The sequence below is a fragment of the Delphinapterus leucas genome, chromosome 5 (assembly GCF_059928025.1).
Source record: "Delphinapterus leucas isolate spDelLeu-1000000601 "Yukka" chromosome 5, BTC_Dleu_Yukka2, whole genome shotgun sequence".
Lineage (NCBI taxonomy): Eukaryota > Metazoa > Chordata > Mammalia > Artiodactyla > Monodontidae > Delphinapterus > Delphinapterus leucas.
The window spans coordinates 9,212,570-9,284,658 of record NC_143133.1 but is presented as its reverse complement, the minus strand read 5'-3'; the positions used below and the strand labels follow the sequence as shown (position 1 = coordinate 9,284,658).

Genomic DNA, 72,089 nt, shown 5'->3' with positions numbered 1-72,089 from the left:
TAGTCCAGCAAAACTAATTTTGGATTTCTGACTTCCTGACCTATAAGATAATAAGTCTGTATTGTTTTAAGTAACTAAATTTATGATAATTTGTTATAGCAGCAATAAGAAACTAAAATAAGCAGGTGATCCTAGACAGAACAGTAAGCGAGTGGGGAAGTGAGATAGGAAAAGAAGAAAAATCGGTATCATCATCAATTAAATATATAGATAAATATATATATATATATGAACATATATATATTCTTTTGGATAAATTTGGGAGCAGTGTAGAATATATACATACCTCTGAATTTTCTACTCCCACCAAGCTATGAAAAAGCTGGGTTTTATCCAGCAATTTCCATCAGTCATCTGTTGAGGGCTGATTCTGAAAGTATTAGTTTCCTGTCACTTCTGGACTGCCATGTGGGCAAGTAAAGAAGACTCTAGTGGGTAGAGAAAGCCCATGGGCAAAGAACTGCAGTGCTGATGTTTGGAAGTCTACCTGTTGTACACTGAAGCATAACTGAGAGGATGTGAGCAGGAAACTGATAGCATCTGCAGAGGTTTCCAATCTGTGTTTACTCATAGTGAGCCAATAAACTCAATGAAATTAGGAACTGCTTATATATTTTAGTGTTACTTACACACATATAGACATTATACACACACACACACACAACCACCACACACACACATATCTTTGAAATATAACACAATGTATGGAGGGAACTCCTTATGAATTTACCAAGGAGAAAAAGGTCTCATCAATTGATGAAGTAAAGCACACAAAAATAATTGTAAAAGCTAATGTTATGTCTTTTATCCTTACAAATAAATGGTAATAGGGTATGTCTACCTCTATTTACTCCAAAGGTAATAGGTTTTGTATAGGAGGTAATGTTATTTAAAAAAAAACATATGAAATTCTAAACTTATAATTAGTGGAATATGAAACATGACTTGTGAAAAATCAATGACTCATGTAGGCAATATATGAAGGCAATATGATGAACTGAAAGTAAGCTGAATGATTCGTTTCAAAATTAGTAACCTAAAGGGAAAAGTGAAATATTCATCATTAGTAAAACTGAACACAATCTAATCAATCTGAAATGTAAACATTCAAAGACTGGCCAAACATATAGTCATGTACACCTTATTGAAACATGATCCTAAACTCAGAATATTTTAATATTAAACTTTTCCCAAAGTACCTCACAGAAAGAAATTAAATTACCAGCTTAACAAATAATATTTTAAATATTAGATAAATATGTTGTGGTAAATTATGTGCATTAATAATATACCTATTCAACAAATATGGGTTTCAATCCCACAGCTGAATGATTTATTAATCACTCATTAATTTTATATTCAAGAAACATTTTTTGAACACATCTTATATACCAGACACAACTCTGGGTGCTGGAGATTTAGAGCTTACATTACAGAAAAGACAGACAATAAAGAAATAAATAATTAAACAAATAACATGTAAAACAGTGATGAGTTTCATAGAGAAATTTCATGTCCATAACAGTGGACATAATGTTCCAGGGGCAGGAGGAGATATAAAAATTTTATGTGCTGTTCAGGGAAGCTTTTAATGAGTGTAGTTCAGGGGAAAATTTGAGATTGGACTTAACACATTTGATATTTGTCAGTGAATAAGTTTTATTGAAAGCCACAGACTGTAGGAAATCAGCATATATATGAGTGCATATAGAATATGATATCCTAGGACTGAAATCTGCAGCAACCAAGATTTTGTATGTCGGGGGAAATGAAGAAAGCAGTGAGATGGAGAAGCAGCAGTCACAGAGGTAGGAGGAAAACCAACAAATTGAGGTATCCTTAAAGTCAAATTAAAAATGAAAAGCCCCGGTCTGGGAAGATCCCACATGCCGGGGAGCGGCTGGGCCCATGAGCCATGGCCGCTGAGCCTGCGCATCCGGAGCCTGTGCTCAGCAACCGGAGAGGCCACAACAGTGAGAGGCCCGTGTACTGCAAAAAAAAAAAAAAAAAAAAAAAAAGAAAAGAGTGTCATGGAGAAGTGAGAGACCGCTCGTATGAAATGCTGATTTCTTCCAAGGGATGAAGACTATTCAATGGATTGACCAATATACATTTTAACAGTGCTCTTGAGAAGAGCTGTTTGGTTGGAAATAGTAGAGGCACAGCCTTACTGGAGAGGATTTCTTAGAGCGCCAGGAAAGGAACTATACTTCAGTTCTATTTCGTATATTCTTTACTGTAATTTCACTCATAAAACTCTTCTCCATCGGACACCATGTAGTTCAGACCTCTTTTTGCAGACAATTTTGTCTTTTTCATCCATTTCTTTTCTGAGATCCATCAGCTATCCTTTCATATCTTTCTGATCGTCATATCTATTTTGAAATTATGAATTTCTGATTTCAGTGTTCTTTCCTGTCTTTGGCATTGGTTAAATCCCTTTGGATTCAAGCTGGGGTGAAGATTCCATTTTCCTCTCCTTCATGCCTTCGTGTATGCATGTATGTATGTTGGAGCAGGAATATACTCATTAACTAAAAAGTTTTAATTCTTTTTTCTTTTTACACTATTTTTTAAATGAGAGCTGTGTTCTTTTTTTTTTTTTTTTTTTTTTTGCGGTAAGTGGGCCTCTCACTGTTGGGGCCTCTCCCGTTGTGGAGCACAGGCTCCGGACGCACAGGCTCAGTGGCCATGGCTCCTGGGCCTAGCCGCTCCATGGCTCACGGGCCTAGCTGCTCCATGGCATGTGGGATCTTCCCGGACCGGGGCACGAACCCGTGTCCCCTGCATTTGCAGGCAGACTCTTAACCACTGCGCCACCAGGGAAGCCCGAGAGCTGTGTTCTTTTAATTCATGTTTATTTACAGTGAATTGTCCTAAAACAATAGGCTATTCAAAATGGAGGGAAGTGTAGAAGTTTTGGGGAATTAATTTGGTTTTTAGTTTGTGTATGTTTTATTTTATTTCCACCTCTATGTACATTTCATTAAAATATGATTTCACTTTGGTAGTACATTATATATTATGCACGTTTCTTCTGAATCTCTGATATTATCATTCTTTAGTAGCATTCATACTTTACTGCTACAATGCTTATGAGGAACACCTTGCCCTCTATGTTTCTACTTCCTTTCCCAGAAATAGTGCCTAAGAATGACAATAGTCTATTCTTTGATCCACCAGATCTCAGAACCATTTTTAATATTTTACAATCAATGTGGAAACTCTCTCTTGGGATAACCCTGGTTAAAGTTTTCTGTTTTCATCCACCATCAGGATTCTGCTCCCCTCTCTCCTGCCCAATCCCTGCCTAATTCTCCACTCTGGGTTAGACTCAACAGAGAACTCTGCTGATCAGAGATCTGCATTTCCCCCCACACACAGAAATTAAAATTTGTTGTGTTCTCTGTTTTGTTGATAGGGGAGAGTATAGGCTATAGTTGGTTTGATTTTGTTTCCTGTTTTGATTTGTATGTGGGTTGTTTTATTTTTCTTTGATTTGTTGTTTGTTTGAGAATGTGTGGAGAAATTTGTTAATTTCCGTAATCCCCAGAGTAGTTAAAACTTCCTCTTAATGTAGTACTGTTAGTCCTTCCTCCTATTGTTATATATTAATGTAGATAAAAACTTTGTTGAAAAACTGGGAGGACATTACTGTGGTTTATTAATGATCATATTCAATTGTAAATAAAGAAAACTTGAGATTGGTGTTCCAATTACAGTCTACAAATCTAAAGGATTCAAGGGAAAAGTAACAAACTAAAACAAACAACTTCTATGTAGAAATGTAAAGAAACAACTCTTGCTTTGTTCAGAAAAATGAGGATTTTCCGAACAACTGATACTTCAAGGATATATTAAAGGATGCTACAAAGAATTCAAGTTAACTTTCACAATGATAAATTTTAATAATCTGCACAAATATACAATTTATACATTTGGATAAATGACTGTGGGGAGCAATGTGGAAGCTCCATTTCTGGAAATCATCAGAAGATAAAGTAGTTCTTGTTTGTTTGTTTTTATGGGAGACTTAAATGATGTATTTCCTAACCAAGAAGAAATGAGATATTTTACTGCTCAGTGTTCTTTTCAGCCATAACATCAGTTACTATGATCCAACTGTATTTCTCACCTATTACCTTGCTACCTTTATCCTTTTTGGTATAATGTCCCTTTCCTTTTTCTACAGTGTGAGAAGAAAGGTACAACTTGGAGTCCTTACACCTGCCCATGCACTACATTTGCCTCCCCCACCCGCCCAAAAAAGCTGAAGGAGTGGAGGAAATACTATAGAAGTGTTGAGCAGCTGGAAATATAAGAACAAAATTTCCTGCAAATGTTCACGGCTTCAATTTCATACTTAATTTATCTATATGATTCAACAAAATCACTTAACCACAGAAAAATACTTAACATTTGAAATTGGAAAATTACTGCACTAATATCATTAGTAAGAACTATCATCAGCAACATAGAAAACACTCAAATATCTCTAATCCAGAAAATTTTAATTACCTAGACATGCTAAAAGTAACAAAATCATTTTCCCAGCTGCTTTTCTATTGCTTATAAAATAAGCCCTTGAGTACAATGATAAGTTAAATGCTACTTTTGTATTCATGAAAAAGGAAGCAGACTGAAAAGAGTGCAGCTGCCCCAATACTTTCAAGAAAACTTTTTATCTTTTGCAGAATCACACACACATTCATATGCATGCAAGCGCATGTGTGTATGCACACACACACAGATCTCCACAAATTTGAGGAGGTAAGAAAAATTTTTATCCTGTTTTACATTCTATCCACTAAAATACTTTGGTGTATCAATTGATGATAAGTAAATTGACAGATGGAATAGAAATACAATTTTGGAATAAAAAACATCCTTTTCTAGTGATTACATAATTTTAATATTTGACCTCATTTTTGGGATATTCAAAAGACAGCAGATATTTTTATTATATTTTTTATATTTATTATTTTTATTATAAGTATCATGAGGTGCTATGAATGTAGTATTTTAAAAGCCTTATCTAAGTTGCACTAATATTTTCACTGCACTCAACCGAAAATAATCACTTATCATTAGAAGCCAATTTATATTCATCTGTGTCAAGGTTTATAAAAAGAAAGAAATATTGCTAAAGTTGTTGCTGTCCAAGTCTACAAAAATATCCCAACTTTCAGCTATAAAGTTAGGGACAATGTGTTTTAAGTATGTTACTTTTTGTGATTCCTTGTCTAGGAAATTTTCCCAATGTCTTGCCCCAGAATAGAATTCATCTGTCAGACAGCTTTTTATTTTTATTTAAAAATAATAACTAATTTTCATCTCTTCTTGCAACAACTTATTTATATACAAGCAAAACATATGTAAGAAATTACTTGCAACTAAAAAATTACATAGCTTTAAAGCTCTATAATATTTAATATATTATGAACATTCATAATTTCATTCCTATGAAATCCTCTCCTTACTTGAATTAGTTGTTTTATTTCCTCTTTAATGGCTTTTCCCAGTGTTTTACTTCAGCTCCTTTATTCTGGTTACTCTTGAGGTGTTTGTATTCTTTCTGTCTCCTACCTTTCTAGAACCTAAGTATTTTTATCTACATCCATAGCTTTGTTTTGCCCCCAACATCTCCTGCTCATAAATATAGTTACTAGGGCATTAATAAAGTTTAAGCTTCAGAAATCATTTATAAAGGCCCTATTTACAGGTACTATACAAAGCACTGTATTACAAAATTTATATTTTTTAAAAGACCTCCAAAATTGTACAGGTTTCCAGCATTGTAAAACTAGCATCAGCTCCTGCTCTTTTTTTACTATTATTAATTTTTATTGGAATACAGTTGCTTTGCAATGTTGTATTAATTTCTGCTGTACAGCAAAGTGAATCAGCTATACGTGTACATATATCCCCTCTTTTTTTGGATTTCCTTTCCCACCACAGAGCATTGAGTAGAGTTCCCTGTGCTATATAATAGGTTCTCATTAGTTATCTATTTTATACAGAGTAGTGTCTATATGTCAATCCCAATCTCCCATTCATCCCAACCCCCCTTCCCCTATTGGTATCCATACGTTTGCTCTCTACATCTGTGACAAAAGACCCTGAATAGCCAAAGCACTCTTGAGAAAGAAAAATGGAGCCAGAGGAATCAGGCTCCTGGACTTCAGACTATACTACAAAGCTACAGTAATCAAGAGAGTATGGTACTGACACAAAATCAGAAATATAGATCAGTGGAACAAGATAGAAAGCCAAGAGATGAACCCATGCACCTATGGTTACCTAATCTTTGACAAAGGAGGCAAGAATAGACAATAGAGAAAAGACAGCCTCTTCAAAAAGCGGTGCTGGGAAAACTGGACAGCTACATGTAAAGAATGAAATTAGAACACTCCCTAATACCATACACAAAATAAACTCAAAATGGATTAAAGACCTAAATGTAAGGCCAGACACTATAAAACTCTTAGTGGAAAACATAGGCAGAACACTCTTTGATATAAATCGCAGCAAGATACTTTTTGACCCACCTCCCAGAGTAATGAAAATAAAAACAAAAATAAACAAATGGGACCCAATTAAGCATCAGTCCCTCCTCTTGATTGTATACATCTGATCTGAGTCCCAAATGTGTATCTGTGATTTCCTTTAGATATATCCACCTAGATATGCTTTCCAACAGGAAGGAATTTGAACAGGCATCCAAAACACAGTATGTACAATCTGAATTTATACCTATACTCTAACATTCTTTTCTGGCAATCCCTATATTAGTAACTTAATTTTCACCCAGCTAGTCATCCAACTAAGAAATGTAACAGGCATCCTTAACCTCCCACATATTCCAGCTCAAAGACCACAGAATGAAATTCATTTTAAGCATGGTATACAAAATCCTGAATGTGACCACCCCTGGCCTGTCCTGCTCACCTACCATACATGTACTATAAACCACCCACGTTATTTACAGATCCGTTAAACCTGTAGCAACTTTGAATTTACTATGTCTTGTGCTTAAGATAGTCTTTCTCCATCTTTCATTCTAATTTAGTCATCATTGAAACCTGGGCTTATATTTATCACCATTTTCTGTGAAATCTTTTTAAAAGCTTCTTTCAACAGTATTCACTCATTCTCTTGGAAGGTACACATTTTCTCCTAATGATAGCATTGGACTTTGAATCTTTTTAAAAGTAAAATTTATTAAAATGGATTATGCTCACTCCTAGCTCCACAATGCGACTTTAATCCCCATGATGAAAACACTACTTTATTTGTTTTTATATCCTCATTTTCCCATAAAATAATGGCACTAGCACCTGGTAAGTATGTTGAATGAATGAATTTACCGATTTATTTTGGATGAACCATTTATGTTCCAATCTAGTACCAAACCCTCCACTTGTACCCATGACCATGTCTACTCCTTCTACTTATTCAGAAGCTCACTTAAATAGTTGTCTCATCTCTTTCTTATACCTCTTGCATCACTCTTCTCCTCTCTACTAGATTATTTCTACTGTCATCATACATGCTGTAATATTTCTCATTTTCCAAAAGTCCACCTCTCACTGTACCTGTCCTCCAGTTATCACACTATTTGCTTCTTTTTACAACAAAACTCTTAGAATAGAATTGCTGAAATGTGTCTCTAATTCCTTTTTTGTTATTGTGGTTTGAATCCTGTGTATTCAGGCTTTGTTCTTACTTTCCACCCCACCATTTCTGTTCATGTTAAAGGCACCAGTGACATCCATTTTGTTAAATGTTCACTTTTTGCCCTTATCTTCCTGGATTTATTAAGTGCATTTCACACAGGTGATGAGATTCTCCCCCCTTAAAATACTTTTCTTCACTTAGTTTCTCTTCCAACCTCATTAGTTGCTCCTACTTAGTCTCCTTTGCTCTGACTCTCTGCCCTCTTAATTTGGAAAAATCCAGACCTCTTTGTTTGAAAAGCTTCTAGTATTTTGCCTGTCTGTATGTATATATGTTATATTAGCCTTTCTTTCCCCACACTGCCCTGCAATGCCCTGGAAAACTTTTTCTGCTTCTCAAAATGCCCTTCATCTATTCATCTTCTGACCTTAAATCTTACTATTTTCTGCCTTTCATTCCATTCCAACCACTCTGCTCTGGTTGCTATTTCTCAATCATGCCAAGTCTGTGCTGACTTGGGACTTTTACATCTGCTGTTCCCTTGACTAGAACTTTCCCCCAGATATGATGAGGAACTCTTTCTTAGAACTCTTTCTTAAGCTCTCTGCTCAAATATTACCACATAAATGAGAATATTTTTTTAACATATTATTTAACTATACCCTCCTCCACCATTAGCATTTCCTATCTCACTCTCTCCTATAGATTTACTTCATAGTGCTTATTACAATCTTTCATACCAATTATTTACTTCTCTGTTATTTTCCCTTGGATTAGATTAGCCAAACAGATTCAAAGAAAAATCTTCCCAAAATAATATTCTAAGATCCTTTTGAGAACATCTGACTCTATGTGAATTAGTTTACTATCTTTTATGGATTTTCTCCCTGATATTTTCATTTCTAGCCATAATTATTTACCTTTAAAACATTTCCTAACTCTGCTTTCCAGATGTTGAAGTTAAATTTTACCTATTTTTTCTACTGTCATTGCATTTTCCTTTGAGAATATGTCACTTTATTGTTTCTCTTATAATATTCAGTTAAATAATTCTCTTATGCTTTCTCAAATTTGGAAAACTGTAGTTTATAATGTTTTCTTTAATTACTTCTATTGCTACATTAGTGTGTTATTTAGAATGCATAAAGGATACCATACTTTAAAACACTATTATATTTAAGTAGCCTCTAGCTATTCTAGTTTGTTTTATAGACTTTTTCAGGGACTATATTAAGAAGAAATACACATGCATATTCACACACATACACACACAAGGTAATTTTTGGGAAAGCACCTTTTGACTTTCCCACCATGCAATGTTTCTTAAAATGTTTGTACCATAAGGTTTGACAACTGCCATATAAAATTACAGCTTAATAGAAATATTCCTGATGATCACATTTAATTAATTTCTACCAAAGCCACCCATCATTTTTTACTGATGTGTTTTTGAAAAAAAAAATGTATTTCCACATGTAATGATTTAGCTACCCAATAACTGGTACAATGGAACAAATACATAGAAAAACCAAATAAACTAATATGTATAAAAAACAAATAGGGCTTCCCTGGTGGCCCAGTGGTTGAGAGTCCGCCTGCCGATGCAGGGGACACGGGTTTGTGCCCCGGTCCAGGAAGATCCCACATGCCATGGAGTGGCTGGGCCCGTGAGCCATGGCCACTGAGCCTGCGCGTCCGGAGCCTGTGCTCCACAACAGGAGAGGCCACAACAGTGAGAGGCCCGCGTATGGCAAAAAAAAAAAATAATAATAATAATAAAAACTGTTTAAAATTAAAAACATAACTCAACTTTATGCTTAAAAACTGGAAAAAACTTAATTTATATTATATGCAGTCAACAGCAATTTAGAGTATGGCTAACCACATAATGTTAGTCACTGACACAAAGATCTCTAAAGGGAGAAATCTGAGATTTCATGGGTACATAAACTATGAAAATAGAAATATATGAAATGTTAAATTCATATTTTACAATGTGCTTTAACAATGTGTTTTATTACAACAATCATTCTGGTCTTCATTCAGTTCTATACAGAGTCAAACAGTGGTGTGTATATATATATATATATATATATATATATATAAACTTTGAATTTAACTCAGGTGAATGCTGGTCTTGGTGAATGCTGGTCTTTATTTATCATTCCTTAATATTACATTGTATGTCCATAGATGAAGTGCAGGACTCTTCCCAAATAGAGGCCACATGTTTGTGGAATGTCCAGGCCATATTCCTGTGCCACAAGTGATAATTACAACAGTATTTATCAAAGTGGTTGTCCACAAAAGAGCCATGTGTACTTTCTCCTTTCCAATTGTTATAATGGAAGGAGACTAGAAAATTAAAAATAAAATTTCAAGGATGAAGGGGCAGAACAAAATATTAATCAGTTTCCAGCTGAGTTAGTATAACCACTGTCTTACTTTAAAAGTAAGTAAAGAGCCTATCCTTGGGGAGAAAAGAATGAACATAAAGGGAGCATTTAAAAGTCCCTCATCTTTGGAATATTTGTTTCTTGAATTACCCATTCTCCTTAGTATTAGATTTTAAAGGCTTCCAACTAGGCTTTGAAACTGATATGCTCTTGAAGCTGTTAAGCTGAAGTGGAGGAGCTGACATCTTTATTAAAGCATTTTTTGATTATGATAAACAATTCCTATAAATTGCTCTGGTACCTCTATAATCAAATATCTACAAATATATTTCATTTCTTTATCTAAAGCATTTTCCCTGCCAAATATTTATATTTAACAGAAATATTTACCTTTCAAATAAAAATTTTTAATTCAATGCCTAATGTCAAGATATTATTTAATATTTTAAATATGTAGATTATTGAATTAAATAGATAAAACATTCATATTCAACTATCTTGTTTCCCAATTTACAGTGAAGTAACTTTTGCTATTAATCAAAAAAGTGATGCATTTTAAAAATTGCTTTGCCTATGGAAGTTTAAATTATCAGGAAAATAATTCTACAGAATATTTTTTAAATGATGCTAATTTTTTATATGCATAACCCTTATTGTAAATTTATGACAAACACACACAAACCCAATAATAGACACTTAGTGCCTAATCTCTCCTCTATTAGTGTTTTTGTTTGTTTGTTTTCGGGAGAGGATAAGATTTTATTTGTTCTTTAAAATTAGAGCTAAACTTTGAATTCTTTGCCTTTCTTTTTTTAAACATCTTTATTGGAGTATAATTGCTTTACAATGTTGTGTTAGTTTCTGCTGTATAACAAAGTGAATCAGATATATGCATACATATATCCCCATATCCCCTCCCTCTTGCATCTCCCTCCCACCCTCCCTATCCCACCCCTCTAGGTGGTCACAAAGCACCAAGCTGATCTCCCTGTGCTATGCAGCTGCTTCCCACTAGCTATCTATTTTACATTTGGTAGTGTATATTTGTCCATGCCACTCTCTCACTTCGTCCCCGCTTACCCTTCCCCCTCCCCGTGTCCTCAAGTCCATTCTCTGTCTGCGTCTTCATGTCTTTATTCCTGTTCTGCCCCTAGGTTCTTCAGAAGCTTTTTTTTTTTTTTTAGATTCCATATATATGTGTTAGCATATGGTATCTGTTTTTCTCTTTCTGACTTACTTCACTCTGTTTGACAGACTCTAGGTCCATCCACCTCACTACAAATGACTCTGTTAGTATTTTATATTACCTCTATTGTATAGATTGCATTTGACACTTAAAATCATATACTCACACACACTTCTTTATCCTATAATTGGAGCTAAAGTAATCTAATTATACGATCAAATTTAAGTAGACATGTTTCTAGTAATTAGAGTTTGAAAGTTTAATTACAAGTATATGAAGTATTCATTTCAATTTTCATCAAATATTGGCAAAGTTCCCTCATTTGAATGATGCTATTGTTTTAAAGAGGAGAAGCAGCGGCCAAGGAACTGCCCTATAATAGGGTAAGCACTCTGTCTCCTAACATCTCTGTGGCTTGTTGAGGTGGGCTAGATGAGCTCTGAAATTAAATCAACAGAAATGATCATGTATATTTTACTTACAGTCTTTGGACATTTATTAACCCCTTTTTTAATCTATGAAATAAAAGAGAGGTTTTTTTTGAATTTTTAAAATTATGTGAAATTTGCTGTCAGTGTTTTTTATTTTTTTTATACAACAATTGGTTTTTGTTGTTGTTGTTGTGATTCTTGTGTTCATTTTTGTTGTAAGTGTAGGTCTGTAAAATACAATTGCAGTATTTAAAGCTTTAGCTTTCAGGAAAAAGAAAGTAAGAACTCAGCGTGTACATGACAACTCCTGTGTATGAGAGGAGGGATTTGAAGGAAGATGCCTTGCAGAGTGAGCTGGGTGGCAAATGTCTGATTGTGGGACTTTCTTTTCCCATGGGGTACGTGATGTTTTCAAAAAGAAGTATTTCTTCCAAAATTTGGAGTAGGCAAGCTACTACTCAGTTTAGCTTTGTGTTGTATGCTAGTTTAATAAAGAAAATATGTAATATAATATTAAAAAAAAGCTTTTATGATGGATTTTGTAAATAGATTTGTTACAGGGTAACCTGTTCTCCAGCTGTGATCTTACCACTTCAAATGGGTATAATTTGAATAAATTTTTTATGGTAAGGGGTCAATGAAATGACTTTTTTAAGAAAAAAAGAATTTTAAGAATTTTAAAGATTTCTACATGCAAATATTTTATACTGTTTACAAATTTATAAAAGCCTACATACATGTCCTTTTCCTTTCTTCTTCTTCTTCCTCATTTATTAAAATCTTACTCTTGGGCTTCCCTGGTGGCGCAGTGGTTGAGAGTCTGCCTGCCGATGCGGGGAACACGGGTTCGTGCCCCGGTCCGCGAAGATCCCACACGCCGCGGAGCGGCTGGGCCGTGAGCCATGGCCGCTGAGCCTGCGCGTCCGGAGCCTGTGCTCCGCAACGGGAGAGGCCACAGCAGTGAGAGGCCCGTGTACCGCAGGAAGAAAAAAAAAAAAAAATCTTACTCTTAGGCATCAGTCTTGTAGTAAAAGAGAAAAGTGAGATTGTTGTATCTCTCCATTTGATTCCAATTTGTAACCTCAGACATACTAGCATGATGTGACTAAGTTTAACAACCTTGGTTGGTGTGTAAAAATATTAACACTTATCTATGTAAAAAAATGAAATACCCCTAACATATTAGGATTTTTAAAATATTTGCCATGTTACAATCAATCCTGTTTTGAAAATATGGAACTAGTAAGTTTTAATTATTGTTTCTAAAGCCACGTATACAGTAAGACTCTATCCATTCCTTTTCAGCACGTCATCATTATTGAAATACTCATGAGAACTTTGTGCAATAATTGTGCTTGCTTGCAATTTTATTATTTTTAATAGGTAACAGGGAAGATGGGAAAATAAGCCTTAGTGCCTTGAACAAAGTGAAAAAATGCTGAATATTTATTACTATGGCCCATCTTTTCTCCCTCAGTGAGGGTAATAAAAGAAGTCAGATCACCTTTCTTGCTTTTAAGTATTCCCAAGTAGCTGTCATGGAGTTTGGCTACGAAAAGCACTCATGTGTCCTAAATAGTTAGACATTTGGACAAAAAAGAAACATTATAAGCAGAAGGCTGCAGGTAATATTTGAAATTGTTTAACACTGTCTCAGGTAGAAAATAGAAGGGATAGCAAAATAACTTCTGTAAAGGTCTCTTCATGACAAGAAACTTTTATCTCATTCTTTAAAAAACAATAACCCATTTAGACTTAACTCAGAAAAAGACATTTAAAAAAACTTTCACAAGGTTTTAAAATACTATCTCTTAGGGTTCTTATGGATAGCTCATGATATAAGTGAAAACGTCTAACTTATACTTGAAACATAGAAGGCACTCAATACTAGTTTTTCTCTTTCAAGAGAAACTACTGTGTACATTTTTTGTACACTCAGGGCATATGAGTTTTATGATTTATTTATTTTAAAATGTATGCCATCATTTTACTCTAGAGTTAGAAATCACCTTAAAGCTATATGGTTTGAGCCAATTATTTTATAAATGAAAGAAAAAAAAGTAAAGCCAAGAAATCTTAGGGGAACTCTGAGTTAGAACAACACTTTTTTTCTAATTTTCAGCCTGTGTTCTTTGAATCATTTTTCAGTCTTGTCTCTGTACCTTGATTTATCAACTCCATGACCACAGGAAATCTTTCTGTGTCTGGACCTCCCACAGTGTCCAGCACAGCTGCCAACACATATGTCCACCTGATATTTTCTGGTAAGTTTTAAACTAATGGAGTCTACCATAATGCTAAGTTGGGCATAGAAGAATTGAGCAATCGTCATTAATGAGTGGTGCGGTAAAAATGGGAGCATCAAGCCAGTTTGAAAAGAAAACAGTGCTTCTGTCCTAACCTCGTGATATTATATGTATTATTGGAAAATCTGGGTATTCCTCTTTATGCTTCTTCAGTAAATAGAAAGGTCTCTGTAAATAACACACCCAGAAGTATTCCATTATTCCTATAATACTCTTTAATAAAGCAATAAACAAATGAACTAAGGAAAATATATTAAAGTTTTCATTAGACCCCCTGCTTGATCCTCATATATAATCTTCCCTTGTTTTTTTAAGCCCTCAGCATGAGCTGCCTTGTTGATTTTCTTATAATGGAAAATATTTAATTAAAATCATCATGGTCAAGAAAAAGGGAATCCATACCTACTCACCTATATTAGCATCTGTTTAACCATTATTTTATTTTTTATTTTTAAAAATTTTATTAAACTATTGTTGATTTACAATGTTATGTTTAATTTCTGCTGTACAGCAAAGTGTCTCAGTTTTATACACACACACACAGACACACACACACACCAGTAAGTCCCTACATACAAATGAGTTCCATCCTGAGAGTGCATTCGTTAATTCCAATTTGTTTGTAAGTCCAACAAAGTTAGCCTAGGTACCCAACTAACAAATAGGCTATATAGTACTGTACTGTAATAGGTTTATAATACTTTTTACACAAATAATGCATAAAAAACAAACACAAAAAATAAAGATAACATTTTTAATCTTACAGTACAGTACCTTAAAAAATTCTTTTTTTATGGTTGAGTAATATTCTATTGTATCTATATACCACATCTTATTTATCCATTCATCTGTTGATGGACATTTTGATTGTTTCCATGTCTTGGCTACTGTAAATACTGCTGCTATGAAATAGGGGTGCAAGTATCTTTTTGAATTATAGTTTTGTCTGGGTATATGCCCAGGAGTGGGTTACTGGATCATATGGCAACTCTATTTTTAGTTTTTTGAGGAACCTCCATACTGTTTTCCATAGTGGCTTCATCAATTTACATTCCCACCAACAGTGCAAGAGGGTTCCCTTTTCTCCACACCCTACACAAAAATAAACACAAAACAGTTTAAAGATTTAAACATAAGATACCATAAAATCCCTAGAAGAGGATACAGGCAAAACATTCTCTAACATAAATCATACCAATGTTTTCTTAGGTCAGTCTCCCAAGGCAATAGAAATAAAAGCAAAAATAAACAAATGGGACTCAATCAAACTTATAAGCTTTTGTACAGCAAAGGAAACCATAAACAAAATGAAAAGACATCCTATGGACTGGGAGAAAATATTATGTGACCGACAGGGCTTAATTTCCAAAATATACAAACAGCTCCTACAATTCAATACCAAAAAAATAAACAACCCAATAGAAAAATGGGCAGAAGACCTAAATAGACATTTCTCCAAAGAAGAAATACAGATGGCCAAGAGGCACATGAAAAGACACTCATCATTGCTAATTATTAGAGAAATGCAAATCAAAACTACCATGAGGTACCAGCTCACACAGATCAGAATGGCCATAGTTAAAATGTTTAACCATTATTTTATACTCACTGGACATTAAAAATATTGACTTAAATCACTTTGCATTTTTTCTAGTAAACAGTAATACTCATCTTCCTTTAAATATTTAAAACAAGTCCAAATTACCTAGGAAGAGTATAAGTTCTTTGAGGTCGAAGAGTTTCATAAAACTCTTTAATGGCTCCACTGGTTAGAACAAAGTTATTTTCTAAATATTCAATTATTACAGGATGGCAGAGATTTCTGAAGAAATAAATGCCAGTATTCTGATTCAAATTGGTGGGAAAGTAGCTTGTGCTTTGAAAACCATGCCTAAGTGATTAGGGGAAAAAAATGGTATTTTGTATTGTTGGCTCTCTGTGATCCTCTCAAATGAACATATGGAACTGAATATGGGATTAAATCAAATACTGAATGCTTGAACTCTCCTCTACCTCAGTTTTTCCCTTTCAATTTATTTTTCTTCCTTTTAACCCAGATCAAATCTCCCCATATGTTGGTTCCTATTTAGAATAGCAACAATTTTCCCTAGATTGCTTTTATGTTACATTAAAACCCTGGGGTAAATGTCATTAACTGTAGCTTTAGCCATTAGTCTCAGCCCATCATTATACAATTGCCTTTTCATAGAATCTTCTGTGTATGTGTAATTATGACCAATTCAACTCTCAATTTAGAAAACTTTTCAGAATCCTTTAAATGTAATGATATCTCTTAATCAATATAACCAGCAAGGGGAAATCTAAAGAAGTAATGGTTGAAAGCAAGCCTAAAATTAATTTTCTTATTTATATTTTTTAAAAAATGGTAACAAAAAGAATTTATATTTAAGAGTTACATCTTGTTTAAAGTATCAAAATCTGTGAGAATAAAGTAAATATAAACAAGGAGCACAAAAAATGTAGTTATTTTGAATATTATATGTAAAAATAGATCATGTAACATTGAATTAAAATTAGCAATTTTGAAAGTATTGTCTGAATATACAATTTTGCTACATTAATATAAAATACAGATTATATATGTTATTCATAATATTTCTACATATTTGTTAGTAGTACAAACATTTAAAAAGTATATTTTAAATGTTTACTACTTTGAAAAACATTTACAGCTACTGTCTCCTTAAAAAGAAACAAACGAGTCTTTATAAATTTAAGTCCTCCCACAAATGTTAAAAGGGGACCCAGATTTCAGGGTTCTTCCACAAAAATCATTTCTATCTAGGCCTCAGATCTTGTAAATATCAGCTCCCAGGAGCACAGAATAAAATATAATCTATTGAAATACCAGACCCAGAGAGCTAACTAGAAAAGTTCCATGGAATTTGTTGCTCAAACAAAGGCACATACCAGCATAAATATCAAGCAAACGATCAAACACTCATGAAATACTGACAGTAAACAAAATGCATGAACTTATTTGGCAGAAATGACAGATTCTTTAACTGAATAAATAAATTATTCTAGAAGGTTCATTCATTGGCTGAAGGAATCCGTAATAGGTGAAGCAGCTTATGTCACTCTTCTTTAATCCATCTACATAGGCCAGATTGAGTACTCAATACCAGACCTTAACAAATAAACTCTGGCCTACACTTGGGTGCAAAAGGAAAAGGTAAAATTGTAAACACACACCTGCATCTTTTATTCTTGATTTCTTGATCCAAAGGCAAGAGATACTCAGGCTTGACTGCAATGTTCCTTAGAACTGAGATCTGTGGAAAACAATGATATGTTAACAATGTTAGGTTAATTTCATGACTTGGAGTATAACTTTTCTGCTACTGGTACCACATTTTTCAGGAGCTGGCTGTGCAGTGGCAGAGTTAGATTGATTTTTGCCATCAAAATTTACATGCTGCACTCCATAGCTGCTCTGTCTCCTAACCAGCGCTCAGCCCTCTTACAGGTTGTCCTCTCCTGTCTGTCAGGCTAAGGCACTGCCCCCACTGGTTGATACCCCCAGATGCTATTACCTGGACAGGAGTCCAAACCGACTTCTCTTTGGCTTATTTACTCGGAGGAGCAGACCGTGTGGCTGCCTGTGTGTGTCGTGTATGTCTGTGTAAACTAAGGTTTCTATTCAAAATTTTCACAATGCTTAAAGATGTAAAGTAATTCTAAAATATCAAAAGGTTTTTATAACCAGAAAACTCTACCTGGTATAAAATTAATTCTAATTGTAACAATCTATTACTGAAACATACTGGCATCCCAGTATTAATATATTTAGTATGTTTTTCATTTCCAAATTGAAATAATAATAAACATTGTTCTGTTGGAATGTATCTGTGCCTAGGTTGGTGTGGGCATTCCTTTTATTACCATCTAAGATGAACTCATCAGAAACAGAAGTTAAAATTTTTTCCTATTTTAATAAGTGCACTTTGAAAAATAGATAAAAATATCACTACTTAGTATTAGATTGGGAAAAATTCTCATAGAGAAGATATGTAACCCCTTATATCACATGCAACTAAAATTTTAAAGTCATGTTTTGAGAAGAAAGTATGGCAATAGAAAATAGAAGAACAAACCGTTAGTTCAAAAGTATTCACTTGACTGGAAACCTAGAATTACTGAGTTAAATGCTTCCTTTTGGGGTTTACCAAGCATACTTTTTCAGAATTCTAAATTACTTCCATTCTCTGTATATGATAAAACTAGCTTATCACACAGAGCCATTCTAAAGACAAACAGCAGAACAGATGCATTCTGTCTTAAGGCAGGATTTTCTTTTCTGATCAATAAACAATTATAAAACCTTCATCATGTTCTTATAGAAGCCATTAACAATGCTGAATATTTTAGAATCAGAGGAGTCTTCAGGAAACCTTGCATCATTTCCAAAATTACATTCCAGAGTATTTGTTCTGCAAAATATTCTAGGGAAAAATAGTGATGGTGATGGTAGAGGAGTTATGTGGTTGAATATGTTTGGGAAGCTGCAAATTGTATCTCTTGGCAATTTATAAAGCATGTTAGTATATTAAAACTGAAAATTTATGTAGAAGAGAGTGTTAGACATTTAAAAACCAAAGTTTAACAAAATATTTTCCAAAATAATCTGCCTTCAAAACAACCTGTGGTGATGCTTATATACCCCAAATCTATTTTTTAAACAGATTTGGCCAATGTCTTACTCAGTGAGTCCCAACTTCTAAGTCAGGACAATTATAAGTTGTGGGAAGTCTTCCACTGTTAGTGTTAAAAAAAAAAAAGAAGGCTGTGAATAATTTACCTTAAAATAAACACAAGTAAAGTAGATTTAGGGTTTTCCCCTCATTTTCATTTCTATATTATTTCATTTCTATATCTTAATCTGAAGAGAAAGGAATGAAGTTATATCTAAATTGTAAATTGTGCACAGTCTTCCAATCATTCACTGGCATGGCTGAGAGACGGTTTTGCAGTACAGAATACTGACAGTCCTCTGTGTTAAGCCAAAATTGAAAACCTCTGGTTCCAATACCTAGCTTAATGGTCTAAGAGTAAACTATATTTCATGTGCAAACATTTATATACTTCTAAGAAATGTGTATGGTATACAAACATTATTGCTGGCAATTATAAAAACTGCAAGAAAATTTGATAGTCTCTGGAAAGACGTACAAGGCAAAGGGATGAGCAAAATAACTCCTTTGTCTGAGAAAACCTAAACCAGAATGATCTGACATTACCTGGGGGAATACTAATGAAATTTTAACTGGTGTTTACAATTAATTTGAGGTGTTGCTGAACTTTTAATCTTTCCTTAGTGTTTTCTAAAGTTTCCTGGTAGTCAATACTGAATTTCCAAGGCATTCCTCTTAGAGTTCTTCTTCAGAAAATATTGCTTTTACTATGTCAACAACATTTATACTATTCTGAATATGAATAGTACAAATCTTGTTCAAAATCAGTGTTTTATTTGTTTTAAACAAAAATGGAAATGTTCTACATTTTGAAATTTAATGATTTTTTTTTTTTCTGGTAAAGTGAAAACTGGGCTTCCTGGGCTCTTATTAAACATACACAGGTGCACACACACACACACACACACACACACACTAATCTATAGACATGGATTAGTTTGTTTGATACTTGTGTGTGTGGGATAGTATTCATTTCTGTATATAGATGTGGATAGTCTCTTTTTTTGCCTCTTCCTGTCTTGGCCTATATATACCATCATAAGCTAGAACCAGGATATTTAAATAGCAATTAGCTTATCTAAGTCTAATTTAAATAACCAGACTCTTATCTATAGTTGAGTAACTGTATTTGTATGTTAAGAGTTAGGGGTCAGATTAAGGCTTAGATGTTTGCTATCAAACCTTGCTACAAAATATATTGTTAAAACATTTGTTGAGTAAATGAGAAAAAAAATCAATAAATCAAGCAGTTGGTTTCTTTTTGATCCAAATAAACAAACAAAAAAGGAAAAAACTAATAACACTTTAAGCTCTTTTCATTTAATTTATTCCTCATTACACTGATTAAAAGGTAAGAAAATTGGCACTAAAGTTATACTAATTAATATGAAATAGGAGACCTTCAAGATAGGGGAGGAGTAAGACGTGGAGATCACCTTTCTCTCCACAAATACATCAAAAATACACCTACAAGTGGCACAACTCCTACAGAACACCTACTGAATGCTGGCAGAAGAGCACAGACTTGCAAAAAGGGAAGAAAAACCCCACATACCTGGGTAGGGCAAAAGAAAAAACAGAGACAAAAGAATAGGGATGGGACCTACCCCATTGGGAGGGAGCTGTGAAGGAGGAAAAGTTTCCACACACTAGAAGCCCCTTTGTGGGCGGAGACTGCAGGTGGCGGAGGAGGGAAGCTTCAGAACCGCGGAGGAGAGCGCAGCAACAGGGGAGCAGAGGGCAAAGTGGAAAGAGCCCTGCACAGAGGAGCAGTGCTGACCAGCACTCACCAGCCCGAGACATTTGTCTGCTCACCCACTGGGGCGGGTGGGGGCTGGGAGCTGAGGCTCAGGCTTCAGAGGCTGGATCCCAGGGAGAGGACAGAGGTTGGCTGTGTGAACACAGCCTGAAGGAGGCTAGTGCGCCACGGCTTGCCGGGAGGGAGGGTGGGAAAAAGTCTGGACCTATGGAAGAGGCAAGAGACCACTGTTTCGGGGTGCTTGAAGGGAAGGGCTCCTGTTCCATGTGCCCACAGGTGACAGAAGACCTAAGTGAGCTCCAGAGATGGAAGTGAGCTGTGGCTATCATCTAGGACCCCAGAGGTGGGCAGAGACTGCTACTGCTGCTGCCGCTGCCACCAAGGATCCTGGCTGCAAGTGCAGGTCACCACCTACACCCTCCCAGGAGCCTGTGCAGCACGCCACTGCCAGGGTCCCGCTATCCAGGGTCAACTTCCCTAGGAGAACACACGGTGCAACTCAGGCTGTTGCAACGTCATGCCAGCCTCTGCCACCATAGGCATGCCCCGCATTCCAATTGTGACTACTGTACCCCTCTCTCTCCCCAGCCTGAGTGAGCAAGGGAGCCCTAATGAGCTGCTACTTTAACCCCCTCCTGTCTGGGCAGGGAACAGACACCAAAGGGCAGCCTACATGCAGAGGCAGGGCCAAAACCAAAGCTGAACCACAAAAGCTATGTGGACAAAGAAGAGAAAGGAAAATTTCTCTGTGCAGCTTCAGGAGCAGTGAACTAAATCCCCACAATCAGCTTGATAAACCCTGCATGTGTGGAATACCTGAATAGACAATAAGTGTTCCCAAAATTGAGGTGGTGGACTTTGGGGGCAACTGTATACTTGGGGTTTGCTTTCTAAGGTTGATTCGGTTTGGTTTTATGTTTATCTTAGTTTAGTTTTTAGTGATTGTTTTTATTTGTGGGTTTGTTTATTCGTTTGGTTGCTCTCTTCCTTTTTTTTTCTTTCACTTTTTGTGTGTTGTATATGCTTCTTTGTGTGATGTTGTCTGTTCAGTTTTGCTTTTACCATTTGCCTTGGGGTTCTGTCTGTTCTTTTTTTTTTCTTCTTCTTCTTCCTTTTCTTCCAAGCCATGTGGCTGGCAGGGTCTTAGTGCTGCAGCCGGGTGTTGGGCCTGAGACTCTGAGGTGGGAGAGCTGAGCACAGGACGTTGGACCACCAGAGACCTCCTGGGCCTATGTAATATTAATCGGCGAGAGCTCTCCCAGAGATATCTGCCTCAACACTAATAAGACCCAGCTCCACCCAACAGCCAGCAAGCTCCCGTGCCGGACACCCCATGCCAAACAACTAGAAAAACAGGAACACAACCCCACCCATTAGAAGAGAGGCTGCCTAAAGTCATACTAAGTTCACAAACACCCCAAAACACACCACTGGATGCAGCCCGGCCCAGCAGACGGACAAGATCCAGCCCCACCCACCAGAGCACAGGAACCAGCCCCCCTCACCAGGAAGCCTACACAGGCCACTGAACCAACCTCACCCACTGGGGGCAGACACCAACACCAGACGTAAGAGGAACTAGGAAGCTGCAGCCTGCAAAAAGGAGACCCCAAACACAGTAAGTTAAACAAAATGAGAAGACAGAGAAATATGCAGCAGATGAAGGAGCAAGGTAAAAATCCACCACACCAAACAAATGAAGAGGAAATAGGCAGTCTACCTGAAAAAGAATTCAGAGTAATGATAGTAAAGATTATCCAAAAACTCAGAAGTAGAATGGAGAAAATACAAAAAATGTTTAACAAGGACCCCAAAAAACTAAAGAGCAAACAAACAATGATGAACAACAAAATGAATGAAATTAAAAATACTCTAGAAGGAATCAATATCAGAATAACTGAGGCACAAGAACAGATAAGTGACCTGGAAGATAGAATAGTGGAAATAACTGCCACAGAGCAGAATAAAAAAAAAAGAATGAAAAGAATTGAGGACAGCCTCAGAGACCTCTGGGACAACATTAAATGCACCAACATTCGAACTATAGGGATCCCAAAAGTATAAGAGAAAAACAAGGGTGTGAAAAAGAGAAGAGATTTAAAGACATTATACTTGAAAATTTCGCTAACATACAAAAGAAAATAGTCAAACAAGTCCAGGAAGCACAGAGAGTCCCATACAGGATAAACCCAAGGAGAAACATGTCAAGACACATATTAATCAAACTATCAAAAATTAAATACAAAGAATATTAAAAGCAGCAAGGGAAAAGCAACAAATAACATACAAAGGAATCAGCTGATCTTTCAGTAGAAATTCTGCAAGCCAGAGGGGTGTGTCAGGACATATTTAAAGTGATGAAAGGGAAAAACCTACAACCAAGATTACTCTACCCAGCAAGGATCTCATTCACATTTGATGGAGAAATTAAAACCCTTACAGAAAAGAAGAGCTAACAGAATTCAGCACCACCCAACCAGCTTTACAACAAATGCCAAAGGAACTTCTCTAGGCAGGAAACACAACAGAAGGAAAAGACCTACAGTAACAAACCCAAAACAATTTAAAAAATGGTAATAGGAACATACATATTGATAATCACCTTGAATGTAAAGCGATTAAATGCTCCAACCAAAAGACACAGACTGGCTGAATGGACAGAAAAACAAGACTCATATATAAGATGTCTACAAAAGACTCACTCGAGACCTAGGGACACATACAGACTGAAAGTGAGGGGATGGAAAAAGATATTCCATGCAAATGGAAATCAAAAGAAAGCTGGAGTAGCAATACTCATATCAGACAAAACAGACTTTAAAATAAAGACTATTACAAGAGACAAAGAAGGACACTACATGATCAAGTGATCAATACAAGAAGAAGATATAACAATTGTAAATATTTATGCACCCAACATAGGAGCACCACAATACATAAGGCAAATGCTAATAGCCATGAAAGGGGAAATTGACAGTAATGTAATTATAGTAGGGGACATTAACACCCCACTTTCATCAATGGACAGATCAACCAAAATGAAAATAAATAAGCAAACACAAGGTTTAAACGATACATTAAACAAAATGGACTTAACTGATATTTACAAGACATTTCATCCAAAAACAACTGAATACTCTTTCTTCTCAAGTGCACAAGGAATATTCTCCAGGATAGATCATATCTTGGGTCACAATTCAAGCCTCGGTAAATTTAAGGAAATTGAAATCGTATCAAGTATCTTTTCTGACCACAATGCTATGAGACTAGATATCAATTACAGGAAAAAATCTGTAAAAAACACAAAGGCATGGAGGTTAAACAATGCATTACTAAATAACCAAGAGATTGCTGAAGAAATCAAAGAAGAAGTCAAAAAATACCTAGAAACAAATGACAATGAAAACATGATAACTGAAAACTTATGGGATACAGCCAAAGCAGTTCTATGAGGGAAGTTCATAGCAATACAATCCTACCTTAAGAAACATCTCAAATAAACAACCTAACCTTACACCTAAAGCAATTAGAGAAAGAAGAACAAAAAACCCCCCAAAGCTAGCAGAAGGAAAGAAATCATAAAGATCAAATCAGAAATACATGAAAAAGAAATGAAGAAAATGATAGCAAAGAACAATAGAACTAAAAGCTCATTCTTTAAGAAGATAAACAAAATTGATAAACCATTAGCCAGACTCATCAAGAAAAAAAAGGAAGACTCAAATCAACAGAATTAGAAGTGAAAAAGGAGAAGTAACAACTGACACTGCAGAAATACAAAGGATCATGAGAGACTGCTACAAGCAACTATATGCCAATAAAATGGACAACCTTAAAGAAATGGACAAATTCTTAGTAAAGCACAACCTTCCGAGACTGAACCAGGAAGAAATAGAAAATATAAACAGACCAATCACAAGCACTCAAATTGAAACTAAGATTAAAAATCTTCTAAGAAACAAAAGCCCAGGACCAGATGGCTTCACAGGTGAATTCTAACAAACATTTAGAGAAGAGCTAACACCTATGCTTCTCAAACTCTTCCAAAATATAGCAGAGGGAGGAACACTCCCATACTCATTCTAGGAGGCCACCATCACCCTGATACCAAAACCAAACAAAGATGTCACAAAAAAAGAAAACTATAGGCCAATATCACTGATGAACATAGATGCAAAACTCCTTAACAAAATACTAGCAAACAGAATCCACCAGCACATTATAAGGATTATACACCATGGTCAAGTGAGGTTTATCCCAAGAATGAAAGGATTCTTCAATATACACAAATCAATCAATGTGATACACCATATTAATAAATTGAAGGGTAAAAACTATATGATCATCTCAACAGATGCAGAAAAAGCCTTTGACAAAATTCAACACCCATTTATGATAAAAACTCTCCAGAATGTGGGCATAAAAAGAACCTACCTCAACATAATAAAGGCCATATATGACAAACCCACAGCAAACATCATTCTCAATGGTGAAAAACTGAAACCATTTCCCCTAAGATCAGGAACAGGACAAGGGTGCCAACCCTCACCACTCTCATTCAACATAGTTTTGAACTTTTAGCGACAGTGATGAGAGGAGAAAAAGAAATAAAAGGAATCCAAATTGGAAAAGAAGGAGTAAAATTGTCACTCTTTGCAGATGACCTGATAGTATGCATAGAGAATCCTAAAGGTGCTACCAGAAAACTACTAGAGCTATTAAATGAATTTAGTAAAGTAGCAGGATACAAAATTAATGCACAGAAATCTCTCGTGTTCCTATACACTAGTGATGAAAAATCTGAAAGAGAAATTAAGGAAATACTCCCATTTACCGTTGCAACAGAAAGAATAAAACACCTAGGAATAAACCTACCTAAGGAGACAAACGACCTATATGCAGAAACCTATAAGACACTGATGAAAGAAATCAAAGGTGATACAAACAGATGGAGACATATTCCATGTTCTTGGATTGGAAGAATCAATACTGTGGAAATGACTATACTACCCAAAGCAGTCTACAGATTCAATGCAATTCCTATCAAACTACCAAGGGCATTTTTCACAGAACTAGAATAAATAATTCCACAATTTGTATGGAAACACAGAAGACCCCAAATAGCCAAAGCATGCATGAGAAAGAAAAACGGAGCTGGAGGAATCAGGCTCCCTGACTTCTGACTATACTACAAAGCTACGGTAATGAAGACAGTATGGTACTGGCACAAAAACAGAAATATAGATCTATGCAACAGGATCGAAAGCCCAGAGATAAACCCATGACTATATGGTCACCTTATCTTTGACAAAGGAGGCAAGAATATACAATGGAGAAAAGACAGTCTCTTCAATAAGTGGTGCTGGGAAAACTGGACAACTACATGTAAAAGAATGAAATTAGAACACTCCCTAACACCATACAAAAAAATAAACTCAAAATGGATTAAAGACCTAAATGTAAGGCCAGACACTATAAAACTCTTAGAGCAAAACATAGGCAGAGTACTCTATGACATAAATCATAGCAAGATCCTTTTTGACTCACCTCCTATAGAAATAGAAATAAAAACTAAAATAAACAAATGGGACCTAATGAAACTTTAAAGCTTTTGCACAGCAAAGGAAACCATAAACAAGATGAAAAGACAACCCTCAGAATGGGAGAAAATATTTGCGAATGAAGCAACTGACAACGGATTAATCTCCAAAATATACAAGCAGCTCATGCAGCTCAATATCAAAAAAAACAAACAACCCAATCCAAAAATGGGCAGAAGACCTAAACTGTCATTTCTCCAACGAAGATATACAGATTGCCAACAAACACATGAAAGAATGCTCAACATCACTAATCATTAGAGAAATGCAAATCAAAACCACAATGAGGTATCACCTCACACTGTTCAGAATGGCCATCATCAAAAAATCTACAAACAATAAATACTGGAGAGAGTGTGGAGAAATGGGAACCCTCTTGCCCTGCTGGTGGGAATGTAAATTGATACAGCCACTATGGAGAAAAGTACGGAGGTTCCTTAAAAACCTAAAAATAGAGCTACCATATGACCCAGCAATCCCACTACTGGGCATATACCCTGAGAAAACCATAATTCAAAAAGAGTCATGTACCACAATGTTCACTGAAGATCTATTTTACAACAGCCAGGACATGAAGCAACCTAATTGTCCATCGACAGATGAATGGATAAAGAAAATGTGGCACATATATACAATGGAATACTACTCAGCCATAAAAAGAAACGAAATTGAGTTATTTGTAGTGAGATGGATGGACCTAGAGTCTGTCATGCAGAGTGAAGTAAGTCAGAATGAGAAAAACAAATACCGTATGCTAAGACATACATATATAGAATCTAAAAAAAACAAAAAATGGTTATGAAGAAACTAGGGGCAGGACAGGAATAAAGACACAGATGTAGAGAATGGACTTGAGGAAACAGGGAGGGGGAAGGGTAAGGTGGGACGAAGTAAGAGAGTGGCATGGACATATATACACTACCAAATATAAAATAGATAGCTACTGGGAAGCAGCTGCATAACACAGGGAGATCGGCTCAGTGCTCTGTTACCACATAGAAGGGTGGGAAAGGGGGATGGGAGGGAGATGCAAGGGAGAGGAGATATGGGGATATATGTATGCATATAACTGATTCACTTTGTTATACAGCAGCAACTAACACAACATTTTAAAGCAATTATACTCTAATAAAGATGTAAAAAAAGATATGAAATAAGCAGGTGTAGATTTTTTTTTTTTTTTTTGCGGTACGCGGGCCTCTCACTGCTGTGGCCTCTCCCGTTGCGGAGCACAGGCTCCGGACACGCAGGCCCAGCAGCCATGGCTCACGGGCCCAGCCGCTCCGCGGCATGTGGGATCTTCCCGGACCAGGGCACGAACCCGTGTCCCCTGCATTGGCAGGCGGACTCTCAACCACTGCGCCACCAGGGAAGCCCAGGTGTAGATTTTTAATGGCAAAATTCCTTCTGAATATTTTATGCTACTAATCACCAAAAAAATTGAATTAACTGTAGACCTTTAGAAATGTATTGATCATTTCCTCTGTACAACAGAAACACTTTAAAAAGTTTTTAAAGTTCATAATAATGTGACTTTGATAATTATAAAATATTTGATACATTTGAAAAATATGTATTTATATCTGTTCCAAGATATTATCTAGTTTTATGATTATTCCATGGACAAAAAAAAAGAATTTTTAAGAAATATATTATCACTATTATCAGCATGCAGGACAAACATATTTATATTATATTTAGATTGTAAGGTTATTTGTTCATATTTTCATTAGTCTTAATTGATTTAAATTTTATAAAGATTACCTGAACATCTTACATTGCTTATGAGATAATATACAGTATTAAAATGATATTTATAGGTAAATTAAAAAGAAATAAAATTTTCTCATTTTTATATACTCTGTGATATTTTTTAAGGTACTAGAATTTTAAGATTGTCTCAATCTTAAACTGAATTTATTATTATTATGTATTTTACTATCTTTCACAGCATGCAGTCCAACTGGGACCATCTTTTCGTAGATTATAAATTCTTGCCTTAATTTGTACTTTAGTTTCTCTAATATATATCTGGATCCTACTACCTGGACCAATTAGGCTACTAAAACAAGACAACACAAAACTTATTTTGATTATTTGTTATTGTTTAACCAACTACACCAAAGCTTAGTGCTTTAAAAGAGCCACTATTGTATATTTCACGTTTTGGAGGGTCAGGAATTTGGGCAGATTTCAGCCAGGTGATTCTTCTTTTCAATGTTGCATTGTCTAGAGTCAGTGGTATTCAGCTGGCATCTGGACTGGTCTGAAAGACCCAGCTGAGCTTCACGCACATGCCTGGTGCCTTGGTGGCAAGGCTAGAAGGCTGAGCATAAGTAGGGTTCTTCGTTTCTCCATACATCTTAGGGTCTCTCTCATGATCTCCTCTGCAGAATGGCTGACTATTTACAATATATGTGGTGGTTCTTAGAGACTAATTCTGAGACTAGCATGATGCTACTTCTGCCATATTATTCAAAGTAGTCCCAGACCAGTCCAATTTCAAAAGGAGGGGAAACAGAACCACTCCTCCATGGGAAGTAGGAGAAAGAATCCTTTGTCGCTGGTATTCTTTCACAGCACCATTGCCAAAGAAAGTGATGTCTTACATTTTTAAATTTCTTGTCTTTTTGCTATGTATTGCAACATTTGGCTTGGGAAAATAATGAATATTTAACATAGTTTTTGTTATATATCATTTAACAATAAAACTATACATATAGATCTGAAAGTGAGGCTCTGCACACTATAAAGTATATGAAACAATTTTATGAAGATGTTGATCATTAATCAGATTGCTTTTAATAATTGTAAAATAATAGTTCCTAATTTAAAAAAAAACAGGCAACATTTTAAGTGCTTTCTATTCTTTTCTTGTTATTTAATTCTCCAATAATTTCCCAAGAATGCACTATTATAATTCTTGTTTTATAGATTAAGAAACCGAGGCACAGAAATATTGAGACAATTTCTTAAAATTACAGAGCTAGTAAATTGTATACCTGGGATTCAAATCTCATCAATCTGGCCTTAGAATTTATATTGCCTTTCTACTTATCCTTTCAAGATATAATGATTCCAAAATATTTCCACAGAAAGATTTATAAAATCTGGCAAATATAAAGAAATTACCAGGATTTTAGTATCTCCTAAGTGGCTAGTGACACAGTAACAATATCAGCAATTTATTCTCAGTGTCACTCCCTTTATAGATTATTTTGGGATTATTATGTTTTTACAAACACCCAGACAGGAGTAGGCCTCTGAGACTTTATGAATTAATCAGTTGAATGGCTGTTTAGAATTAAAATAATTCATAGTAAGTTAGGAATTATTATTTCTCTGAGCTCTATAGATTGTGAATTTATGCTGATATCCATGACACTTCTCTTTGAGTTGTTATATGTAAACAATCCTAGCTGTATGTATGTTAAACATGATTATCTTCAAGTGATAAAATATTTTTTACTTATATTTTTATTACTTATAATTTTACTTACATTGTTCATTAAGTGCAATTTTACTAGTACTATATTAGCACAACAGAAATATATTTTCAAACTGTCTTCTAAGTGTATACTTTAATTATAAAGTCCTTCAGAAGGTAATTTCTCATTGATACTTTGTAGAAATATGTGACCTAAGTGGAAATATCATTATTTAGAGAAAGTTAATTTCCTTGTGTATTTTATAATTTGAGAACATATAAAAATGATCTTTAAAATTCTCAGAGATGATATTTAATCTCTTTTAGAAATTAAAAAGTGTTTCTGGTTAGATATAAACATCTGGGATCCAAAGACACGCAATAAACTTGAAGTCATTCTCTAATGTTCTTTTTTTTTTTTTTTTTCGGTACGCGCAGGCTCAGCGGCCATGGCTCACGGGCCCAGCCGCCCTACGGCATGTGGGATCTTCCCGTACCGGGGCACAAACCCATGTCCCCTGCATCGGCAGGCAGACTCTCAACCACTGAGCCTCCAGGGAAGCCCCTAATATTCTTATTTCTTACAAAGCTGTTTTGTCATTTGGAGGATAATCTGAGCAGAAAAGAAAACCATAGGAATTCAATGAAGTCATTGATTAGTATTCATCCAAGTCATTACAGAAGTAGTTCTAGACCTTCTGAATGTGAATTCCTATATATATATATGAGATACCTATTCTGAAATAACTCAGATATCTAGTTTGTTGTAGAGGAATCATGCTTATTGCAGAAAATCTTAAGTAGGACTCTTCTGACTTGTGTCAAGGAAAAAAGGAATACATTAAGGAGCCTTCTCTAAATATTCACAGAACACACTAGCTTGATAAAATCCTTATAAGACATGTTGTTTAGCAACCTTTTAAAAGTTGTTTAATCTAACATCTCCCAAACTCATTTCCTAAAAATTACATTTAAAGCAAAATCTCCTGATGCCCTGATTATTAACAAACACTTTAGGAAATATTACCTTAAAATATAATTTCTGTAAGTATTTCAGGACCTTCTTGTGTATTTGGGAATAGCACTGCTATATTTTTAGTGGGGTTATTTACCTTTTTCTAAATGTATAGCTAGTTGCTTGGTTAAAAATACAAGTCAAATGGTAATCCAAATAAAATCCAAAGGAAACAGATGAAATAATACATACAATATCGTTTTGATATATTGAATATGAATAATATTGAATACTGATTGAATGATATAATTTAATTTACCTAATATATCCAAAATATGAGTTAAATGTGAAATCTATATAAAGTGATATTAATGAAATACCTACAATTGTGTTTCTCACATGAGGTCTTAGAAATCTGGTGTGTATCTTTACACCCACAGAATATCAATAAGGAATACTCACATTTCAAGGTTTTGATAGCCACTTTTGGCTAGTGACTACAAAATTGGGCAGCCTAGCGCTGATTCATGAAACTATTTTATTTACACACTTTTAAATTTTAATTTCACAACTTCTTACACAGTCACACTTATTTGTTTCAATAAGTAGAAAGTTGGTGACTTCAGAAGTCTGTCTAGAATTTGATATACATTTTAAATTTTTAATTAAATTTATTGTGATATAATTATATCTACAAAAATGCACCATGCAAAGAGTCAGAAACATTGACAATCTGTCCCTAGTGATAGATGTTTATAGCTATAACCAGCAGAGGCAACTCCCTTCCCCTTTACCCCCTATAAAGGAAATGAAAAATATTTCTGTAGTTGCTATAAAATTATTCACTTAAAGGAACAAGAAAGTTTGAATACAATACTATTCTCAAAGTCCTGATGGGTGAAACAGTGCAATGAATGGAACTTCTGGTGTTTATAGTAATAAAATCCCTTGGAGAGTGTCCAAAATCCATTTGCCTAATACTGAATTGTGTGTTCCTAATGCTGTGATAGTGGCATTTCAGTCTATTCCGGAAGAACAGATGCCCACTGTTTTGGTTTTGCAGATTTTCACAGGAGATTGGCTATGTCTACTCACTAAATGGCAGAACAATTTAGAAAATACCTCTGGCCGTAACTTCATTTACATTGATTAAGAGTGCAACCTTTGTAGTAACATAATCAGAACTATGTATAATCCAGCCTTTCTAAATTGCACTGCCAGCTGATGAAGAATCTGAATTAATGTGACTAAAAGCCAAAACCAGAATTATTTTTATAATTTTATAACAACTGTGCGTGCCAACAAAATTTCATTTTTATTAATTTTGATACATATTGAGAAATAGATGTTAAAACTTAAGGCATGTAAAGTGCCCCATTTCTTTTTAAATCTCTGTCATGATTTTTTTCAAAATGTCAGTGTTTAAAATGTTTTTATACTACAATAGTATTATTTTCTGATTTAAATACAAAAAGACCATATAAAGTTAATTTTTATGTACCCATCAGTGATAGATACAATAGATATGTATAAAGGTTCTGCTAGTAATTTGAGATTCTGATTCTAATCCAAAAGGGCATAGATCTGTTGGAAGGAGCAGCAGCCCATGGTGACATTTAATTTATTGCTCAAAGAAGTTGATAAACAGTGCAAAACTGATAATTACAAATTCAATTCCATTCAATTTCAATTGTTTTCCTGATGCTGCTTATCAAGCCTATAATTATTTTCTTTTTGATTTCCTAGATAATTCACCATATGAGATTTTCTCTCTTCCCTCTTCAGTGCCCTAAGCTGGGAATCACTCCCCCTTCTATGTAGTTTAAAATAGTAGAAAGATTATACAATTTGGTTTCAGGAAATCAGGGTTTCAGTTAAGATTTTTCATTTATTAGCTGTACTGTTTTGTTTAAGTCATAGCACTGTGTCTCTCTGTTCTCATTTATAAGTAAAAATAGTCCCTAACTCATAGCAACAATGTGAAAAGAGAATGTGAGCATGCACATTGAAATTTCACGGGTTGCCTGTTGTGAATAAATCATTGTTTAAGACGGTGGTTCTCAGTTTGGTCCTGGAAAAAGCAGCATCAGAATAATGGAGAACTTGTTAGAAATGCAAAGCAATTAAACCCCATTCCAGACCTACTAAACCAGAACCTCTAGGGGTAGAGCCTAGTGATCTATTTTAACAAACCCTGCAGGTGATTTTGGTGCTTATTAAAGTTTGAGAACCAGCAGTATAAAAGAATCCTACTTGTCTTTCAACTCGGCATCAGAGTCTTGCCTGATATAGTCTTCTGACATCCCCTTGTAATTTGTGTTTAATGATTTGTCAAGGTGTCACTGATAATGACATTCGACTTTCACACATGGCTTTATGACATGAATTATTCAATATTTAATATGTAATGAAAATCTCTAAGTAGAAGTTAAATATAATTACATAAAACACAATATAACTCATGTAGGTATCTATTTGGATATTAGTTTTAAATTTCACCTACCTATGGAATTGGCAAAGACATCATATATCACATCATGTTAGAATCTAGGAAATACCATTGCTTTACTCCAATTTGTATTTTTCTTCTTACATTGTTCAAATTCTGGTGATTTCTTTCCTCCTCTCCTCTCCCCCCTCTTCCCCCTTCCTTCCTTCCTTCCTTCCTTCCTCCCTCCCTCCCTTCTTTCCTCACCCCCCTTCCTTCCTTCTTTCCTTTCTTTTCTTTTCTTCTTTTCTTCCTTCCTTCCTTTCTTTCTTTCCTCCCTCCCTCCCTCCCTTCCTTCCTTCCTTCCTTTTTTTCTTCTTTCATAAATGCCATTATAACATCTTCTGCCATGTTTGCTTTCTTTAAATAGTGCTGTTGGTACTATTGCAACTGCATAGAATGGTTTCATGCATTTGTTTTTAGTTCAGTTTAGATAAACAATTTCTTTTAGAGTAGCAAAGAAGATGAATAGAAGACAAAGAGAAGTATAGAGGAGAAGAGCAGAGAAAACAAGCAATAAAGGTGTTATTTAAGAAAACCTGTTGATTTTTGTGCATCTGTGTGTTTAGTTACAATGTAGAATATTTTCTTACTCGGGGTTGAAGGAAAAAAAACTGCCATGTATAATGCCTGCCTTCAATACATTTTTTTTTCCTCTTTTTCTCTATCAATTCTAATACTTCTGTGTTCTGTCTTCTGCCAACACTGCTTTAATGGCTTTGTGTTTTATGCTTCATTCCTTTGGGCAAAAAGAATAAATCCAAATTGTTTACAAGCTACAAAATGGACTTCCTATAAGAAAGAAATATATCTCTATTAAGCATCTCTGGCTACAGTTGTTCAAGGTTTTACTACTTAGCCATTCCTAGCCCACTGCTTGGTGATTTGCAAAAACATTCTTATACTATAAAAAGTATATATATTTTTGCAGTTATGATTATTTTATTTCCTATTTTAAGAGTCTTGTTGATAATAACATAATGATTTATTATAAGCATAATGTGATTTATGAAATTACTTATGTGACAGGCAAAAGCTCTACATGCTTTAATTCATTTAATATTAATTATAACTTTATATAAGTACTATTATTATCCCCATTTTAGAGATGAGTAAACTGAAAAAAAGGGAGTTTAAAGATGAACATATACACACTACTATATTTAAAATGGATAACCAACAAGGACCTACTGTATAGCACAGGGAACTCTGCTCAGTATTATGTAACAACTGAAATCGGAAAAGAATTTGAAAAAGAACAGATATATGTATATGTATAACTGAATCACTTTGCTCTACAACTGAAACTAATACAACATTGTAAATCAACTATAGTCCAATATAAAATAAAAGCAATAGATGGCCACTAATAAAAAAAAGTAATAATAAATAAATAAATAACCTCTTCAAGATCACATACTAGAAGTCGTAAAGCAGGGATTTAAATGATGGTGATCTTGTTACAAAGTGCTTGGTATTAGCGGTTTCAAGGTAACACCAAAGACAAGACTTAGGAGTAAAGTCTTAAACAATTCCACTTCAATCATCTCAATCTGTTTTTATTTTCTTTTTAGCAGGGCTAGGGGAAAGTGTCAGCATTAGCTGAGTTTTACACAATTTTGAATTTTAATTTTTGAACATTTGAGAGAGGTAGGAATGGGAGACTCATCTCTTCAATTGTCAAGCTACTATTTTTGAAGAAGAAATAGCCACTTTGCATGAAAAACCTCAGGAAAAGATGAAGAAGGAGGTGACTTCCTTCTCTTTTACCCCTCACTCCCCAGCCCCCAAGTATTTCTGATACTGATGACTCCATGTTGGAAAAGCTTCTTAACTCAGAGGTGCCTGCTCTGACACAGATGCAGAGAGAATGTCCAATTATATTTATTTTGATTGAGGATATAATTGATCTACTTTTTCCCTTTAAAATAGTCATGGCCTTCCTTGGGAAATTTTATTTTGCATGATCTTCATTTTTTTTTTTTTCCACTTAGTTTGCCTTTGAATTCTTATCACATTTTATCTTTTTTTTTTCATTCTTCTAGTTTATGATTTTATGTCTTTGGTTTCTTTGGTTCTCTCTTGTTTTATGTTTCTTTAATTATTCATATTTATTTTAAAAATCTGATATTTTCCAAGCAGGAATGAAGTTAAGTTCAAAGAGGTTTTTGCCTTGGGACACAATATTTAAGAGGACAGGAAAACTCAGTAATCAAAATATGTAATATTTTCATACAATATCTTTTAAAAAATCACCAGCAATCTGTGGCTCGTGGGCTGGTCATCTCTTTGTAAATAAAGTTTTATTGGAACAAGCACTGGGATTAGATGAGATGAGTGAGGCACAGTTATGCAAGTGCAGGGTCAAATTCTGTCTTTATTTAAATTTTTGCTATTTTTTTATTATGGGTTTTGAATTACTTTTATTTTTTTAAATACTGCATTAAACATTATTTACATTGATTATGTACTTACTTTGTGCCCCCTTGAATTTTCCACCCTGAGGCAACTGTCTCCCTCACATTACCCTAGTCCCAACCTGAGAATATAAGGTTTTTAACTGCTGTTGTTTTAAGTAATCCTTGGAGCCCACTTTCATACTCTAGTTATTGTTTTCTCCATGAGATCCACAACTAAAAATCTTTCCCCCCAAAATGATTCTTTTCATACATAACACTTATGGATTAGTAGATTTTAAGTCCTTAACATATGTCAAGCTATGTAAAGAATGGCCTACTATGCAAATTCAGAGTACAAGTTCTACAGATCTCTTATTTTTCAAATAAAACATAATAAATCTTACACATATCAAATTAGGGTGAATCCAAGTATCTAATTCTTGGTGTGCTTTTCAGATTTTCCAAAACGCTGGAGGGTTATGGAATCCATAATGGTGATCCGAATGACTTCCACACTTAAACTGGACCCAATTTGCCTAAAGAGTAAAAATCACTGATCTTTCCTCTATTGCCTTTGCTCCTTGGTGTCACGTGGTGTCCCTGTTGAACTCTAGCCCTCCACAAACAACACCCATTGCTGGTCCTCTTTGTAATAATGTCTTTCTGGTCTGAGATCTAGCACAAACTGCCATCAACCTCCACAGCAAAGTGGTCTTTACTCTTTGTAGGGCAAACACAATTAAGTTTCTTTGTGTTAGCCTATTCTCAGTCTTTACTCTTAGAAATCAAGCTATGCACTAGGTCTTCGGGCATCAACCTCATGCCAGGAAGATGGTAGCTATCCTCCAAAGAAACTATACTCCTTGTCTTGAGATCTGTTCAGCAGCCTAGACTCCCACTGCCTTCAGGTAACTTGGCATCAGGATTCTTGTTGCACTTTTATGCTCAGAGCCAACCCCCCACCAATACATGTCTCCTAACTTTGATTCCAGTGATCTGGTGGAGAATGCTGTTTGTTTCCCTCCAGGAAAGTACTTAGATATTTATGTATATTGGATCCCCTTCTTCTCTTATAATTTATTTTCTATTTTAGCAATGCCAGGTAGTATAGAATCAAAAAGGAAAAGAAATTCTAGGATAGTAGTTTTCCATAAAGATTTACAGAACCAAGAAGGCGAATCTCTCCAAAGGGAATGGATGAAAAGTAATTAATTAAAGTTGTTCCCTGTAGTTGAGGAATACTTTTTTTTCTTCCATTGTTTACCTACCTCAAACCATAGAAAAAAGGAACTCAGTATATCTTTCCTCTAGGACATTCTATTTCCCGAGGTTGGAAGCACATTTCAGCTAACACAGGGACTGATATTGAGCCATATCCTCTGGAGGGTGTCAGTTTCCTGTTGCTTTGCTCTTTCCTCCACACAGACACAGTTGGCTCTGATTACTGGCTTTTTCTTTTTTATCAGTCTTCAAGTATTTGTCATCTCCTGCCTGTCTCTACCCTTCTTCCACCCACTGCTAATCTTTCTTTCTCTGCCCAGACTGTAGAGGATCTTTAGTTTAGCATCCACGAGGTTAGATTTGTAGACCACTGGCTGGGATCAAAACCAATTTGGGGAGAGAATTGGAGGCTTAGGCTTTATATGTAAGGAACAGTTGCATTTACGATTTCATAAGATATACACTTGGCCATTTAATATTTTGAATGCCATTTATTTAATTTTCTATTTTTAAACTGTCTCTATTGGTTAAATCCCAAGAAGCAGCAAGGCGAGGGGGTTTTTTGTCTTATAACTTTCAAAATACTATTATATATGATCACATATATAATTCTCATAACATTTCTATGGATTAGGTGATCAGTTGTTTCTTAGGTGAGTAATTAGAGATCTTAATAACATTTATAAAATTGCATGGATTGGTAGTGCTAGGATTTGAATCTAGGTTTCTTGGGTCCACCTATTAATCCCTGTGTGGGAACACATTAGCCTTTCAGAAGCTCCTGCAAGGCCCTTTGACACTTTGGCATCACTTCACCATTTCATTACTCCATATAGCATTTCACTTCCAAGACAGGCTTTAAGTTTTGTCAAATAAAAAGTGGGTGAGGACTTTAGGATTGAGGACTAAGGCTTGTTCCCTTTTCCTCTTTTACTGTCTCTCAAGAGCAAGAATCAGATGAAAATCAGGGTCTATGTTACAAGAACCATTGTGTACAATTACATAAATATCCTCCAAATGCAATAAGAAAGGGGCCAATTTTCTGAAATGGTTCATTTACGAACGGTGTAGTAATAACGGTGTAGTAATACCAGTAATGTTAAATACAAAGGACAAAAGCATGGAATATACAAAAGGAATCAGAAAAATCATTCACTTTTAAGTTAAAGAAGTCCTTTAAGCAATTATTTTGCCTGAATTTTAATTATTTTGCCTGAATTTTAATTATTTTGTATGTCAAATTTCGATGTCGGGTAGAAGCAGCCAACAACTAACACGTCAGAAAGTTATGCCAATATTCCCTTACAACTGTCAAACTAAGGATATTTCCCTGAGGAATAATTAAAAATGACACACAGTCTAGTACAAGCAAGGTGAAGTTTAGCCAGTGACTGGAGCAAACTATAGGTTTCAGTGTGACAAAACTTGTGTGAAGATATTTCTAACATTACTATACAATGTCTTGAGTTTGATTCGATATTCCTTCACAGGTATGAGAACATATAATTGGTCTAAATGTAAAAAGAATACAAAGGAAGGGGTTAAATTCGAACTTTTTCTGGTTACTGTCTTGCTTTGTGGATTATATCAATACCGTTTCAATGCAGGATAAAGGACGTCCCTCCTAGTGTGGGTTCTTCTTTTTAACTCCCTACAAACATAAGAAAAAATGGCAACAAACATAAAACTACCTCAAAAAAGTGACAAAAGAGTGTGATCCATTAATTTGTAAATGCCTTCTAAAGCTTTCCTTAATAAATTAGACATGTCAAGGTAAGTAAGCCACTGGCACAAAAGATTACCATGTGTCTTATAGCCCAGTCACTAATTAGGACTGAATTTTGCCTTTCCATTTGAAAAAATTACATTACTCCCTTTTTCCTTCATTTCTGAAAACAATTTGCTAACCGCTGTCATCAGGAAGTTTGTTTTTCTTTTCGTGAATCTTACACGAATAGTGGTTTGTGCTGGTTTCCCAAGGTCTACAAATATTTTGGTCCTGCTGCAGTTTTGGCATATGACCCCACAATCAGCATCAAACTAAGCCAAATATATGTACATGGAAAGGCAATACAATTTTTTCACTTATTTTTCTTTGCCATTCTGAAAATAGTGTTGCCCCTCAAAAGAAAGAATTATTGGTTTGTTTTATAACTTTAGTGAAGAATATAATTTTTGCAACTACTTTTTAGTCTTTTATCTGCTATCTAGGCAGTGATAATATAATTCAGGAAATATGGACCCCAGATATAAATATTCTATGATAAAGAAATATTTTAATAAAGTCAATTAATTTGGAATGTTCTTATTGGCAGAGAATTTTATCTTTTAAAACCTGGGGTTTAGTCTCAACTAACCATTTAATTCATGGACCAAAGCCAGCCTGACACTTGTTTTGTATAGCCAATGATCTAAAAAGGATTTTTATATTTTTAAGTGTTTGAAGAAAAATTTAAAAACAATACTTAGTGTCACATTAAAATTACACAAAATTTAAATTAGTGTCCATACATAAAGTATTGTTAAACACTGGTGTACATAATGTCTGTTGCTGGTTTTGCATTACAACAGCACAGCTGAGTAGCTGAAACAGAGACCCTATGACTCACAAAGCCTAAAATATTATGTCTCTTTACAGAAAAAGTTTTCAGACCCCTGTTCTAGATGAACTGAGGGAAGTGATTAACCCTGCCAGGGAGTCTGCTTCATATATTAAATGGAGACAGAACCCCTCCTCTAATTGAAGAAGGTGGTACTATAAAATGGTATCCCGAGTTAGGTGGGGGTTCTTGGATTCATGAAGCTAGAAATGGCTAACATGTACTTACCCAATCAATATTTCATTTTATACATGAATGATTAGATAAATTACCTAAGTTTACACAGCTTAGGATAGTAGTTGTGAAATATGAAACCAGATCATATTACTAATAGATGCCAGTTTTATATGCTTAACAATTATTGGTCCTTGCATCAAAATTTTATACACATTTTTGTACTTAATCTTCACAACCTTGCATCGTAGGTATTATTATCAACATTTTATAGCTTAACTGAGCCTTGCAGAAGTTAAGTAACTACTTCATTGTTTAAAATTAGTAAGAGGTAGAGACATTATTCTAACTTGGGTGTCTCTGACTCCTAGGATTTTACATTTAATTATAAACTGATGCCTTCCTTTGACAGAAATCTTTATCTACTTTTACTAAAGTTATAAGAAAGTGCACATATTGTGAAAGAAATGAGTATGGTCCTTAATGATAATATTAGGGAACTCTGACTTGGAACGCCCTTTGCATGGAGGAAACTAATGTTAATTCCCAAGGGGAAAATGCTTCAGTTCTACATGTAGTGGCATTACTTGTGCATTTGTTAGGTGAATAGTTCTGAAACAATATTGAACAGTAACATAAAGCAGGTGGAAATAGGCATGTTCTACCCAATTTCAAGGTATGTTTCAAGAGCATGTGTTTTGTATTTCAGTTTAAAGAGCAAATTGTTATGATTATCTTACATGATTTTGATGGTTTTTTTATAAAAAAATATTTTCATATATATTTTACTGTACTTTCAAATCAGATAGTTGGACATTTTTATTCTTCATTTGCAAATGAGAAAGTGGGAGAGAAAAGTAAATTAATTCCCAGAGAGTAATGAGCAGAGGTAGAGCCAAATATCATGGCCCCAAGTATTAGTTCTGGGCCTGTTAGTGTATTCCTGGCAGAAAGCTACTGGTAACACCACCATACTTTTGTCAGTGGCCAAGAATAAAGAGAACTGTCTGGGTTTGAGGGACAGAGAGGCAAAAGGAATTTTTTTTCCTTTCTCATATTAGTAAATAAACCTCACTAACTTTTTTAAAGATGTGAAGCATAGAATAAAACTGGCTGTTATTTAGTTCAAATTTACTATATTGTTTATATTTTTAAATTTTGCTTTGGTTTATGGTTGAAGTTTTTTGTTTGTTTGTTTTTGCGGTACGCGGGCCTCTCACTGCTGTGGCCTCTCCCGTTGCAGAGCACAGGCTCCGGATGCGCAGGCTCAGCGGCCATGGCTCACGGGTCTAGCCGCTCCGCGGCATGTGGGATCTTCCCAGACCAGGGCACGAACGCGTGTCCCCTGCATCGGCAGGCAGACTCTCAACCACTGCACCACCAGGGAAGCCCATATGGTTGAAGTTTTCTATTTAATTCAGTATTTAGTGAGTAATTCTACTGTTTATAATTTATTGACTTTTCTTCTTCTGAAAAACAGAGGGAGGAGATTAAATCAAAGTTGACAGACCTATTTTTCCTCCATTAATTGAATAGTATGACTTATTCAAATATGAAGACAGTAAACATTTTTATGAGTATTTACTTTTCATGCCATTCATGAGACATTCCTATTAAAGTATGAACATTTTCAAATGCAAAGCAAATATGTCTTTGATTGGCTGAGTGAATTCTATAGGGAGAATTCCATAGAACAGGCCATTTCATTTTGTGTTGTTAGGATAATCTGATGAACACCATTGTTCCCTTTATTCAAGAACTAGCGGGCTTTGCCCAGAACAAAGATGCTATGACTGCAGCTACAATTTTATTTTTCAGATTATAGATTGTAACCATCCTATTACACTAATATGTTATATTCAAATAGATTTCATTGCATATTACTGTCTATCAAGAATAGAGAAAAAGTATTTCCCTGAATGAATCCAAATTATGCTGAAATCACACAAATGTGGAATTAGCTACCAATGTATTCCATAAAGTAACTGGAGATTGTAGCCTATTCTGTATTGAAACAAGAACCTTAAGGTTAGGATTTAGCATTTTAGAAGTTTTATCCATGAGAGTGCCTATTACATTTTTAACCTTATTCCTCACATAGGTGCTAAATTATCTACTAAGGAATCTAGCATAAGGAAATTACAAAATGATTTTTCTTTTTAAATTTTTTGTCTTTTCCTACCTTCCTATTTTTGTTCAAAATATTAGAATAAACAGAATTAGTAATATCATTCTACAATCATGCAATCACTATGTCGGAGAGTTAAAAAATACTGGATCCATGTTTAACTATTATAAAGACATACAGTCCAGAAGAGAACTGGATTCAGAGAAGAAAAATTTTATTCTAGTGGAATGATCTTGGAAATATTGGAATTTTTTTCCTCAAAAGAATGTTCTGCTGAGTAAAATCCACATTTCATGTTTCAAATGAAAGCAATAACAATAAAAAATAAATTTATCAGGGTATAAGCATATTGAGGTCTCTGAAAGTCAGGGGTATTCATCAAAAGAGACCGTAACTGGCAGTTACGATTTGTGCAAGTGGCATGTATTTATACAATTTTCGTATATTTTCTCTCTGAAGTAGGAAGCGAGGTGACCTCTTGAGAGGGAATGGGGAAGAGCAGGACTAGCGGGTTTAGGAGAGGAGAAAAGGTTTAAAATAATTAGTGCAATATACACACCCTCTGCACACAGTGAACGCTGTCCAACTGACTTGAAACTATAGATAGATTTGCAGAGCCTAAGACTGTTTGTGATCCTGCCATTTCAACTGAACTCTTGAATCAGTTTGGTCAAGCACCATGCTAATAAGGTCAAAAAGCCAGTCAAACTGGTTGTCTCACTTGAATGATTGTGTGACTAAAGTGATTAGTGGAAACAGCCTTAAACTCACATTCACCCCCAAACCTTGTCTTCTGAAAAACTGTCCTGTTTCTGTTTCTGTATAGTCTTGCTGTCTACATTAATGTTCCTCAACATTTTAGAGCACATACTTTCTGTAGAAAGCATATTCAAGTCTATGCCCTCTTTTAAAGTCTCTCAAATTCAAAACAATTTATTTAAAATCCCAAAAGACAAAAGGACTTTCAACTGGTTCTTCAAAATAAAGATACATTCCTTTATCTTTATGCATTAATGCCTATTTTATAGGAAACTGTAAGTTGAGCACAGGCTTTGAAACTTCACTTCTCCTGTTATCTCCATAAGCCCATTAGGGAAGTTGTGTGCTAGTAAACATCTTTTAATAATAAAAACCTTCCTATTTTCTAACATCTAATTCTTGTTAACTGTACATTGATACTTAACTTTATATACTGAACTCACTGGGTATTAATTCTATATTTACCAAACACCATCCACCACAGTTATCACTAGTGCAGACACAGTGGAAAGTAGGTTATGGCATTTATCAAATTGAGTCAGTAAAGTCTCATTTGTGGCTTCCCACTGTTTATACATTAAAATCAATCTTTGTATAAAGATGATGGGACAAATCAAATCCAGACCTACACTGTAATTTGTTGTTTTGGGATATTTTTGTAGGGCAAAAAGGATCTACTTGAAATTCTTTTTTAGTAAAACTATTAACCAGTTGAAAGGACCAAAAGTATTAACTAATTGAAAAGACTCAATATAATCACACATGAAAAAATATCATACAATGAGCATCTTTCAGTGATCCCTTAGCAACTTTACAGAAAAAAAATTGAAATTTGATAGTGTCCATATAAGGAGACTAAATTTCAGCATCTTATGTTCCCTCCTATGAATCATGTGCATGTCCTAGGTGGGCTCCCACTCCCTTTTGCCCCATCTAAGAAATTTACCTGATGCTAAGTGTCCTTGAGGATTTTTTTTTTTTTACAATACAATTTTATATTTTTAAAATATACTATATATGTTAAGGATAAGGGGTGAAGTTTTCTTCCTCTGTAATAGCTGTTTCAAGAGTTTAATGGATTAGGAGATTAGTTTTAACCTTGAGGAAAAAAGTACAAATTTGTCTCATTAGGATATTTCTACCAAGCATTTTTTAAGGCTATATTTTAATGTTGGTTTCAAAAAGAAGGAAAAGTTTCATTTAAAAAATAATTTAGTGAATTACATTCTTTCATAACTTCCACCCTAATTTGTTACAAAGATAAGTCTAAAGATTCTTAGTTTTGTGTACTAATTTACATTTATATTTAAAGATTAATTTTACTTGTATCTTAAAACAAGATTTTTATGTTGAAAAAAAAACACTTAATACATTTGTATAAAGGCAGTAAATGTCCAATGGTAAATGCTCTGTCAATTTTTTTTTCTACCACAACGAGAAACAGGTCTCTGCAAACAGAGACTTGGGTTCTTAAGGTTCAACTTTCTGAGGAACTGTGGGCTGTGGATCTGAATAACACACAGAAACAACTTGATTTCTCTTTTTACAACAGTACCAGAACTTCACAGCTACAATGAGTATGAACACATGAAAAAATGACTTCGCTCAAACAGGATTTAGAAAAGTTGGGGTGACCTCAGGGCCAGGGCAGCATCCCTGCGTGGTGAGGTTTACAGTCAGTCGTTCAATCATGGAGAGAGTGTGTGTGTATATACAGATATCTGTATATATAAATAACCATGGCTAGTCATTTACAAGCCTGTAAATGTGATGCTGTGCTCCATGTTCACTCTTTGAAACTTCAAATACACAGGCCATGCACAGGAGAGTTTCTTGTGTATCCCTGTTTTTTACCACCAATAAAACTGTGAAGTTTTTCAAAACACTGTTCATCATATATTTCTCTGGTAAGTGTTTGAGCTTGTGGATGAAACTGCTCATATATTCACACATCAGGGACCGATTTATTTGGTATACAAATCGGCCATTCTCAAACCTTGCATATTCTGTCTCTACATTTTTCTACTACTTGCTTCCCAAAGAAGCAAACTTTGGTGGAACAGGTGACTGTCATATTCTCAGAACTCTCATACTGACTGGTCACGCCGTAAAAAGCCCCGGCATCATCTTGAATACTGCAGTTTAAATCAGCCCAGAATTTTACGAGGAAGAAGGCATTTTGAAGGCCCTTTCCAAACAGTTCCTTTAAGACACCTTTCTTTTCAGGAAATTTGTCATAAATCTGACGAACGTCCACTGATTAGAGCAATGGGTCACTGTAAGAATGGTTGGCATGCCCAATGTGCACGAATAGGTGTTTGTTGTACGAGTCTGGGTCTCGCTGCTGTTTGAGGAAAGCTGAGAACTCCACCAGGTGGAGTTTGGTTGTGCCAATGGAGCGGCCCTGCTAGGCTGGGACCGAGGGACCTGGGGCTGACGCAGGCTCAAACCCCGGAATGGGGGCTGTGACCGCTGGCTGGATGGGGTAGGCCTGCTGCACGAAGGGCTTGACGTCTTGCGAGGATCCAGGCTGTCCTGTTTGCATCATTCCCGGCCAGAACCCCGACGCCCCTGGGAAGGGGGGGCGTGGAATCCCTGGCAGCCCCAGCTTGCTGTGAATGGCAGTGGCTGATACGATCTGGGCTGAGGGCATGGCGGCCATGTGCTGCAGAGCCTTACCCTTTGCAGTCTGATCCTTTAGCTTGTTATGAAAATCACAAGATTTCCTTCTGGCAAGAACCTGAATGTGACTAGAATGTGACACTTTAATGGCGGCTTGAATTTCTCGAACTTTCTTTCTTGCTAAGAACTGTATATGACTAGACACCTGTTTTCTGGTCCTCGTCTTCCCGGTCATGGGTCTGATGTATCTGGCTATAAATTCATTCCTACCATACGTCTTGCCTTCATCTGATAAGATGATTTTCCTCCTCCCACATGGTGGATACATAGCCAAGGCTTCCTGAAAGCACTGCTCAATGTCGGGGCTCCAGACCCCTTCTGCATCATTGTCAATGGGCTTATCTGCAGAGTCACTCATCCTTCCCATGTTTTCGGCAGGGATCTCACTGCCGCTCCAGTTGCTGGGCTCAATTTTGGCGGTTGGATTTTCCAAGCCGAAGCCTGGAGTCTTTTCAAGAAAATAAACCGAAGGGAAGTTTTCCAGGGAGAGTCTACTCCAGGGTTTGGTGGTAACAGCGACTCAGTCTCTTTTGGGCACAATGTTTCTGCTGACTCCTGAAAATTTTCCTCATGAACGTGCAATGAAGCAGCGGCGGCAGCACCAACAGTGCTGCCGCAGCGCCCGGTGAGTCCGAGGCAAACTTCGGTGCCGCTTCCTCCGCCTTCAGCTCGGAGCCCGGCTCCCATTCCCCCGGCTGGGCCGCCCGCCCCCGCCCCCGCCCCCAGCGCTGCTCCTGCTCCTGGGCCGGCTGGACGTACAGGGCTGCTGCCCGCGGCTCCGGGCAAAGGTGGACGGGGTGGGGGGTGGGGCTTCACTGCATGGCCTGTCCCCGAATGCGGCCGCCCTGAGCCCGGGCCCCTCAGCGCGGACTGGCCCGCAGGGTGGAAGCGAGTCTGCAAAGTGTTTGGTGGGCGCCCGCGGCGGCAGCTGCAGAGGCTCAGCTGGGCTCCAGCCGCCTTGAGAATTTTAATAGCAAAAAGAAAAAAAAAGAATTTGATCTTCTCCCTATTCTCATATAAGTGAAGGCAGTCAAGACGGGTGGAGTTTGGAGAGGGAATATTGTACTAAAACAGGGATCACTAAGAAGGAAATAATATTGTTATAATTTATGTCGAAGAGTGTTCTGCCTATGTTTTCCTCTAGGAGTTTTATGGTTTCTGTTCTTACATTTAGGTATGATATCATTTATATGTGGAATCTAAGAAATAAAACAAACTAGTGAATGTAACAAAAAAGAAGCAGACTCACAGATATAGAGAACAAACTAGTGGTTTGTTCTGTGAGTCTGCAGGGAGAGGGAAGCTGAGAGGGACAAGACAGAGGTAGGGGATTAAAAGGTGCAAACTACTGTGTATAAAATAAGCTGCAAGGATATACTGTACAATGAAGGGAATGTAGCCAATACTTTGTAAGAGCAATAAATATAATACAATCTTTAAAAATTGTGGATCACTGTATTGTACATCTGTAACATATAATATTGTACATAAACTATACTTTAAATTTAAAAAAAGTATACAGGATGATGTGTGTGGGTTATATGCAAATACTACAACATTCTATATAAGGGACTTGAGCATCCTTGAATTCTGGTATCTGAGCGGGCTCCTGGAACAAATCCCCAGGGATACAGAGGGACAACTGTACTTGGTCATAGTAAATCAAGGGGAAGGCATATTCACTCTATGTTAAGTACAAAATAAATAAATATCATTTAATCCTCACCAAAAAAGGGGGGGATAATAATGGGTTAAAGACCACGAGTTCAGCATATATTAAATGAATTCAAGATAACTGTGAGACAGCTAACTATAGATGTTGAGTAACCTGTTACATACAGGAGTTGGAGGTTATGAACAGTGTTTTGACTTGGAAACACAAATTTCAGAGTCCTCATAGTTATTACTATCCATGGAGGGCCACTGTCAGAAAGCTGTTACGTATAGCTTAGAATCATAGTCTCCTTTGCAACAAGCTCTGTCCCATTGAAAAATCCTGGTGTTATAACGTCCAATATGCCTAAAATATACCAACTTCTCTCTATCTCCCCATTCAAATCATTGATATTTCTCTACTAGTCTTCAGAAATAGCCCTCTATGCTTCTAATTTCTACTATTGCCTCCTTTCCTAAGCATAGCTTCATGGTCTCCAAAAGATATGTCTCCCCAAGAATGAGACCTTATAAATCACAAGTTTGATCCTGTCACCCTAAATGCTGTACTTAAAAGGCACTGTTCATTGCTCATAGAGTAGTGCCCAGGCCCTGCATGTTCTGGCCCTAGCCGATAGTCCCCACTTCATCTTGTTACTCCCTCCTTCTGTTCTCCATCAATATTGCTTTCAGTGCTTTCCTTGCACCAGTCTCCTTCCCTTGAAGGGATTTCTGTATATCTTTCCTAAATGAGTCATTCCACTACCTTCCATAAAATATGATCCAACTATTTACAATAGCCAAGACATGGAAACAACCTAAATGTCCACTGACAGATGACTGCATAAAAAAGACCTGGTGTATATACAATATAATATTAATCAGCCATAAAAAGAATGAAATAATGCCATTTGCAGCAACATGGATAGATCTAGAGATTACCATACTAAGTGAAGTAAGTCAGAAAGAGAAAGACAAACACCATATGATATCACTTATATGTGGAGTCTAAAATATGACACAAATGAACTTATCTACGAAACAGAAACAGACTCACAGACATAGAGAACAGACTTGTGGCTGCCAAGGGGGAGGTGGGCTAGGGGAGGGTATGAGTGGGAATTTGGGGTTAGCAGATGCAAACTATTATATATACAATGGATAAACAATAAGGTCCTACTGTGTAACACAGGAAATTATATTCAATATCCTGTGATAAACCAAAATGGAAAAGAATATGAAAAAATGTATATATATTTATAACTGAATCATTTTGCTATATAGCAGAAATTAACACATTGTAAATCAACTATACTTCAATAAAATTAAAAAACAGAATCCATAAAATATGGCCCAGTACAGTTTCACCAAGTCAATCATTTTGAGTTAACACACACATTCCCTAAAGTGCATTGCACAAAGGGAGAAAAAGGGAAGAGTAAATAAGAGGAAAGCATCAAATATGAATGAAAGAGTCTCAGTGTAGACACAAAATAAAACAAAATGAAACGCTTTGAGAAGATATTTCTGATAGCCTGACAAGAAATTATTGTACTCAGTTACATCTTCGGAGCACTAATTTTCTTCACTGGGGAAACAGCCATGAAATAGTCTCTGGTCCTTTATTTTTGGCTCAATTATCCAGTTTTATTTATCTTTTAGTCTTTAAATTTTGGGGTTTTTTTGTCATGCATAACATACTATTTTTCTTATTATACTTTACTTGAAAAAGATATCTATTTCATCTAATTTAAGACATTCTTTTCCAATAGAAATAAAGTGAAGGTTCCTTTCCTAATTATGTCCCTTGATCTTTAGGTAGACAAGTAAAATGATTTCTAGATTACTTTAATGAGCAAAACTAGATGTAACTGAAGAGATTAGATTTTTTAAAAAATCTGAGCTAGTTGTGTCTGCTTCATGAATTTTAGATGTCTAAATGGACAGAAGGACTCGAACCATTTATGTTTTTCCAATTTGGAAACTTTACAGCTTTCTTACCTTTTTGTTAAGTACTAAAAGCCTGTGCTTACAAGCATTATGAATAAGTTTAATTTTCAAGCTAATAGTTTCAGGTATTACGTGCTGAATATTTAAAAAACAATTCCAGTATACTAACAGATAGACTAATAATTTGCAAATGCCTGGTAGGATTCTTGGAAGTGTTTGCTCAGAAAATTTAGAATATATTTTAATTATGATAATGCTAAATTTAGAATATGTATTGATTATGATAATTGGATAGATGTTAGCTATCCAAGATAAAGCAATATTGGTTATTTACTGTTTCTCCTACATTTTCCCCTATTTTACTATGTATGTCCAAAATCCGCAAAGTAGAAGTTAGTCACTGAAAATAGAAACCACTTATAAGAACTCTAATTAACATATCACTATTTTTATGGTGTTTCTGAGTCTCCTGAGATTCTAATTATATCTATCATTTGGGTAGTACTTTGTAATTAATTGAAAAGCTTTTCAAAACTCTTCTCCAAAGCTGCTGCTCCATTTGGTACAGACCTGACAGTGATATGGGAGGAACCCACTATAATTTTGCTTAATGTTGCATCCACAGTACATTGCCTACCCACTGAAAATATTAAAAATGAACTAAATTATTTATTTTGCTTAATTAATTGCCTATCTGTGATATAGCTACCCAGGCAACCAACAATAGGACAAAAATAAAGTATCAAAGTATTATTTCTATTTATACATATCTATAGACTTATTTTGAGCAAAATTTAAAGAAACAGCTTTTCAGTTTATTGAAAGAAGAGGATGATTATAGAAATCTGATTTTCACTTTCTAAATAAACAAGTGCTGAAAACATATTTGAAAATAGCCACTGATTGCCTTTATCAATTATCTTAACCTGTGGATATGAAAATAATGGCTTCTCAGTTCCAGACTGAAGTGATTTTTAGTGCACTCTTTATACATTAAACTTTGTTGATCATTTTAAAACTCATAGTTTTATATATATCAGAAATTAGTAAGGTATATCCTTACAGAATATTTTGTGATCTCATGTGGTAATGAACTGAGTGCCTTTTTTCCAACTGCCAAGTATTCATCAGCAAAACAGGATGAGCATAGTTTATGAGGCCATTAATAAACATTTCAGAATATTTTCAAAAGCCTGAGATAGCCCTGGGCCTTTTATAAATCACCCCATAAAACACAGTCTGAGGCATCTTTAGGATATTATAACATGACAGTTGAACTTAGTCATTTAAAAAGAGAAGGCAATAAAATTTAAACTTATTTGTGATAAATAAGAATAAATAAATATACATATATTAAAATAAGGAAGAAAGGAGTTCTAATTGCTTTTCCTAATCTTGTCCACTAGATATACTCATTGTCATTTAAAATCAGGGTAAGGCATATAGATAATGTTCCATTTATACAATTGGACACATTTTTAAAATAAGCTTTGACTGTCATTTTTGTTTTCATTTTGTTTGTTTTGTTTTCAATTTAAATCCTTACTTCATTGGCATGGCTGTTCTTTTCAATTGCCCTTTACTGACACCAAAGCTTTTTTATTTTGTATTGGAAAAATCCAGTTCAGACTGGTAGTGACAAACATCCCATTAAAATCAGTAAGTCATGTGAATTATTTTTTTAAAATGCAAATTATGTAATATGAATCTTCTGCTTAAAATCCTTCAGTAGCTTTCCATTGTCCAATGCATAAACATCCTAACTGCTTAGGCTCGCCCTTAAGTATACCTGAACCTTGCCTGCTTATTCTTCCTCCTTATCCTCCAGCAACACTGCCCTCATTCAGTCCCATTTCAGAGCATTCCACATACGTTTCCCCTTCCTGCCATACTTCACCTGGAGTTCTAAGGTTGATCTGTTTTATGCCTTCTGATACCATCTCCCTCCTCCCATTTAGCCATTGCCATCATCTTAAAGGTTCAGCACCATGAAAGCAAAGATTGTGTCTCCTTTGTTCAACATAATGTAACCAGTACTTAGCACAATACCAAGAGATCAACATATATGTATTAAATGAATGAATGTACTAATGAGTAATGCTGGCAATACACCATTCAGCCTGGTGGCAGCAACAGCAACTGTATTACTATCTTCATTGTTGTCACAGGTCCACTTCTCTCTTGTCATTTGGTATAGTTCACAAAATCCCTTTGCGTATGTGCCCTATTTTGATCTTGACAATAGATTTGTGTGCTCAGCAGTGTTTTTCTTATTTTTTCAACAGTAGAGTTGAGATCTCAGGATAGTAGGAAAGGTAAAATGAAATATGACTGAAAAAAGCTAAGACCCAAGCATTCTCAGCCTAAATCAAGCCATTATTTCAGTTACCCAGCAGAAAATGAATTTATTATTCAATTTCTGTATTTGTTAAACATCTGAGACAGGGGTCTATAAACAGTGACAACCATTTTTACACTTTAATTAAATATGATAAGTATTTCATAAACTCAAAAAAATCACAGTTTTCTCTATACATTATTGGATCTATCATTTATTATGTTTTTCTAAAACTTGCCTGAGCGTCCTCTCCTTTTACTGTTGTTATTCCTTTCCCCTAGTCATTGCTGATGGCTTGCTCAATTTAATACTGATAAAAATTATTTTCAAATGATAAAAAGATACAAAAATGAAAACTTTTTATATCTGTTTAAAAACTAGGCCATGTTCATTGGTTATTAAATTGAACTGACTGCTACGATTTAGACATAGGTAAAAAAATATTTCAACATATAGCTCTTTTTCAAGCTTACATTTCTGCAAATAAAATGGAAGAGAGATGTTGAGAATGCAGCTAAACTACTCCATAATATTGTGGACTTGTCATCCATTTTGTGTGGCCAAACTGCTTGTGGGGGTCCCTTAAACTATCTCTCCACTGCCCTTGTGATAAGCATTCTCCCCCCAAGGCCCAGGACCTTCTCTTTGTGCACCCCTCAGATTAATGCCTGCCCCCCCCCCACCAAGCTTACCAAACACCAGTCCTTTTGGTTTGAATTAACCAATCCAACCTTAGCCTGGGAACCTCAAAGCATTCCACCCTTGGACTCTAATAAAGGCATGTGCCCCTGTCACTCTCTCTGCCTGAGTGTTGCCCTGACTTCGCCAGTGTACTTCCTCCAGGAGATGTGAGTAACAAACTTCTCTATCTCCACTGCCTTGTGTTCTTGTGTTAAACGTGACTCACCATCTGACACCCGGGGTCGGGGGGGATGAGGGGGCTCTACTTAACAAATGTTAGGCTAACAAAGTCAAAACATTAGATATTAAACTTCTATTATATATAATCTAATTCTTTTATGCCTATGTACATGGTTAAAATTATTTTCTTTAAAAAGTATGACTAGACATGGCATTGCACTTGAAGTAATTCATGATGTGAGGGACAATCAAAGTTAAGTAGACATTAAACAGAAAATATTCAATCAATGTTGGATTTACAAATGTATATACCACAAATATTCACAAGATGGAAGCAATAAATGGAGGCTCTTAGAAATGCAATGCATAATGACTACCACACTTGATCAACTCTAAGACAACTTCAACTGAAAAATGTATCTCTCCTGCATATAAGATGACACACACACACAATGATACTACTGCCAGTTAAGCAATGACACAGTGCCTAATAGGAATTTGTCAATGTTTTTGCCTTCGATTTTATTGCCTGGTATGTTCTGTCCAATCCCTTTAGAGATATGTCAGTAACAAAACAGACAATGCTTTCAACTACTTCTTGGTATCTTCCTTTTTAAGTCCTGTAAACCACGTTGTTGCTTTGCAAGTAAATATGGAATTGTACTTATTATCCATGGGCATGTATTTTCTTCACTAATATACCAAATTATATTGTGCTACTTTTTCCCATAACTTTATGTATACCCAATAATTGTTTGAATGCCCAGTCATCGTCCATAAGACATTTAAAGAGCAATTAAATCTAAAATTATGTCATAAAAATTGCATGTAAGTTACCTGAAGTGAAAAAAGTATGAAAATATTATGACTAATTTTATATATGTGCAGGCAATTTCAAGTATTTCATAATGGTTGCCCAGCAAAAACAATTATTAGATGTCATCAACTGTACGTGTCCCAAATTCAGAAAATTCAGAGCTATTAGAAAGAGAAAGAAGTGTGGCTTGAGAAAATTAAATATTATATTAAGGAAGGAGTGGATAAAAAACCCAGAGGCAGAAGTGTTATACGTATATCCTATGATGCTTTTTTCTTCTGTACACTGATGCTTTCAATTGAAATATGAATAACAAATAATAAAAATAAGTATTTCAAATATTTTGCTTTTGTTTTTTCACAACATATGTAAAAATCATTTGAATTATTGAGCTAATGTCATATACAATCAGATTTATAAACAAAGACGTAAATTTGACAATAATAATAATAAACAACTGCATCAACTTTAGCTTTATAAACTAACAGTCTACATTTAGCTCATAAAATACACAGGTGCAAACACTTGCATAAAATTCAAAATCTCATCAGAAGAAATTAGGTAAAAATGTATGATCCAACATGCTAACATACATTTTTTTCTGAAGGGCAAATATGGTCTTCAAATATGCAAATTCACATTACTCTGATTACTTTGTTACATGTTCACTGAAAGAATTTATGAGGCAATTAGGGTAACTGGTTTGCATTATTCAAAACTCAACACATATGACTAAACTTGATCATATCTTTGATTCTAAACAGATTATTGCCTATTGATAGTGAATGACTGTGGTACGCTATTTCATGAAGAGTGAATGCTACACACTATGCTTGCTGATTGCTAGCATAAATATATATATATTTGAACTTACAAAACCAACTCTTTCAAAGGAGATGGCTTCCTTTCATCCTTAACTCTGTCTCATAAGTCACATCTTTGCTTGTCTTTCTAAGAATTACAGACCTGAGCTCTCTTTCATTGTCTTCAGTGAGACCAAGTGACTCAAACTTAATATTTAATATCTCTGTCAAATAAGGTCATATCTTATTGCTTATTCTGAGATATGTTAAATATATCCTATTGCCAAGAAAGGAAACAAAGTGTTAACTCTTAAAACATGGGATAAAATTACTTTTCTAAATGCTTCTAGAAAGTATGATGAAGCTTAACAAACACTTTAAAAAATAAACTCTTTTTTTCCAAAATGCTTCTACTTTATTATTCCCTTTTACAATATCACATACATATGTGCAAAACAATTTTACTTGGATTTGTATTCCCTTTTTACAACTTTTATTTTGGGGGAACATTATTCAAACTGTTCTATCCAGTAGATCAAAAATATTAACAAGTACTGAAAAATAATCCAGCATCAAATAATTTTTGCAAAATATTTAACCTCAACAAATGGATTCTTTGCTGAAATATTTTTCACATTTTATATTTAATCTCAACTGTGAATATCTATAAAGGGTATGAAATGATATAACATTTCTGAAATACTTTTGCCACAAGATTCCTTCTTCATTGGTAAATCTCACATACAATTTTTCTTTGTAGTGTGGTATGAAAATTCTAACATATAAGTTATTTCTGAAATACTGAACATTTAAAAATAGATTATACCATTGATCATCTGTGAAATCTAATCTAAAATTTGCAAAGACATTTATAGGTACACTTGGAAGAAAATTATTTTTGTTTCCAATGAGGTATTTCAAGAGTTCATTTTGAATCTTTTTTATCAGTTGAATAATAAGTCATGTTTCATAAATATGTAACAATTGAAAGAATAAACAGGAGTAAAAATAGCAGGAGAAAGCCTGAGAGATTATGTATATCTCCAATAATGCTGAGCAAAATGGAAAGCAGATGGCACATCAGAAAATATATAAAATAGAGAACAAGCTGTAATATCTGATATATAGCTAAAAGGAGTTCCATAATGAAAGAAGTGATAAAATGCAGACTAGAAAAATAACAATGAAGGAATATTTTCCAACTTACAGAAAGACTTGAATCTTTATAACAAAAGACAGGCTGGTATCTGTCATGATGAATTAAACAACACCAGTATTTTCTACATATTGTTGAAATTTCTGAATACCTGTAACTAAGAAAATCCTCACATCTCTCAGAGATGGGAAAAATATATATATATCACAAAACAAATAAGAACTGGAGTGGCATCAGACCTGATATCAGACAAACCAAACATTAGGGGTAAAAATGAACTAAAGATCTAAAAGAAAATTATTTTAAACTTAAAAGTCAATACCCAGTCAAAATAACAATCAAATACGTGAGAACAAATCAAGATATCTTCTGACGTGTAAGGCTTAAGTAATGAACTTCTATAAGATGCTTTTCATAAAGCGAGAAAACTGGAAAACAGAACATGTGGATCACAAAAGATGAGCACCTGAACTGGAATGCAATGCAATGAAATCCCAGGATGACAGCTTTGAAATAATCCTTTAAGTAATCTTTCCAAATTAGAACAAGAATATAATGGACAGAGAATTCTATTTTTTTAAATGTACAATAAAATAAATTGCATTGACTAGATATACTAAAGTCAAATTCTGGAAGATTTTCATAATATGGTGAAGAAAACATATGTTTCTTTTCTCAACAAAGGAAAAGAAAATCAACTGGAATTCCACTGAAGGACAAAAAAAAAACATCATACCACCAAGTTATGATCCAAACATAAAGCAAATAGTATATGACACGGTTTTTGAACTTTTGAGAATTCAGTAAATGGATATGTCATTTATACTTAAATAATTTTGAACTTTTAGAATCAATATCTAGAAAAGGAAACCATGGTAACTGAACCAGTTTGCGAATACCGTAATCACTGACAATTTAAAGGACAGCGCATTACTATCCTCTTAGTCTTTGTTATTCCAAATTCACATGACCATTGAAGGCAATTGCAATATTGCTTAAATAACATTTTTGTATGTTTATGATGACTTTTTTTTTTTTTTTTTTTTTGCGGTACGCGGGCCTCCCACTGTTGTGGCCTCTCCTGTTGCAGAGCACAGGCTCTGGACGCACAGGCTCAGTGGCCACGGCTCACAGGCCTAGCTACTCGCGGCATGTGGGATCTTCCCGGACAGGGGCACGAACCCATGTCCCCTGCATAGGCAGGTGGACTCTCAACTACTGCGCCACCAGGGAAGCCCATGTTTATGATGACTCTTAAAACCACCAGCCTGATGAACTTAAGTCCTCTTCCCAGCCACCCCCTTGCCATCATCCCCAACCTCTCTGTAAACTCCCTCGGCTTCCGTGACCTACTGCAATGTTTTTCCTTTGTACTAATAATGAAATTATCATATACTAAATAATTATGATATGTTGGACAATAGAGGCTTTTCATAACACTTCCAAAACAAAGAAAAATAAATAACAGATTTTTCAATGCAGCGTTGGAAATCGTATAATAGGTATAAGCACGTTTGCCGGAAGTTTACAGAAATGGTCAATACTTCCATTGGACCATCTCTGTAAAAGTGGTCGTAGCTTCTATTTATATAAGTAGTCCATAACCTCCATAATCCCCATTAGATCTAAATGGAAATTTAAATATAAACCCAGTCACTTGTTACATACTTCATCCTGTCAGCTTGCATACTCTCTGTGAGCCTCGATTTCTTTCTTTGGAAAATAAGCTAAGACAGCAGTGATATAAAGTTTTTCGAAGATGTTATCAAAAAATGGTACCTGCCTTAGTGTCTGGCACCAAGTTAACAATTCATGAAATTTCAGTGCTTTTACCTCCACTACAATCATTAAGAAATTATAAGTTGCAGACATAAAGTGTAGAAAAACATTGTTTGGTACAAATTAAAATAATATTAAATATTTTTGAATGTGTTACATTTTGCAAAAAAACACCCTTAATATACTTTTCTATTTATTTGCCACAATAAAATTGTGGGGAAGATATTTTTTATCCACAGATCTAAGTAGAACATGAGTAAAATATTTGGAGTGACATAAAATACTTTGGCATGGTTAATTTTTTGTAGGTTACCTGCATATTACCAGCTACCAAAAACAACTATGACTTAAGTTACATAATTTTTCACTGATATGGCTTTATCTTGACAATTCTGTCACTTTTTCAGACTTAGGTTTATTTCCCCTCTGGGAGGTTAATGGGAGCATGTTTGCACCCCAGTGGTTCCCCTACTTCAGCTGTTTTCCCTGACAGTGTACTCATGGTTGGTGTTTCTTTGGCCAGGCAACAAGCCAGAATGCTATTGAATCTCTCTTTAAAAATTATTCAAAATGGGGGGCTTCCTGGTGGCGCAGTGGTTGAGAGTCCACCTGCCGATGCAAGGGACACGGGTTCATGCCCCGGTCCAGTAAGATCCCACATGCCGCGGAGAGGCTGGGCCCGTGAGCCATGGCCACTGAGCCATGGTCACTGAGCCTGTGCTCCGCAACGGGAGAGGCCACAACAGAGAGAGGTCCGCGTACCGCAAAAAAAAAAAAAAAAAAAAAAAAATTCAAAATGGAATAGCATTCTGAAACCTCATTTTTAACATATGTCTTTAGCAGGCTTAATGAAACAAACTAAACATAATGAGAAGGCATAATGTTCAATTTGTGTTAAGACCCATATGTTTATACACATTTTTATTTTTAAGATTTCAAAAACTCTTCCTATAGTGCAACAGTTATGTTTTCTTAGATATTTCTCTTAAACCTTTTCTGCTTCAGCTTCTCCTGTGTCTGATGTGAGATCAGCCTTGTGCACAGTTGACCTCAGGGGGCAATGGATGTGTCAGGGATGTCACTATAATGTTTTGACACTAGTGGTGAAGAGAAACAACACCATGAATTAAGATGAGAGAATATACAAATATATAGCTTTCTTTTCATTAATATCCTTTTGTTTTATTTCATTAGAAAATATGTTTTTATGTGAAATGAAGTTCTTTATGTACTTATTAAGGCAGAGCTGATGTTATTACTAATTAAAATACTAAGAGGCTAATAACTGATTAGAGGTCAAATATATAATACTGACAAGTTAACAAATTAAATGTGAATAGCTAAATCACATTAATACAGACATAGGGAGTATAAATAAATGAATTCCGAATTTCCCAATCCTTATAGCACACACACAAATAAACACAAAACACTAATTTAGATTTCCTTTTCTGGTGGAAGAAATAATTTTTACAAAGAATAAAGAAATAGTTATTGTTAAAAATATTGCCTGCAATAGCACTCTAAAATACTTACTAATTATCTATTAACAACAGGAAAAAGAATATGTTAAACTACATCAGTACAAACTATTCTGACAGTGATCAGAATCTGGAAAGTATTTTTGCTAAATATAAGACTGACATGCGGGCTTCCCTGGTGGCGCAGTGGTTGAGAGTCCGCCTGCCGATGCAGGGGACACGGGTTCGTGCCCTGGTCTGGGAAGATCCCACATGCTGTAGAGTGGCTGGGCCCGTGAGCCATGGCCGCTGAGCCTGCGCGTCCGGAGCCTGTGCTCCGCAAGGGGAGAGACCACGACAGTGAGAGGCCTGCGTACCGCAAAAAAAAAAAAAAAAAGACTGACATGCCAAAAATGATAGTTAAATTAAAGAATTTATACATACTTTACTCTATAACACAGAGTATGACCTTAAGTCTAGAAAAAGATAAGAGATTTTGTCACTTCAAATGGTAGAGTACAGTGAAAGTAGCCCAAAAGGCCATAAAGATTATAAAAAATGGCGGACTGGCAAAAATCAAAACTGTGTTGAGATAATAATAATTAGGATTGATACAGTGCTGAAAAGTACAAATTTTAGAATCTCTCCCAGAGTGGAGAGAAATATTATAGAGGCTACTCCTAAGATTATTCTTGGGAAATTGATGACATCAAAATTTTTGTACCTAAATTTCTCTTACTGCTTGAAGGCAACTAAATCACACATTCAGCTATTTAAGACCAAGAGAAATGTGTGATTTTTCTAACTTTTAGAAAAATGTTAAAATCTTAGAGATTGAGAGACAAATGCGATTCTGTAGTAGACAGTCTCTAAGAAAGTTCCAATGGTCCTTGCCTCCTGGTACTCATGCCCTTGTGTAATCTCCTCCTATCAAGTGTACGCAGGACTTCCACACGTCTAGTGAAAAAAATCCTGCAGATATGGTGTTATATCATTACCAAGATTAGGCTAAGAAAGACTGTGGCTTCTGTATTGAGAGTTCTCTAAATCTCTCTTGGATCCTTCATGCTAAGGAAAACAAACTGTCATTTTCTAAGCAGATCTCTGACTATAGAGAGGCCCAGGTGGCATAGTGAAGAACAGAGGTCATAAGTCCAAAAGCCTGCAAGGAACAAATATATGCCAACAACCATGTGAGTGACTTTGGGAGCTAATTCTTCTGCTCTTGTCAATCTTCCAATGGCTGCAGCTCTGGCCAACAACTTGACTACAACATCATGAGAGTTCTCAAGTGAGATGTATTTAGCTATGCTGCACCCAGCTTCCTTGTTCACACACAGTGTGAGATAATAAATGTTTGCTGCTTTAAGCTGTTAAATTTTGGAATACTTTGCTACTCAGCAATAGATAACTAATATAGGATCCCACAAGGGACTCAAAATTGTGGTTATTTTCAAATAAAATATTTGGTAGTGAACACTGAAACCAGTTAATAATACTAAGTCTACTTTGTAGTTACAATTGTAATTAAATAATTAAACAAATATTTCTTTCAATGCACAAACTCTAATTTTGCCCTATACCTCATGCATATAGATTGTATGTGAAAATACAAATTTTAATCACTTAAGTAGTTTTCTTTAAAATTCTTATAATTATGTATTAATTTAATTATTTCTACTTTAATGAGCAGTTTTCATCTTTATGCATGTGCTTAGTTCTTGAAAAATTTCATATTTTTACTACTTTATTTTTATAGATGCTATACAAACACATGGGCATATTTATATAACATGGACATGTATTTGCAGTGGGACAATACTTCTTGAATTTGGTTAAATCATCTAAATTTCTAATTTGAGGTTAGTAATAATGACCATTTGGAAAAGTATACTCCATATCTTTTTAAATTAAGAAATTCAGGAATCACTTACTATTTCACGTGGAAAGATTTTAACTATATTATCTTAGACTGCCACTGTTCTGTTAGTATATATGAATGACTCAAAATAATGCTTATACAAAATTCTAAAATATACAATATAAAACCCCAATGGATTGATGGATTTAAGCATTTGTGCACCAGTTTTCTCCCACAAAAATAATAAACCCAAGAAATATGGGCATATTACAAAATACATATTACAATAATTCAGCATTACATTGAATTTCATGTAATAGCTCTATTTTAGCTTATTAGCACTGTGAATTGAGAGCTATCATATAGCCATGTAGTTATATTACAAGTCTGTATTACATCAAATTGTTTCCTATTTTACAGTAGATAACCTCTTGCATAATATGTATCTCTTGTTAATATCTCGTGTTTACTCTTCTGTTTAGCATTAAAGAAAAATATTCTTATATGCTTTCTTTACTATTAAATTATTGCATGCTATTTAAACATCTTTAAGATGTTTGAATATTTAATGATAAAATGGTTTTATGACCAAACTTATGCATTTCATTTAAGCATGAATTAAACAGAAAGGAAAACAGAAAGAAAAAAGTTATACATAATGGAAGACTAGATTGACTTTTTTTCAGAAAATTATTTAAAATCATTCATAATTGCTTCAAATTGCCCCTCCTAATATATTTATGAATAACATATTTGACACTGGATATGAAAAATGTACCATAAAATGAAGTTCATATATTGACTCATAACCCGTGACCATTTAACTAAAGAGACATATGCTTTTAATCCTAACTAATAAAATTTCTTTTTATATATCACTTTTAACCTAAAGAAAAAAGTGCTTGGTATAAGTGAAAAGAGCTCACTTTATCAGTTGCCTAATCAAATTACAATAATCAATGGATTAAAATATTTATTTAAAAAAATACTATATTGCTTTAGAACACTTAGACCTAGTATATGTTATCAATAAAAATAATTAAGAATACTAAATCCTGAAATAGTTCTGTAGCCATGAAGTTGGAAAAAGTAATGTAATAACAATTTGATGAGTTGTATTATTTATTATTTAAGGTATGACTATAATTCTTATGGTCAGAACCATGGGAATGAAGTTGAAATTTAAAATCAAAAGGAGTTAACCAGCAAATTTGAGTTTAGAACATTATTTTGCTTGAAAAACCTATCTCTATATTACACTTTGTGATGCAATTGAACAGTTAGCAAAAGTCCAGAACATTGATTCTATCCATTTCAATAGTGAAATTTAGAGAAATGTTAGTAAAAGGAAAATGAGGTTTTAAAAGAATGTTGTAGGCTCTATCTTTTCCATTTTCATCACTTTAATAAAGTTTTAAGGTTATAGGAATGGCAGCATGTACAGTAGAAGCGACATTTCTAACAGGTTTTGAAAACAGGTAAACAAGAATGTTGCTTTTATCCAGTATTCAGATGAGCCCTAAGTGAGAGGATGATAATTATTTTATAATCAGTGGATATTCATTGCCACTGAGACATTACTCTAGCCTTTAAATTATGCTTTTCACAATATCTTTTTAGAGATTTATCTACATAACAATTGTCTCTGTATCATGTCCTCTCAGCACTTTAATTCACAAACAATGGCAAATCTCCTGCCATAACAATGTGATAATTTTGGTTTTGTTGAATATTTACCCCAGCCCCTTTTAATACAATAAATTAAATCACTTTCATAAAGGATTAAATACATTTAAATAATCAAAAGCATAAAAAATAAATGATAAAAGACTTGAAAGTCTTCTTTTACCTTTTTGTATTTGCACTCACTTCCCCAGAAATACTGTTAACATTATTATGCATTTTTCAGTCATTACCACTGCATTTACTCACATTTATGTGTGCATATACAAAACTCATTATTATACAAAATAGGTTTTACTATATATTTATCTGTGACTATGTTTTCAAACTGAAAATTTCTTAATGACCTTTCTGTAAAATACCTCCTTTCATCTTCAAGTCTGCATGGTGTTTCATGGCCATTTTTAATGAATTTGCTTATTCAATATACACATAAATAATGAAATAAATCTTAAGTATACAGCTCAGTGAATGTATATGAACTGAACATATTTATGTAATCACTATATATGTATCAAAATAGAAAACACGTCCAGCTTTCCAGAATTTACACTCCTGCTCCATTATAGTAGTATACACTTGATATAAATTGATATAAATCGATATAAATAGAATTATACTGATGTGTTATTTTATGTCAGGCTCTTTTGACTAACATCGTATTTGTGAGACTTATTGAATTTATCAAAATTTATGCTAATTGCTTAAGTGTATTCCATTATATAAATATACAGTTATTTATTTAGCCATTTTATCATTGAAGGGTATTTCTGCTTTTCCTAGAGTCTATCTATTATGAATAATGCTCCTATAAAAATTCTTGTACATGAATTTTGGTGCCCATTTGTAAGCATTCTGTTGTGTATATACCCATGCACAAGTAAAATTGCTACGTTATATGGTCAGCTTAAATAGATATTGCCAAAGAGATTTCCATAGTCATTTTATTAACTTATGCTCTCACCAGCACTGTATGATAACAGTGATTTGTAGAAATTCTTTATTCAATCCTGTATGTCTTGGAAATAGCAATTATATATACATTGGAGTATCTGATTTTGTAGCTTGCTTAGTCACTGACTTAATGGGGTTTTTTGATGACCAATTTTTTGGTCATCAATAATCTCTTCCATTATTTTTTGGTCATCAATTTTTTGGTCATCAATAATCTCTTCCATTATTTTTTGGTCATCAATTTTTTGGTCATCAATAATCTCTTCCATTATTTTTTTTTCCTATAATAGTATAAGAAATCTTTGCCTACCCTAAGCTCAGGATTAAGTCCCCATATCTTATTTTCTAGAACAGTGGTTCTCAACACACACACACCCAAACTCAGGTACACTTGGCAATATCTGGAGACATTTTTGACTGTCACAACTGGTGGTTTGTACTCTTTGTATCTAATGGGTGGAGTTCAGGGATAATGCTAAATGTCCTACAATGCACAGGGCCATCTCACAAAAAATAATTATCCATTCCAAAATATAAATAATGGTGCTGTTCAGAAATCCTAATGTTCTGCATTTCAGCCTTTCATAAGATAGATTAAAAAAAAAAAATCTGGATCTTATTCTGTGCCCAGATACTTTTGGTGCCCCTGTGTGGATATGCAGTCATTTACTCAGTTGGCCATAACTTTCTCCACTTCTCTCAAGTTTCACCTTTGTCTTAGATCAAGCGTCTACCTATTGGAGGGGGCCTGTCTCTGATTTCTAAATTTTTATCACTTTTCTATTTCTCAAAGCCTATACCAATGACACTCTGATTTAATTACAATAGTTTTTTTTTTAAGAAATATTTTATATGTGGTAGTGTATGTCTCAAATTTCCTTCTCCTTCTCTCACTTCTCCTTCTCCTTCTTCCCTTTCTTTACTTTCCCCTTCCCTTTCCCTTCTCCTTTTTCCTGTTTCTCCTCTTTTTCGTCTTGAATGTTTTTATTCCTTTCACCTTTTGCACTTACATGAATGCGAATTTTGACAACAGCTGGTCGTTTTGCTCCAAGCTGAGATATTAATTGGGATTGCACTGATTCTACAGATCAAATAGTGGAAACTGATATATTTCAATATGAATCTTTCCATGAATATGGCATTTACCTTCATTTATTTAAGTCTTCAATTTCTCCCAGAAATGCTTTATAGTTCCTTTTTTGTGGGGAGGGGGATGGATCACAGACTTGCACAACTTTTGTTTTTCCTATTCACAGATATTTCAGGCTTTAAATATGATATTGTAAATACCAAATGGAAAATATCATTTTCCATTGCACCTTTTAATCATATGTTGTTAGTATACAGACATATAATTAATTTTATATTGATTTTATATCTAGTTACCTTACAAAAAATGTTTATTAATTTTGATATTTCACCTGTAGAATCTTTTTGGTTTTCTTTGTGTACAACTATCAAGACAGTAAATACTAAAAATGCTATTCTTTCCTTTCTGAACATTGTGTCTCTATTTTTTTCTTTACTGTCTTGTAGCTTAAAGGTTCCGACCACCAATTCCAGTGTGTGTAGGGGGTGGTTTCCCCACACCACCAAGCAATTCATGGATACCAGCTGGGTGTCCTACAGTTTAATTCAGTTGATATTACCTCCCTAAAGACAGCCTCAGATTCCAAACTTATCTGCTCTCCCTCCGGCTCCCCACTTCAAAAGCCAGTAGCAAACCCAGGTTCTGACCCACTGTAGATCAGGCTACGGATCTGAGGTTCCAAGGACCCTCTCTTTGAGTTCAACTAATTTGCTAGCTATATAAAAGGATATAACTCAGGAATAGCCAGATGCAAGAGATGCATAGGTGAAGATCTGGGGAAAAGGCATGGAACTTCCATGCCCTCTCTGAGTGAGTCCCCAAATCTCCAGGTGTTCACCAACTGGGATGCTGTCTGAACCTCCATCCTTTTGGTTTTTTAAGAAGACTTTGTTACATAGGCATAATTGATTAAAACACTGGCCATTGGTGACTGATTCAAACTTCAGTCCCTCTCCTTTCCCTGGAGGTGGGGGGCTGGGACTGAAAGTACCAATCCTCTAATCTCCTGACACAGCCTCCATATTTAGGTGGGGTCCAAGAGTCACCTCATTAACAAAACAAAAGACATCTTTATTGCTCTCCTTAGGAGATTAGATTCCAAAGGTTTTAGAAGCTCTGTGCCAAGAATTGGGATGAAGATCAAACATATATTTCTTATTATAAATCACAATGTCACATACCTTCAGTAGATTTTTGAATAGAAATAAGTATTGTCATTTTTATTTTGTTCTCACATGAAAATTTCTGGATATTTCATGATCAAATCAGTTATTTGTTGTAGATTTTTATAACATTTATCACATTTTAATATTTCTCCTCTATGAGGTGGATTTAACACTTTATCAAATCCTTTTAAAGCATCCATTAAAAAGAACATGATTTTTTAATCATGTAATAAATTACAATGCTGTATATAATTAAACTTATATTTCTGGATAAAACTCAACTTTGACATGGTATATTATCTTTTTTATATATCGATAAATTTGTTTTGTTACTTTTTAAATTATTTGTGTATCTCTGTACATAAATATCATTTATTTTAATATCAGGTTTGCTCTCTAGATTGTGTGGGTTTGATAAAATGCATTGCAAGTATTTCCTTTTTTTTTCTCTTCTGTGGAAGAGTTTATGTGATTGATGTTATTGTTTCTTAAATGTTTGCTTGAAATCATGAGTAAAACTATATGGGTCTTGAGTTTTCTTTGAGATTTTTTTTTAACAGCTTCAATTTCTTTAATAGTTATTGGATTAACCATATTATTTTTTTCTTTGTTAGTCCTGTTTTCCTAGGAATGGTCAATTTTATCTAAATTTTCAAATTTGTTGGTATAAAGTTATATAAAATATCTGCTCATAATTTTTAATGACTATAGTAGTTATAGCAATGCTTCTCTTTCTTTCATAGTATTTAATCACTCTTTTCAACAGCTTATCAATTTTTTTAGTCTTTTAAAAGAACAAATTTTAGTAGTACAATGGTCCCCCATTATCCATGGGGAAAATGTTCTAAGACCCCCAGGAAATGCCTGAAACCTCAGATAGTACCAAACCCTATATATATTATATTTTTTCCTATACATACATACCTATGATAAAGTTTAATTTATAAATTAGGCACAGTAAGAGATTAACAACTAAAAATAAAATAGAACAATTATAATAATGTCATAATAAAAATTATATGAACGTGGTCCCTCTCCTTCCCGCAAAATATCTTGTTGTACAAATACATTTTCCATCTTAACTAAGCACTTATCACACACATTGTTGCTATAAATTTTGCAGTTTGAAGATCAACAGCAAAACTAGCACAAATTTCTTTTTCCTTCTTCACAATTTCAAATAGAAGATTCATTCTTACCAAAGATCTTAGCAATCACAGCATGCTTTTTTTCCTTTGTTAAGTCAAGAACTTTCACCTTTTCACTTAAAGGAAAGCACTCTATAGTTTCTCTGTCATATCCAAATTGCCAGCATCACTATTTGTGCATTTTGGGGCCATTGTTAAGTAAAATAAACATTACTTGAACACAAGCACTGCATACTGTGACAAGTCAGTGTTTTAACCAAGAGGGCTACATGGTGGCTAATGGGCAGGATATGCTGGACAAAGGGATGACTCACATCCCAACTGGGATGGAGCGGGCCTTAGCGCAACTACATCACGTTATTCAAAATGGCACACAATTTAAAACTTACAAGTGATTTATTTCTGGAATTTTCTACTTAATATTTCCAGACTGAGGTTGACCACAGGTAACTGAAACTCCAGAAAGTGAAACCACGGATAAGGGGAGACTACTGTATTTATTATTTCTGTTGTATACTTATCTTCTATTTTATACATTTCTGGTTATATATTTATTATGTTTTCTTCTGATTTTTCAGTTTCATTTATCATTTGTACTTTAGCTTATTCAGCTAGATGCTCAGATATGTGGATTTTTACACTTTCTTCTTATATGTATTTAAGGGTATACATTTCCTTTAAGGCATAGTTTAGCCACATTTACTAACTGATATCTTACTTTTCTGATCTAAGAGTTATTTAGAAATGCATAGCTCAATTGATAAACTTTTAAAAATTGTCATTTTGCATTTATTTTCTAGTTCAATTCCACAATAATCAAAGGGCATATTCTGTAAGATTTCAATATAAAAATTACTGTAATTTACTTTATAGATTTGAGGAAAATAGAGAAAATATGCATTTGAGGTTAGTATTCCCTCAGTAAGGCTTTGAGTGCCAAGAAGAAAAATTTAATTACAACTCTATCACTGCAATTGAAATGCTCCACACGGATGTTGGAAGTGATGAGAGTACCACATACCGTCTTTGCCATAACAATTTAAGTCTGGCATTGTAGTGTGAAAGCAGGCATAGATAGTATGTAAATAAATAAGCTGACTGTTCTAATAAAACCTTATTTATGAACACTGCTATTTGATTTTCATGACTTTTATTTTTCACAAAATACTATTACTCTTTTAATTGTTTTTAATCCTTTAAAAATACAAATACCATTCTGAATTTGTGGATCATATAAACACAGATGGCTATCCAGATTTGACCCATAGTTTGTAATCTGTCAACCATTAATTTATTTATACTTATCTATTTTTTTTTCTGTTTTGTAAGTTACTACACAAGCTGATTTAAAACTTTTATTATGGCTTTGATTTGTCTATTTTTGCTTTGTCAGATTTTGCCTCATTTTAAGGCTATGTTAAATATACATAAAAATGTAGACTTCTTGCTGTTGATCCTTTACCATTAGAAAATGTTTCTGCTTATCTTTAATGCTTTTTGCCTTATGTGGTACTGATCTGGTATTACTATAGCTAAACCACCTTCCTTTTGGTTAATATTTGTATGGAATATTTTCTCTATCCTTTTAATTTTAGTCTTTTTGTATTCATATTTTATATTACTTTGTAAGCAGTATATAGCTGGACTTTTTTGTGAAATACATTTTGAAAGTTATTTAATTGGAGTTCTTATTCCTACTATATCACAACTGAGCACTGGTTTTACATTTAATGTAAATAATGATACATTTAAGCATGGATTTGAATTTACCACCTTACTATTGTTTCACCATTTGCACCACTCATTTTATGTCCCTTTTCTCTCTTTTATTGGCATCTTTTGTTTTATTAAAGTATTTTAATCAATCTGTATTCTCTTTTAGCTTGTTAGTGTTATTCTTTTAGTGGCTGTTCCAGAAAATTTGACAAAAATCTTTGAATTAGAAGAGTCTAACATAAATTAGTATAGCTATTACTTCACAGGTAATGTAAATTCATTAGCACCCTAACACTATCTCTTTAAAGGTATCTATTTTGTTTTGCTTTTTTTCTTCCATCGCTTCTGCTGAACTCATACCTTTCAGTCTTATTGCTGCTCTGTTAAAGCTAATATGTCTTTTTTGTAATTTGGCTGTTTTTAAGATAGTTTCCCTGTCTGGGTTTTTTGCAGTTTTAAAACAATGTGTCTAGATATTTTTCTTTGTATTTCTTCTAACTGGGGGTTTATTGAGCTTTCTGAATCTGTGGCTTAACATCTTTCATCATTTTCAATTTGGGCTAGTTTCTCTACTCACATTGCCATTGTCCCACATTCTGGCTTCTGTCCTTCTGGGTTTCCAAATAAATATTAATACTATCCGTTTTTCATATTCAACTTCTGCTTCTTATTTTCTATCCATGCCTCCATCTGAAAAATTTCCATCATTATATACTCTAATACTGTAATCCTCTTTTCTGCTGCTTCTAATCTGCTCTTAAGCCTTTTCTTCAACTTTGAATTGCAGGTAATACTCTTTTCTAGAATTAAATGCATCATTTGATTCTTCTTTTAAGTTCTGTCATGAAATATCACATGTTGACTCTACTTTCTTTATATGTTAACCACAATAATTTTAAAATAAGTATCTGATAACTCCCATACCTAGATTACTTGCAAGTCTATTTTTTCTCTTATATTTTATAAATTTGGTCACATCTCCTACCACTCCTGAAAATGTTTTTATTGCATGGTGAATACTGTGTATGAAAAACCGTGTAGTTAATTTGAGGCTCAGATGAATTGTCATCTTTCAGAGGGTATTTACTATTTCTGATGGTAAGCAATTAGAGTAGGGACATAGCTCCTATTTCAGTCTAAAATAAAGTTGTTTTGAAACTTGCTCTAATTTGTGATTGTTCCTACTATGTTTCTCTGAGGCTCTACTTGGGATTTTTAATATGACTTTTGTTCCTTGGGTTGACCTCTGATTTTCGTCTAACCAGGTCCATGTGCCATCTTGGTGTTCTTTCCTTTCTGATTCTTACCTTCTTGGATGCTTATGAACTGGATAATGTTTTGAAGTTAAAGGTAGTACAAAAGGTTAGAATCACTTCAGTGCACTTTCTTTCTCTCAAGAATCATGGCCTCTGAAGTGCTAGCTACCTCGGTAGTTATGAACACTAAATTTGCCTCAGTCCTATGAGGCTGCTGAAAGCTCAACTAAGTTTCTCAGTTCCTTGTATGCTACTTTCTGCTCAACTTTTTAGTCACTCAGTCGATGGCACATTTAATTTGCAAATACCTTGAGGGAAATTGCCACAGGTTGTTGGGCTTATCTCAGTCTATTTCCTTACTCTTTGGGACCCTGGTTCCTCAAGTCCTGACTTCCTTTCTTTTTTCGTGCTTAAAACACATGCTGTTTGGTATATTTTTCAATGTTTTTCTACTTGGGGGCAAGAATGATACTATCTGTTCCTAGAAGTTAAACCAGTGGTTTTACATAAGTGATTTTTACCTAAGTCTGTAGGGCATTTACTACACTATTCAAACAGATTGAACAAATTTTACAAGTCTCAATTCCTTTCCTTGGTATAAACGGAAAACTATCTTAAGAGAAATAAACCAGTGGAACTAACATGAGGGCTATACGAAAATTAGATTCCTCTCATGACGAGTGTGCACACACTTGCCTACCCCTGAAACAAGGCAGAAGCAGATTGAAACTGCACGGACTCTGGCTAGTTTACCGTGATCTCCCTGGCATGTGCTCCAGCCTAAGCTGAGTGCCCTCTCTGGCTCCACTTGCTCTGTAACACAGCTCCACCCTAGGGTAAAGGCTGCCACAGCCAATGGGAAGGCTCAGTTGTTAGGGACAGAGCCAGCTCAGATCCGAAACAGTATCTGAATGGGGTGGTGTTTGACTAGGGCTGGGACTGCCACAGCCTACACCATGATACACACTGAGTGCCCAATCCAGCCCCTCTTGCTTCAGGACTCTTCCACTCTGGGTGTGAGGGTGTTAATACTGGGAGGGGGGAGAGCACACACTTAGAGGGAACAGAGCCAGCTTAGACCCAACCCTCAAATCTTCTGCTCCAGCAACTTGGGATATACTCCCAATAGTGTTGGTCAATGAGCAGAGGAGAAGCCCTTGCTCACACCTGGCTCTGGCTTTAGCCCCTCCACCTCCAGCCCCACCTCCTACCAAGGTGATAGCTGCCAGCACACCCTGGGGAAAGATGTGACTCCTGATCCTGTCAGATCCAGCTCTCCCATCAGTCTTTGAACAAACATAGATTAAACAGGGATGCTCTCACACAAGGACACCACTTCAAGACTGGAATAGGTAACAGTTTCAACTGATTTCATAGAGACAGAGAAAGTTAAGCCAAATAGGAAGACAGAGGAATGTGTTTCAATAGAAAGAATAAGGAAAAAACCTGAAAAAATGACTAATGAAATAGAAAAAAATAATTTACCAGATAATGAGTTCAAAGCATTAGTAATAAAAATGATAACTGAATGAATTAGGGAAAAGAGTAGATGAACACTGTGGGAATTTTAAAAAGGATTTAAAAAATATAAAAAAGAACCAGTCAGAACTGAAGAATACAGTAACTTAAATGTGAAACAGACTAGAAAGCACAAAATCAATGTGAAATGCTACACTAACATTTTGAAGAATAAAACCCACATGATCATCTCAAAAGATGAAGAAACTCTTCTGACAAAATTCAATATCCATTTACAATAAAAACTCTATTGCAAGTGGGCACAGAGGGAACATTCCTCAACATAGTAAGGCCATATATGACAAGCTCACAGCTAGCATCACACCCAAAGGTGAAAATCTGAAAGCACTTCCTCTAAGATCAGGGACAAAACAAGGATGCCCACTTTTACCATTTTATTTAAGAAAGTATTGGAAGTCTTGGCAACAGCAATGAGACAAGAAAAAAAGAAAGGAAAAGAAATCCAAATTGAAAAGGAAGACGTAAAACTGTCACTGTTTGCAGATGATATGATAAGATACATAGAAAATACTAAAGATGCCACAAAAACAAACAAACAAAAAACTAGAGCTCATCAATGAATTCAGTAAAGTTGCAGGATACAAAATTAATATACAGAAATCTGTTGCTTTTCTATACACTAATAACGAACTGTCAGAAAGAGAAAACAAGAAAACAATTCCATTTAAAATCCCAACAAAAAGAATAAAATACCCAGGAATAAACTTAATCAAAAAGGTGAAAGAACTATGCTCTGAAAACTATAAAACTGACGAAGGAAACTGAGGATGATACAAAGAAACAGAACAGTGTTACATATTCATAGATTGGAAGAATGAATATTGTTAAAATGACCATACTATCCAAAGCAATCTACAGATTTAATGAAATTCTTATCAAAATATTCATGATATTTTTCACAGAACTAGAACAAATAATCCTAAAATTTATATGGAACCACAAAAGACCTTGAATTGCCAAAGCAATCTTGTGAAAAAAGAACAAAGCTGGAGGTAATATGCTCCCTGACTCCAGACTATACTATAAAGCTACAATAATCAAAACAGCATGATCTTGGCACAAAAGCAGACACACAGATTAATGGAACAGAATAGAGAGCCCAGAAATAAACCCACATAATTATGGTCAATTAATCTATGACAAAGGAGGTAAGAATAATCAAAGGAGAAAAGGCAGTCTCTTCAATAACTGGTGCTGGGAAAATTGGATAGCTACATGTAAAAAAATGAAATTAGAACATTTTCTCACACAATACACAAAAATAAACTCAAAATGGATTAAAGACTTAAAAGTCAGACCTGAAATCATAATCATAAAACTCCTAGAACATAGGTAGAACACTCTGACATAAACTGCAGCAATGTTTTTTTAGATCTGTCTCCTAAGGTGAAAGAAAAAAAAAAAGCAAAAATAAACAAATGGGACATGATTAAAATTAAAAGCTTTTGCACAACAAAGGTTTGTGCAACAACTGACAAAACAAAAAGAGAATATACTGAATGGGAGAAAAGATTTGCAAATGATATGACTAAAAATGGGTTAATACCCAAAATATATAAACAGTTCATACAACCCAACAGCAAAAAAACAAACAACCCAATTAAAAAATAGGCAAAGACCTGAATAGACATTTTTCCAAAGAAGACATACAGATGGCCAAAAGGCACATGAAGAGATGCTCAACATTGCTAATCATCAGAGAAATGCAAATCAAACCCACAATGATATATCACCTCATACCTGTCAAAATGCTATCATCAAATATGTCCACAAATAACAAATTTTGGCAAGGATGTGGAGACAAGGGAAGCCTTGTACACTGTTAGCAGGAATGTAAATTTTTTCAGCCAGTATGGGAACAGAATGGAGTTTCCTCAAAAACTAAAAATAAAACTATCATATGATCCAGCAACTCTACTTCTGGGTACATATCTGAAGAAAACAAAAACACTAATT

The 72,089-nt window shown here is 34.8% G+C and overlaps 1 pseudogene; it reads right to left on the bottom strand.

Moving 5' to 3' along the window:
* Positions 1-43,909: 43,909 nt before the first annotated feature.
* On the bottom strand, positions 43,910-45,442 carry LOC111165891 (transcriptional enhancer factor TEF-1 pseudogene; annotated as a pseudogene).
* Between the last annotated feature and the right edge of the window lie 26,647 nt (positions 45,443-72,089).